At 41.5% G+C, this 72,089-nt stretch overlaps 1 protein-coding gene across 1 annotated transcript; it reads right to left on the reverse strand.

Annotated features, from left to right (window-relative positions):
• Positions 1-24,861: 24,861 nt before the first annotated feature.
• Positions 24,862-46,586, reverse strand: CTNND1 (catenin delta 1; the record flags this gene model as incomplete). Its single annotated transcript, XM_079707750.1, has 19 exons — positions 24,862-24,929; positions 25,741-25,828; positions 26,245-26,348; positions 27,123-27,185; positions 30,666-30,753; positions 31,449-31,563; positions 31,919-32,111; positions 32,887-33,037; positions 33,140-33,267; positions 34,118-34,186; positions 34,633-34,650; positions 35,061-35,214; positions 35,675-35,792; positions 36,656-36,839; positions 37,938-38,401; positions 42,272-42,807; positions 43,222-43,374; positions 44,329-44,400; positions 46,392-46,586. The coding sequence occupies 19 exons, from the start codon at positions 46,584-46,586 to the stop codon at positions 24,862-24,864; spliced, it is 2,961 nt and encodes a 986-aa protein (XP_079563876.1).
• Positions 46,587-72,089: the final 25,503 nt, after the last annotated feature.

The raw sequence follows: 72,089 nt of genomic DNA on the forward strand, positions 1-72,089 counted from the left end.
TTTTCCACTCTACTTTTACAAATAAGGGCAAATATGCAATAAAATATTCAAGTAGTTATACAAACATTGCCATATTTAGATGGCAACACTGCTAAAATGAAACTATTAGCTGGCAGACAGCAGTACTCTGAGGTAACATAAAATGGTTATTTGTCTACTGAAATAGAAAAGTCAAATTTGGTATAAGAAGGTTGTTTAGAGGTGTGGCTATATAATATATGAAAGGACCACTTGTTCAAAAGTTAATGATTACCTGAATTTTGATTCATTAAATTTTTGTTCACCCTTACCTATCTTCACATCTCTAAGTGGAAAAAATGAAAACAATTTTACTTGTAACGGCTTTATCAAGATATAGTTCCCATACCCTACAATTCATCCAAGTAAGAAAAAACCCACATCTCTCATATTTCTTTGTCCCTCCCTTACCCTCACACTACTACCACATTCACAAGACTTCTGATACCAGATGTTTGGGGTTTTCTCCCCACACTAAGCAATTCTCTGTGATACCAGCAAGGTGTTCTACAATTCAGTTCAGTCTGACACTAACCAAAGTTAGCACAGACTCCACAGGTAAGGGCTCAGTCCCACAAGACTGTTCCCCACCTCAGACACCAAACCAAGCAGTAGGTCCCTAGGTTATCCACAACTGCAGTCTGACTTGGCTGCAAATTGGACGTTCCACAACCACCATCACCCCACTATTGGATTCAGTCATTTGCTAGAACAGCTCATAGAACTCAGGGAAACACTTACAAACATTTATCAGTTTATCATAAAATAAAAGGTATGATAAAGGATACAGATGAACAGTCAAAGGAAGAGATACATAAGGCAAAATCCAGCAGGGTGCCAGGTACAGGAGTGTCTATCCCCGTAGAGTTGGGGTGTACTACCCTCCCAGGATATAGATGTGTTTACCAACCCAGAAGCTCTCCAAACCCTATATTAGTGAAATGTTTATGGTGGCTTCATCATGTAGGCATGATCAATTATTCATTCAATTTCCAGCCCATCTCCCCTCTTGGAGTATTGGGCAGTGGAGTATGGGCATTCCTTTTCATGGCTGAATAATATTCCATTGGATCTACAACATTTATTTATCCATTCATCAGTTAATAGACATTTGGATTGTTTCCACCTTTTAACTATTATGAATAATGCTGCTAGAACATTCACGTACAAATTTTGTATGAACACATATTTGCAATTCACTAGGAATAGGATTGCTGGGTTATACAGAAGCACTATGTTTAATCTTTTGAGGAACTACCAGAATGTTTTCCAAAGTGTCTGCATCATTTTACATTCCCACCAGCAGTATATGAGGATTCCAATTTCCTCCTGTCCTCACTAATACTTGTTAATATCCATCTTTTATCATTAAAAACATCTTAGTGAATGTGAAGTGGTATATCTCACTGTAGTTATTTTTTTTGTTTTGTTTTGTTTTGTTTGTGGTACACGGGCCTCTCACTGCTGCAGCCTCTCCCATTGCGGAGCACAGGCTCCGGACGCGCAGGCCCAGTGGCCATGGCTCATGGGCCCAGCCGCTCTGCGGCATGTGGGATCCTCCCAGACCGGGGCACGAACCTGTGTCCCTGCATCGGCAGGTGGACCCTCAACCACTGCGCCACCAGGGAAGCCCTCTCACTGTAGTTTTGATTTGCATTTTCTTGATGACCAAAAATGTCAAACATATTTTCATGTGCTTATTAACCACTTGTATATCTTTTTTGGAGAAAATGTGTATTTAGACTGAGTGCTCATTATTAATTGGGTTATTTTTGTTTTTATTATTGAGTTTATGTGTTCTTTATATATTCTAGATACAAGTCCTTTAGCAGATAATATGATTTTCAAACGTTTCTTCCATTCAATAAGTTGTCTTTTCCTTCTTTTGATAGTGTCCTTTGATGCACAAAACTTATTTTAATTTTTATCAGGTCTAATTTATCTATTGATATGGACTGATTTTTTTTGTCACCCTACCGCCTCTCAAAAAATTTATATGTTGAAGCCCTAACCCTTAATACGATAGCATTAGGAGATGGGGTCTTTAGGAGATAATTAGATCTAGATGAGGTCATGAGAGAAGGGCCCTCATGGTGAGATTAATGTCCTTGTAAGGAGAAACACCAGAGAGTTTTCTTCCTTCATCCCTTCCTCCCTTCCTCCCTTCCTTCCTTTCTTTCTTTCTTTCTTTTCTTTCTTTCTTCCTTTCTTTCTCTCTTCCTTTCTTTCTCCCTTCCTCCCTTCCTCTCTTTCTTTCTTTCTTTCTTTCTTTCTTTCTTTCTTTCTTTCTCTCTCTCTCTCTCTCTCTCTCTGCTGGCACTGTTATCTCAGACTTCCAGCCTCCAGAACTGTGAGAAATAAATTTCTATTGTTGAAACACCCAGTCCATGACATTTTGTTATGAGAGCCTGAGCTAAGAAATTTATTTTTTCTTTTGTTGTGCATACTTGTGGTGTCTTATCTAAGAATCCATGACCAAATCCAAGGTCATGAAGTTTTACCTCTGTGCTTTCTTCTAACAGTTTTTAGGTTTTAGCTCTTACATTTGGATCTTTGATCCATTTTTGGTCCATTGTGTATATGGCGTGAGGTAGGGATCGAACCTCATTCTTTTGTATGTGGATATCCATTTGTCTCAGCACCATTTATTGAAGAGACTGTTCTCTCTCTATTAAATGCTCTTGGTACTCTTGTCAAAAATCAATTGGCCAGGGGCTTCCTAGGTGGTGCAGTGGTTAAGAATCTGCCATAAATGCAGGGGACACGGGTTCAAGCCCTGGTCCAGGAAGATCCCACATGCCATGGAGCAACTAAGCCATGTGCCACAACTATTGAGCTTGCGCTCTAGAGCCCACGAGCCACAACTACCAAAGTCCGCGCACCTAGAGCCCATGCTCTGCAACAAGAGAAGCCACCGCAATGAGAAGCCTGTGCACAGCAACGAAGAGTAGCCCCAGCTCATCACAACTAGAGAAAGCCCGTGTACAGCAACAGAGACCTAACACAGCCAAAAATAAATTAAATAAAATAAATAATTTTTTTTAAAAAAAGCTTTTTTAAAAGTTGTGAGAGCAGACATACTTTTCCCGATGTGTGCATTGGGACCCAGGGGAAGGAGCAGTGACTCTATAGGAGGTTGAACCAGACCTACCTGCCAGTGTTGGAGGGTCTCCTGCAGAGGCAGGGGGTGGCTGTGTCTCACCGTGAGGACAAGGACACTGACAGCAGAAGTTCTGGGAAGTACTCCTTGGCGTGAGCCCTCCCAGAGTCCGCCAGTAGCCCCACCAAAGAGCCTGGGTAGGCTCCAGTGTTGGGTTGCTTCAGGCCACACAACCAACAGGGAGGGAACCCAGCCCCACCTATCAGCAGACAAGCAGATTAAAGTTTTACTGAGCTCTGCCACCAAAGCAAAAGTCAGCACTACCCACCACAAGTCCCTCCCATCAGGAAACTTGCACAAGCCTCTTAGATAGCCTCATTTACCAGAGGGCAGACAGCAGAAGCAAGAACTACAGTCCTGCAGCATGTGGAACAAAAACCACATTCACAGAAAGAGAGACAAGATGAAAAGGCAGAGGGCTATGTACCAGATGAAGGAACAAGATAAAACCCCAGAAAAACAACTAAAAGAAGTGGAGATAGGCAACCTTCCAGAAAAAGAATTCAGAATAATGATAGTGAAGATGATCCAGGACCTCAGAAAAAGAATGGAGGCAAAGATTGAGAAGATGCAAGAAATGTTTAACACAGACCTAGAAGAATTAAACAAAAAACAAACAGAGATGAACAATAAAATAACTGAAATGAAAACTACACTAGAAGGAATCAATAGCAGAATAACTGAGGCAGAAGAAAAGATAAGTGACCTGGAAGACAGAATGGTGGAATTCACTGCTGCGGAACAGAATAAAGAAAAAAGAATGAAAAGAAATGAAGACAACCTAAGAGATCTCTGCGACAAGATTAAATGCACTAACATTCGCATTATAGGGGTCCCAGAAGGAGAAGAGAGAGAGAAAGGACCCAAGAAAATATTTGAAGAGATTATTGTCCAAAACTTCCCTAACATGGGAAAGGAAATAGCCACCCAAGTCCAGGAAGTGCAGAGAGTCCCATACAGGATAAACCCAAGGAGAAAAATGCTGAGACACTTAATAATGAAATTGGCAAAAATTAAAGACAAAGAAAAATTATTGAAAGCAGCAAGGGAAAAATGACAAATAACATACAAGGGAACTCTCATAAAGTTAACAGCTGATTTATCAGCAGAAACTCTACAAGCCAGAAGGGAGTGGCATGACATATTTCAAGTGATGAAAGGGAAGAACCTACAACTAAGATTACTCTACCCAGCAAGGAGCTCATTCAGATTCAGTGGAGAACTCAAAAGCTTTACGGACAAGCAAAAGCTAAGAGAATTCAGCACCACCAAACCAGCTCTACAACAAATGCCAAAGGAACTTCTCTAAGTGGGAAACACAAAAGAGGAAAAGGACCTACAAAAACAAACACAAAACAACTAAGAAAATGGTCATAGGAACATACATATCGACAATTACCTTAAACATGAATGGATTAAATGCTCCAAACAAAAGACACAGGCTTGCTGAATGGATACAAAAACAAGGCCCGGGCTTCTCTGGTGGCGCAGTGGTTGAAAGCCCGCCTGCCGATGCAGGGGACACGGGTTCATGCTCCAGTCTGGGAAGATCCCACATGCCACGGAGTGGCTAGGCCCGTGAGCCATGGCCACTGAGCCTGCACGTCCGGAGCCTGTGCTCCGCAACGGGAGAGGCCACAACAGTGAGAGGCCCGCGTACCAGAAAAACAAACAAACAAACAAACAAAAAACAACAAAAACAAGGCCCATCTATATGCTGTATACAAGAGACCCACTTCTGACCTACGGACACATACAGACTGAAAGTGAGGGGATGGAAAAAGATATACCATGCGAATGGAAATCAAAAGAAAGCTGGAGTAGCAATACTCATATCAGATAAAATAGACTTTAAAATAAAGAATGTTACAAGAGACAAGGAAGGACACTACATAATGATCAAGAGATCAATCCAAGAAGAAGATATAACAATTATAAATATATATTCACCCAACATAGGAGCATCTCAATACATAAGGCACCTGCTAACAGCTATAAAAGAGGAAGTCGACAGTAACACAATAATAGTGGGGGACTTTAACACTTCACTTACATCAATGGACAGATCATCCAGACAGAAAATTAATAAGGAAACACAAGCTTTAAATGACACAATAGACCAGATAGATTTAACTGATATTTCTAGGACAGTACATCCAAAAACAGCAGATTACATTTTCTTCTCAATTGCACACGTAATATTCTCCAGGATAGATCACATCTTCAGGCACAAATCAAGCCTCAGTAAATCTATGAAAATTGAGGACTTCCCTGGTGGTGCAGTGGTTGGGAGTCCGCCTGCTAATGCAGGGGACATGGGTTCGATCTCTGGTCCGGGAGGGTACCACGTGCCACGGAGCAATTAAGCCCATGGGCCACAACAACTAGAGCCCACGCTCCACAACAGGGGAATCCACTGCAATGAGAAGGCTGCATACCGCAGCGAAGAGTGGTCCCCACTCTCTGCAACTAGAAAAGGACCGCAAGCAGCAGCGAAGACCCAATGCAGCCAAAAATAAATAAATAAATAATTTAAAAATTAAAAAAAGAAAGAAAATTGAAACCATATCAAGCATATTTTCTGACCACAACACTGTGATATTAGAAATCAATTACAGGGGAAAGAAACGTAAAAAACACAAACAAATGGAGGCTAAACAATACGTTACTAAATAACCAAGAAATCACTGAAGAAATCAAAGAGGAAATCAGAAAATACCTAGAGACAAATGACAATGAAAACATGACGATCCAAAACTTATGGGATGCAGGAAAAAGAGTTCTAAGAGGGAAGTTTATAGCAATACAAGCCTACCTCAAGAAACAACAAACATCTCAAATAAACAATCTAACCTTACACCTAAAGGAACTAGAGAAAGAAGAACAAACAAAACTCAAAGTTAGCAGAAGGAAAGAAATCAAAAAGATCAGAGCAGAAATAAATGAAATAGAAACAAAGAAAACAATACCAAATATCAATAAAACTAAAAGCTGGTTCTTTGAGAACATAAACAAAATTGATAAACCATTAGCCAGACTCATCAAAAAAAAGAGGGAGGGCTTCCCTGGTGGCACAGTGGTTGAGAGTCCGCCTGCTGATACAGGGGACACGGGTTCGTGCCCCGGTCCGGGAGGATCCCACATGCCACGGAGCAGCTGGGCCCGTGAGCCATGGCCGCAGAGCCTGTGCTCCACAATGGGAGAGGCCACAACAGTGAGAGGCCCGTGTACCGCAAAAAAAAAAAAAAAAAAAAAAAAAAAAAGAGGGAGAGGACTCAAATCAATAAAATTAGAAATGAAAAAGGAGAAGTTACAACAGACACTGCAGAAATACAAAGCATCCTAAGAGACTACTACAAGCAACTCTAGTCAATAAAATGGACAACCTGGAAGAAATGGACACATTCTTAGAAAGGTATAACCTTCCAAGACTGAACCAGGAAGAAATAGAAAGTATGAACAGACCAATCACAAGCACTGAAATTGAAAATAAAAATCTTCCAACAAACAAAAGTCCAGGACCAGATGGCTTCACAGGTGAATTCTATCAAACATTTAGAGAAGAGTTAACATCCATCCTTCTTAAACTCTTCCAAAAACTTGCAGAGGAAGGAACACTCCCAAACTCATTCTATGAGGCCACCATCACCCTGTTACCAAAACCAGACAAAGATACTACAAAAAAAGAAAATTACAGACCAATATCACTACTGAATATAGATGCAAAAATCCTCAACAACATACTAGCAAACAGAATCCAACAACACATTAAAAGAATCATACACCATGATCAAGTGGGATTTATCCCAGGGATGCAAGGATGCTTCAATATACTCAGATCAATCAATGTGATACACCATATTAACAAATTGAAGAATAAAAATCATATGATTATCTCAATAGATGCAGAAAAAGCTTTTGACAAAATTCAACACCCATTTATGATAAAAACAATCCAGAAAGTGGGCATAGAGGGAACCTACCTCAACATAATAAAGACCATATACAACAAAGCCACAGCAAACATCATTCTCAATGTTGAAAAATTGAAAGCATTTCCTCTAAGACCAGGAACAAGACAAGGATGTCCACTCTCACCACTATTATTCAACATAGTTTTGGGAGTCCTAGCCATGGCAATCAGAGAAGAAAAAGAAATAAAAGGAATACAAATTGGAAAAGAAGAAGTAAAACTGTCCCTGTTTGCAGATGACATGATACTATACATAGAGAGTCCTAAAGATGCCACCAGAAAACTACTAGAGCTAATCAATGAACCTGGTAAAGTTGCAGGATACAAAATTAATGCACAGAAATCTCTTGCATTCCTATACACTAAAGATAAAAATCTGAAAGAGAAATTAAGGAAACACTCCCATTTACCATTGCAACAAAAAGAATAAAATACCTAGGAATAAACCTACCTAGGGAGACAAAAGACCTGTATGCAGAAAACAATAAGACACTGATGAAATAAATTAAAGATGATACCAACAGATGGAGAGATGTTCTTGGATTGGAAGAATCAATACTGTGAAAATGACTCTACTACCCAAAGCAATCTACAGATTCAATGCAATCCCTATCAAATTACCCATGGCATTTTTTATGGAACTAGAACAAAAAAGTCTTAAAATTTGCATGGAGACACAAAAGACCCCGAATAGCCAAAGCAGTCTTGAGGGAAAAGAATGGAGCTGGAGGAATCAGACTCCCTGACTTCAGACTATACTACAAAGCTACAGTAATCAAGACAATATCGTACTGGCATAAAAACAGAAACATAGACCAATGGAACAAGATAGAAAGCCCAAAGATAAACCCACACACCTATGGTCAACTAATCTATGACAAACGAGGCAAGGATATACAATGGAGAAAAGACAGTCTCTTCAATAAGTGGTGCTGGGAAAACTGGACAGCTACATGTAAAAGAATGAAATTAGAACACTCCCTAACACCATACACAAAAAATAAACTCAAAAGGGATTAGAGACCTAAATGTAAGACTAGACATTATAAAACTCTTAGAGGAAAACACAGGAAGAACACTCTTTGACATAAATCACATCAAGATCTTTTTTGATCCACCTCCTAGAGTAATAGAAATAAAAACAAAAATAAACAAATGGGATCTAATGAAACTTAAAAGCTTTTGCACAGCAAAGGAAACCATAAACAAGACGAAAAGACAACCCTCAGAATGGGAGAAAATATTTGCAAACAAATCAACAGACAAAGGATTAACCTCCAAAATATATAAACAGCTCATGCAGCTCAATATTTAAAAAAACAAACAACCCAATCCAAAAATGGGCAGAAGACCTAAATAGACATTTCTCCAAAGAAGACATACAGATGGCCAAGAATCACATGAAAATCTGCTCAACATCACTAAATATTAGAGAAATGCAAATCAAAACTACAATGAGATATCACCTCACACCAGTTAGAGTGGACATCATCGGAAAATCTACAAACAACAAATGCTGGAGAGGGTGTGGAGAAAAGGAAACCCTCTTGCACTGTTGGTGGGAATGTAAATTGATACAGCCACTATGGAGAACATATGGAGGTTCCTTAAAAAACTAAAAATAGAATTACCATATGATCCAGCAATCCCACTACTGGGCATATACCCAGAGAAAATCACAATTCAAAAGGACACATGCACCCCAATGTTCATTGCAGCACTATTTACAACAGCCAGGTCATGGAAGTAACCTAAATGCCCATCGACAGACAAATGGATAAAGAAGATGTGGTACATATATACAATGGAATATTACTCAGCCATAAAAAGGAACGAAATTGGGTCACTTGTTGAGACGTGGATGGATCTAGAGACTGTCATACAGAGTGAAGTAAGTTAGAAAGAGAAAAACAAATATCGTATATTAACGCATATGTGTGGAACCTAGAAAAATGGTGCAGATGAACCAGTTTTCTGGGTGGAAGTTGAGACAGATGTAGAGAACAAATGTATGGACACCAAGGGGGAAAGCGGTGGGGGGTTGGGGGTGGTGGTGTGATGAATTGGGCGATTGGGATTGACATGTATACAATGATGTGTATAAAATTGATGACTAATAAGAACGTGTTGTATAAAAAAATAAATAAAATAAAATTTAAAAATTAAAAACAAAACAAAAAAAATAAAATCTTATTCAGTAATATTTTTAAAAGAGCTATCAAGCCATTAAAAGACATGAAGGAATCTTAAATGCATATTGCTAAGCGAAATAAGACAATCTGAAAAAGTTACATTAATGTGTGATTCCAACTATAAACATTCTGAAAGAGGCAAAACTATGGAGACAGTAAAAAAAAAATCCTTGCCAGGGGTTAGGGAGGAGTAAGGGATTAATTAGAGGAAGACAGAAGATTTTTAAAGTAGTGAAACCATTCTGTATGATACTGTAATGGGGGAAACATTACACATTTGTCAAAACCCACAGAAAGAGAAACTCACACAAAGAGGGATTCCTAATGTAAACTATGGATGTCAATTAATAACAATGTATAAACCAATGTTGGCTCACGAATACACCATATCAATAACAGGGGAACTGGTTCGGGAGTGGGTAGGGAAACACTAAATAAGGGGATATATGGAAACTCTCTGTACTTTCCATTCAATTTTTTTGTAACTGCACCCAAAAAAACATATTGTAACTTTTTTCAAAGAGTTTGCAAGCTCTTCTCCCTAAAATCTAATATTCACTTGTTTTTCTCCCCCTTTTAAATATAACTTTTAAAATCTAAATAAACGTAGTATGTGGTATGGGAGGGAAAAAATCTTAGATTTTTTTCTTCCTACTTATTAACTCCATCATCCCAACACCATCTACTGACTTTTCTTCCCTCTTTGATTTGTGATGCTTTATCATAGTCTTATGTAGAAGGACCTATTTCTGTGCTAACCCATATAACATTTTGAATTACAAATGATCTACTCATCACCCAATAAGTTTATCTTTATTTGTAGCTTTCTGTGTCTCTTATTTCTGCAGTGAACTTTAAAAACAACTCAATCTTGCACTGCTGGTGGGAATGTGAATTGGTACAGCCACTATGGAGAACAGTATGGAGGTTCCTTAAAAAACTAAAAATAGAACTACCATATGATCCAGCAATCCCACTACTAGGCATATACCCTGAGAAAACCATAATTCAAAAAGAGACATGGACCAAAATGTTCATTGCAGCTCTATTCACAATAGCCCAGAGATGGAAACAACCTAAGTGTCCATCATCAGATGAATGGATAAAGAAGATGTATACATCTTATACATATATACATCTTATACATATATACAATGGAATATTACTCAGCCATAAAAAGAAACGAAACTGAGCTATTTGTAATGAGGTGGATAGACCTAGAGTCTGTCATAGAGAGTGAAGTAAGTCAGAAAGAGAAAGACAAATACCGTATGCTAACACATATATATGGAATTTAAGAAAAAAAAATGTCATGAAGAACCTAGGGGTAAAACGGGAATAAAGACACAGACCTACTTGAGAATGGACTTGAGGATATGGGGAGGGGGAGGGGTAAGCTGTGACAAAGCGAAAGAGAGGCATGGACATATATACACTACCAAACGTAAGGTAGATAGCTAGTGGGAAGCAGCCGCAGAGCACAGGGAGATCAGCTCGGTGCTTTGTGACCGCCTGGAGGGGTGGGATAGGGAGGGTGGGAGGGAGGGAGACGCAAGAGGGAAGGGATGTGGGAACAGATGTATATGTATGACTGATTCACTTTGTTATAAAGCAGAAACTAATAAAAAAAAAAAACTCGATTTCCTTTCAGATCATAGACTATGAGAGTTCACAGGAACCTAAATATGACAATAACCAAATGACTCATTTTATAGATGAGGAAATTGGGGCCCAGAGAGTACATAGACTACCCTGCGGTCATGCAACTGGTTAAAGGAAGAAATAGGACTAGTACCCAAATGTTTTTCACCTATATCAGAAGATAATCTAAATCTAATCTTCCAATTTTTCAAATGGTTTAACGTTAGAAAATTTCAGAGATGTGTTCATTTATTAATTGGGGAAGGGGGACGCAGTGTGCAAGTGAACCTCAGGAAATCTAGGATAAGACAGAACACTGGAGCTCTATTTGCATGAGACGCTTCCCCAGCCCAGTCTCTGGGGAACATGTTTCAAGTTCTTGAATGAAGGGAACTACAAGAAATGGAAAGAGTGGGTAAAGCCACACTTGAGCAGGGGTGGGAGGGTGGCAGGTGGTCACTAGAGCTGAGGATCCAGAGCTGGCCAACAAGGACTTCTACTTATCAAAGGAAGAAAATTTTATTCCAATTTCAAGGCAGGAACAGCACAGGAAAAAGACAGCAGTAGTCTTAGCAGAGGCGCCAAAGGGGAAATAACAGTAGCCACAGCAGAAAGAACAAGAACAAAAGAGGCAAGTCTCCTGAGAGATTAGAAGACCAATGGCAAACTGGGTTGGGGTTCATAGTCCAAAACTCTGTCATAATATTTACTCAAGCCGGAAGTCTCTGAGAGGATGTGGTACAGGATTTTGCTCTAGTATTAACAAAACAGACCTCCTCCTCCTCAGGGGAGAAAAGGAGTTGCTTCCATTGACCCTCTCCTCTCAATCCTATTCACCCACACTTCATTGTAATATCTTGCTTGTGTGCAAACCCTTTGAAGTACTTTTGTTATGTAGTGCAACTTCTATGTGTGGTAAGACATTCCCATTGAGCTAACCTTTCTTGAAAATAGTTCGGTACAGTATATCAAGAGCCTCAAAAATGTTCTTTAAAAAAAAAAATGTTCTTCGGCTTCCCTGGTGGCGCAGTGGTTGAGAGTCCACCTGCCGATGCAGGGGACACGGGTTCGTGCCCCGGTCCAGGAAGATCCCACATGCCGTGGAGCGGCTGGGCCCGTGAGCCATGGCCACTGAGCCTGCGCGTCCAGAGCCTGTGCTCCGCAACGGGAGAGGCCACAACAGTGAGAGGCCCGCGTACCGCAAAAAAAAAAAAAAAAAAAAATGTTCTTAACTTTTGACCCAGAAATTCCTCTTCTAAGGAAATAATCCAGATGACAAAGATTTATGCACAAAGATGTTTATTACAGCATATTTATAATACCATATATAAGTAGTATACCTAAGAATCCAACAACTGAGCAAAAGTTAAATAAATAATGGTATATCCATTTGATTAAATATCGTACAGCCATGAAAAAAAATTATGGTCTTGAAGAATTAACTGGGAAATGTTATAAACCAATGTTAGACAAGAGAAGCAGGTAACTGTGTTGTTTGTATTGTATAAGCTCTATTATGTTTCTTTTTTTAATAGGAAAATACTAGATGGAAGGATGCCAAAATGTTACTAGTAGTTGCCTCTGGATGACAGGATGCAGGATTATAATTGACTTATCTTCTGCTTTAAAACAAACAAACAAACAAAAAACTGTACTTGCTAAATTGTTTTCAGTTATTACATCTAAAAAAAATGCTTATAGCCAGTAAAAAGAATCAATTAAAAGGAAGTTACTCAGTGACCTTCTCTACTCTGTCATCAGTTTGGAACCTCAAGGATGTACCTGGACCTGCTAGCATTTACATTTAACCCCACAAATCTGTTTACTGTATCCTTCTACCGCAATTACAAGGCCCTCTAACTCTGAACCACTGGCTATCCACAGGACTAATACACATGAGATGAGGCAAACATGCAGAAGCACAAGACATCTTCCTTTGGGTGGGAATCTATGTCTCCAGTAGAAGGGAGTTTCCACTCTGGATTGGGGAAAGTGAATACATAAAGAATGGACGCAAGATGGATCAAAGGAAGGGGGGAAATGTGGCTCTCTTAGACATGACTTGGCTCTCTAAATTTAGAACTATGCCTGGAAATGAAAGAGACCTAACCCCATTGTCAGACTCTAGAGTTTCTCCTACAGGGGGCTTCACTATAGCCCTAGGACTCCGGAGTTTGAACCATAGTTAAGTGGCCGGGAGGGGAAGATGAGATAGACTGCAAAGATAAACTGAGTCTTTATAGCACACTTTCTTAAATTTTAGTGTACTTAAGAATCAACCAGGGAGATTGTTTACATTGCTGATTCCTAGGCTCTACTGCCAGAAATTCTGATCTAATAGGTCTGGGGTAGAGCCAAAGAACATTGCGCTTTTATCAAGCAATCCCACCACCACCACCAAAAGGCTTCCTGATGCATTGAGCACAGCTTTAAAAATCTAGAGACTTTGAAATTATAGGCAAAATACTGTGTGTGTGCACTTTTCTGGAGAAAGTCCATTACTATCATCAGATTCTGAAGGAGTTCCATAATTCAAGACGGCTAAGAACTGTCTTGATGAGCACAAAGAGAACGAGAGAAGCTTCACTCAAGCATCAAGTCAGGGGGGCAGGGGCAAGGTTTTCAAAAAAGAACAAAAACCTACAAACTCTGAGAAACCAAGCAGAACCAAGGCAGAGTGAAGTGAAAGCCAGTGAGGTGGAGAGCCCTGAGGATGTACCTAAATCATGTTCACCTATAAGTCTGGAATGTTAATAGCTTATTTTTATTAGCCACAGGAACTTGGTGGATGGATGCGTGGCTTAAAGGCACAGGGGTCAGGAAGACATCAGCTCCAGGGGACAGTAATAGGAGGGAAGGTCAATGGATTTTCCTAGGCAGATAGACTCCAAGGTTGTGGAGATAAGGGAAGAAAATGGTGGTTAATTCTTGGGTTTTACAATCTGGAGTTCAGCTGCTACAAGAATCTAGAGTACTGTCAGGTAGATGTGGTGGGGCATACCTGAGGCAGCTGTAGTTGAGATGGGGCAGTGATGATAGAAGTGGTCACCATTCCCTACCTCCCTAAACGATCAGTCATGGTGCACAGGAGGACAAGAATAGACTGTGATCAAAGATGCTGAGACTGCAGCAAGGAGGACGCGTTCTCCTGGTATTCTGCTAAGAATGGGGTAGGAGAGGGAGCTGGCTTCCAGCCGGTACTCTAGGAGGTGCTCAGAGATTGACTTTGTTAGAAGAGTGAGTGTATCTCCACACCCTCTTTGTTGTCCTTGGTGGACTGGGAAACAACTATTACAAATATTATCATAGGGACTTCCCTTGTGGCGCAGTGTTTAAGAATCCGCCTGCCAATGCAGGGGACACAGGTTGGAGCCCAGGTCCGGGAAGATCCCACATGCTGCGGAGCAACTAAGCCCATGTGCCACAACTACTGAGCCTGTGCTCTACAGGCCGCGAGCCACAACTACTGAAGCCCGTGCACCCTACAGCCCATGCTCTGCAACAAGAGAAGCCACCGCATTGAGAAGCCCGCACACCACAACGAAGAGTAGCCCCCGCTCGCTGCAACTAGAGAAAGCCCGTGCGCAGCAACAAAGACACAACGCAGCCAAAAAAAAAAAAAAAAAAACCAAACATTTTCATAAAAGGTTTACCTCCTAGACCAAACGTTCATTAGCTACATTCCCCTCAAAACACACTTCTCATTCGTTTGTGATATCACAACAGTCTCTTAGCTGATTTCCCTGTCTCCAATCTTCTGGACAACAGCTCAAGGGATAGTCTTTAAAATACTCAGTTGTTCCCCTAATAGTTAGTGAAATTTTTTAAAGCTTCAGAATCCTGTTTTTAAATGAAGTATCACTAAGAAGTCCAATTTAGTAAAAGTTAGAAGCAAAGCTGCTCTTATTAAAATGTGTAGGTGAGCTACACAGTAGCTGTCCCCTCTGTTCAGCACCCCTCTCCCATCCTTGCGGCTGCTCTGGAGGCAACGCCACGGAGCTCTAGTGGTTTGAATCCCACTGGCCTGCCTATGGCAGTAAAAGTACTTATAACCCAAGCATTATAGTTGCTGCCACCATCCCCCCTTCCTAGTCCCATACCTGGAACAATAAGCTCCCAAATTGTTTTTCACCATTTTTCAAAACTTTTGACTATGGGGAATTCCAAATACACATAAAAATCAAATCAAATATAATAATAAACCTCCATATACCCATAACCCAGCTTTAATGATTATTAGCTCACAGCCAATCTTGTTTCATTTATACCTCTCTAACCTCTCTTACCCCACACTACTTAGAAGCAAATTTCCTCATAACATTCCATCCACTAGAATTTCATCACATTGCTCAGTCTGACAAGGAATTAATTATAACCAACAATACCAGTGTCACATCTAAAAAATAATAATCCCTTAGTAAAATCAAGTATCCAGTGTTCAAATTTCCAATTTTCTCATAAAATGTTATGTTTATATCAGGAACCAAATAAGACTCATGCACTGTGATCGGTTGATGTCTTTTAATCTGTAGAGATTGACTGATATCTTTCCGTCTGTAAGTATCCTCCCATCTTTTTTCTTCTTGCAATTAATTTATTTTAAAAATTAGGTCATTTGTTTTGTAATTCTTGCCCCATTTTGCTAATTGCATCCCCATAGTGTACTTTAACATTTCCCACATCCTCTGTTTTTCCTATAAAATAGTAATTGGATATAGAGGTTTGATCAGACTCAGGTTTGACTTTTTTTTTTTTTGAAAAACCACTTTGTAGGTGGTATGATTGTCTCTTTTTGTGATGTTAGCAGCTGTTGATGCTCAGCACCTAAGATCTATTTATTAAGGATGGCAAAATGGTGACATTTCAATCACTCCATTTATTAGATGAATGTTTTTATAAAATAAACTTCCCCTCGCCTAGGAGGATACCCACACCTCAATATTTTTCACATGATGCCATCTGTCCTGCATGACACATCTTCTCCAACTGATGAAATGCTAGCTAGACTTTCAAACCAACCAAAATATTACCTGTCAGTGAAGTCTTGCCCTCACTCCAAGCAGACTTCACCCTTCTTCTAATGTTAGAAACGTATCATTATAATAACGCTTATCTCATTGACTCATAAATTTAATGCCTCTATCCCTGGGGTTCAAAAACAGAAATGGCCTTTGGTCCTAGCACCTGTATAAAGTATTTGTTGAACAAATATGTGTAGGATTTCACTTTAGAGAAGTCAGTATCACTTAAGTGGCATTATGTAAAATACAAGTTACAAAGCAACTGGCAATGAGATAACCATCACTAGAAGAGTTACCAGAATTCAAGACACTTTACAAGACAGAGTAGAGCTGAGTTACCAAGCGTCCACCATCAGACTTTAACCAGACTGAGAAGACAGCCTGGGGCCTGACTTTTCAAAAATACAGAGAAGACATGGTGAGAATCAGGTTGAACCCAGGTCCTTCCTAGGAATTCCATCAGTAAAAAGTCAGAAGCAGGCTAGATGTGAACCCTGGTGGTACATCAGTATTTAAGAAGGGAAAGGATGTCCTGAAAAAGAGGACTACAAGGAGGAGAGAATTTTTTTCCTAGAATGTTGGTGATGTCACTAGGGGGGCATGAAACTAGAGAACTCTCTGGCTTGGGAGCAGTTTTTGTTTGTTTTGTTTTTAAGAAGCTGCATGGTTTCCTAGTGCAAAGAGAAGTAACTAGCAGCAAAGAGAGTAGGGTTTGCTTTGATGTTTCATGTTTGGATTTTTTTCTCATCTTCCTATAGTGTTTATGTGGATCTTGGTCTGGGGTCTGGGGTCTGGAAACATAGAGGGCATGGATTCAATTTTCATTTAACTCTTCTTCCTCCAATGTAAAACTAAGGCTCCATATCCTGAAGGACTCCAGCAGTCAGCAATTCAGTGGGCAAGATGTGAAAATATTCTGTCCTAACCTCCTATCTTTAAGTCAGGCTGACCAATTCCCACACAACCCAGCAAATAATTTTTATTTAAATTTTAACTTTGCTTTAATGGAAACCATCTTGGACCTGTTCTCTCTGCCCCCTCCTACACTTCACTCGCTGTTCTTTTTCTGCACACACTATGTCCCAGTTCTGTGATATACAGGTAGGCTCTTCACCACTTCCTATAACTGGTAACCTGGGAGCTTAGATTGTTCTGTCAGAGGTAGTACCAGATCTGATCCCCACATCCTCCTCTTGCCTTCTTCCCTCTCTACTTGTTTGAAGGTGATATGCTCTGTTCTCTAGTGGTTATTCTAGCTAATATGTACAGTTTCACAAAAGTCTTAAGCTAATCAATACATTCACTTTCCTCCTGAATTATAAGAACATGAAAATTAGTGTTCTAGTCACCCCAAGTTACATGTTATTGTTGTCCAGTATTTTAATTCTAGCTCATTATTTCCCTCCCACAAATTACCCAGTTTTTACACTTAATGCTCACCTACTCTTACCAACATTATTTACCAGTATCTTTGCTCACTGTTCCTTCTTGAATCAGATTTTCCATTTAAGACCATTTTCCTTCTGCCTCAGGAATCCTGACTTACCTGCAGCAAACTCTGCTTGTCTGAAAATGTTTCTAATTAGCCCTCTTTCTTAAAAAAGTTTTACCAGGCTTCCCTGGTGGCGCAGTGGTTGAGAGTCCACCTGCCGATGCAGGGGACACAGGTTCGTGCCCTGGTCCGGGAAGATCCCACGTGCCGTGGAGCGGCTGGGCCCGTGAGCCATGGCCGCTGAGCCCGTGCGTCCGGAGCCTGTGCTCCACAACAGGAGAGGCCACAACACTGAGAGGCCCACGTACCACAAAAAAAAAAAAAAAAAAAAAAAAAGTTTTACCAAGTGTCAATTCCCATGATAACTTCTTTTGTTAACGGGATGCAGCGAAAGAATTCCACTGTTTTCTGGCTTTCATTGTTGGTGCTGACAAGTCACCCATCTAGGCTGTTTTCTAATGTTTGTCTGCATTTTATCTCTAGCTGCTCAAGATAGAGAGCATTTTACCTCAATGTCTCTAGATATGAGTTGCTTTTTATCTTGCCTGGCGAACTCATTGGGATTCCTAAATCTGAGGTTTAGTGCCTTTCATCAAATCTGAAAATTTATCGGTAGTTACCTCCTTGGATATTGTCTCTTCCTATTGTCTCCTCCTAGAGCTCCAGATAACTTAGTACATTAGATCTTCTCATTCTCTTGTCCTCTACTGTCTGCTTCTCAACTTCTTTGACATTTTCCATTCTTCCTTTCATTCTCTTTGGACTGCATTCTGTATAATTTCTTGAGATCTTCCAATTCACTAGAACCCCTTCAATTTCTCCAATCAATTTAATCTGAGTTTTTATTTCAAATTTGTATTTTTCATTTCTAATTCAGAAAGGCTTTTTTTCCCCAAAATAATCTGCTGGGTTGTTTTTTGTCACCTCTTAGCTTCAAACTTGTATTAGCTCATTAATCAAAAAGTTATTTCAGGGCTTCCCTGGTGGCGCAGTGGTTGAGAGTCCGCCTGTCGATGCAGGGGACACGGGTTCGTGCCCTGGTCCAGGAAGATCCCACATGCCGCAGAGCAGCTGGGCCTGTGAGCCATGGCCGCTGAGCCTGCGCGGCCGGAGCCTGTGCTCCGCAACGGGAGAGGCCACAACAGTGAGAGGCCCGTGTTCCGCAAAAAAAAAAAAAAAAAAAAAAAAAAAAGTTATTTCATTAGTCTGTGTGACAATGCTATCATCTGAAGTATTTAAGGATCAGCTTCTGTGACTTTTTGGCCCCTTTTCCATTTGTGGCATCTTATTTCTTTGTGCATCTTAAAATTTTTAAGGATTTGCTTTGGGAGTTTATATATAGGAATTGAGGCCTTCAAGGAATTGCATTTGCTTCTGGAAATCACCTGAAGGCATGACCAACTGTAAGCAGATAGAGTAGGGGGCCCAGAAAAGAACCAGATATAGCTTTCTGACATAAGAGAAGCCATTTTAGGCCTAAGCCATATTATCATCTAAGCCTGGCCACAATGCCTGCCCTTGAACAGGTCTCAGTAATAATGAACTTAAGGGAACAAAAGAACAAATTGTTACTGGGCAAGAGAAGTAACAACAGCAAGGCTAATAAATGAGTTGTAGAGACTCCCAGTTCTGTTTTCATGGTAAAGATTAGTCTGAAGCACTTTCTTGAGCTGTTTTTCAGAATTTAAACACCCCCTTGGGCACTCAACCACCAGATCAACTGGAACCTAAAGATGATGATGTTGACCTTTTCTCGCTTCAATCAACTAAAGCTTGTACTCGGTCAACCTTAGCCCCAATTCTATGGTGAATTCTGCTCAGCCCAAGCTCCTTCATGAATATGCATGTAGCCTTAGCTTAAAACTTCCCCCATTTTGCTGATCCAGAGAGACACTGCTTTGGGAAAGATCCCTGGTGTTCTCCTTACTTGTTGCAAGTAATAAATCTTTCTTTCTCCTGATCTTTGGCTCGGCTGTGTCTTTGGCTTGACACCCACCAAGAGGTGAGCCCAGTTTTTGGGTAATATCAAGGTTGAGACAAAAAATTCCTTGCTGCCCTCTTCCATAGAGTTTATTTCTTGTTCACCTTTACACTGAGGGTATCCTGGCTTTACCTGGAGTCACCTTCATTTTGTTTCCCATACCCTGCATAGTCACTAAAATAGATGCTGAAAGCCTGCTGAGTTTGGCAAAAGCTGAGTAAAAGCTAGCTCTAGCAGTTGCTAACTTCCTACAATTCCAGTTTTCACTTCATTTTTGAAGATCTATGGATTCCTTTTGTGCTTGTTCAGCAGTATGTTTTAAACTATTTTTTAAATAAATACATTTTACCCAGCATCTTGTTTCTGCTGAAAGTACTTTTCAGAGTATCCAATCCACCACAATGCCAAAAACCAGAAGTCTGAATTAGTTCCAACTATACACACTACACTCCCCCCACCCTTGATTCTAACAGACTGGGTTGTAAAGAGGCCCAGAGTGCAAAGTTTGCAAAAGCCCAATGCTAACTTTGCCTTAAGGATGGAGCAAAAAAGAATTGAAGATGAGAGCAGTGTAAGTGCCTGGCACCTTACCGTGAATATCTCATATTTCTTTTTCTTTTCTTCAGGCACAAATGCTTTATGGCATTCAGACTATTTGTCCATTAGCACTACAAATACCTGGGCAAAGACAGCAAGATAGTAATCCCTTCTGTATCCTAAATAAAAGTGGAAGAACCTGTCCTTTTCAACAATAAAGATAGAAATGTATACAGTGAGAAGCATAGCACTTTCTCCTCAGCTAAAAATAAAACAAAATAGCTAGTTGCCACATGCTTACAATAATATTTATGGCTCCTACAATTACACTAACAGGTATAATGCTCTTGATTCAATCCATTCATGGCTACATTTCATACTACATAAAAAGGGAAAAAATAGTCAGGATATAATACAGACCAAAATGACTATTTTCATTTATGCTTTCCCTATCTCATTTCCTCCAGCTTCCTCTCCATCCACGTCTGCCCCTAAATTCTGGGTGGATCAGCTGAAGAACTAACGTTTTAAGTGGTATAGACAACAGCAAAGTCAAGAGGTCATAGGTTGGGATTTCCCTGGCGGTCCAGTGGTTAAGACTCCGTGCTTCCACTGCAGGGTGGGAGGGTTCACTCCCTGGTCAGGGAATTAAGATCCCACATGCCGCGCACCACGGCCAAAAAAAAAAAACTTCATAAATTTACATGAAAAAGAAATTTGCAGAGTTCCCTGGTGGCCTAGTGGTTAGGATTCCGGGCTTTCACTGCCATAGCCCAGCTTCAATCCCTGGGTGGGGAACTGAGATCCCACAGGGCACAGCAAAAAAAAAGAAATTAGCTCCTACAATGTCGGGGGTGGGGGGCACATGCAGACGCGCGCTTTCTTGGCATAGGCTGTCCCTCAGGAGTGATTTAAATTTCCAGACACACCTCCTTGGCTTTGGCCAATGGGGCCACTTGCTTCCCAGCTGAGGTACCCTTTGTAGCCAGAAGTGACACTTTAGTTAGAACCATCGGCTCTAGGGAATTCTCTATTGCTCTAGAGGGCCCCATATCAAGGGCTAAGTTCACCTCTCATCAGCTTGGGCATTATATAGATGACATGATTTACAAAAGAAGTTTCTCCTACCTACATGCTACATATCAGCCTGTCACTGCTATCTCAGATTCTACAGTAATATTCATTCCTTTGAGATAAACACTGTTTCCTATATGAACACTCCTTTATTGTGGTTATCACCACACCCACCACGAAACTAGTATCACTTCCAGCGGAGTTGAAGCCAGTCATCCTGGATTCTAGTTTGAAGCTGAATTCTTAAGCAAGTCTTTAGTGTCTCAAGTTGCAATTAACTCACCACAGGCATTTGAATAACCTAGGTTACTTTAGATTTCAGATTCCTGAGTCCCACTTATTTAAGCAATTTTTGGAAACGCAGCATGGAAATCTGCATTTTTAACAAGCTTCCCAGGTAATTCCTGTGTACTTGCTCAGATCTATAAGGCTGGGTGTAGTTAGTCTGTAACTCTATCTATGAAAATACCAAGATAAACCTTTACTATCCTGTACTTCAGATATAAACATAGACAAAATGAAAAATAACGATCTAGAATAACTGGTCCTTAGTTCTTCCTGGGTGAGATACTTCTAGTCTGTAACAAAGTGCATTAGTTCAGCAAGAAAGAACAAGTGGCCAAGTGAGGTCATAGCTCTGAGCTGTCAGAAAGTATGTCACAGCAAGACTCATTGCAGCTATTTCACAAACATGTTCACAAAAAAGGCTCACTGAGGCAGAAGAGTGGTTGAGCATAATCTATAACCGCCTCCAGGAAAAAAAAAAACAAAAAAAACTCGGGCTCTAAAGGATCAGGGAACAAATGGGCAAATCTTGACAAAATACACAGGATTCCTAAAGTTGGTATTAAGAGGTACCAAGAGCCTTCAAAAGCATGACTAAATCAGTGTCAACAAACGAGATACAGAGACTTTACAGATCATTCTTTTTAACACCTTGTTTTAGTTACGGGCAGAAAAATGTTTTTAAAAGGCCACAGATCTCAGCTGCATAGAATTCTCATGGATTGCATATGAGTAAGGGTCCATCTGTTTCATTCTCTAATCTAAACCTAACATACACAACAATGCCTGGCATATGGAAGATGCTGGGGAAATATTTACTGAATGAGATAAAACAAATGGACCAATCCAGAGAGAAGAGTAAGGTTTCTATGTAGCTCAATGCCAGTGCATAATAAAGAATATGACAGAAATAAAGGCTATTCACCAGTAGCCAGGTTTTTCTACATTAAAAAAAAAAAAAAAAAAATCTCAAGCAGGTCTACCAAACCTCTTTGTAAAGCAAACTCTAATAGCTTTTTGGCTCTGTGCTTCATCCTTCTAAAACTACAACTGTCAGACACAAATCAAGCTTTAAAAGGTTATCAGCTACAATGCTTAGATTTCCTGCTCTTACTAGCCCAAGAAAGTTTTCATACCCAAGACCTAGTTCAACAAAATTGAGACATGAGCATCACCAGAAGCAGCTATATATTTTTAATCTAAAGACTGGGCATACAGAAAGCATTTTACATAAATTCTTGAGTCTTAATAATGTAACAGGAAATATGGGCCCCAGAGAAATAAGCCCCTTTCTGTAGGTCTTAATCCTTGGCCTCTACAGTAAAGACAACCCCTGGTAATCCAATGAGTATTTGCGACCCACCCACATATTACTTGGGAGGACACAGAGGAAGCTAGCTCTAGGCCTGCCCCTTATCATCTTACTGAAAGACTGCAGATAGCCTGAGAAGCAACATCATGGCCTAGTGAGCCTTTTAATTCTACATATTCAGACTTATTAGGATGATAGCTGGAGCTGGTAGTTTCTAATCTTCTACCCATAAATGTTCAAGAGGGTCATGTATTGCAATGAGCTTTATTCAACGTTAGTTTTGTCAAATGTCACAAAAGATTCCCAGTGACTTATTAATTCTTTATACTTCGGTTTCCTATCTCTAAGTTAGCAATAAGCTTCCCGTGCTCTACTTAGCCACATTCAATTTTTAAGAATCTTCAGAGGAAAAATGTTTCATATATAATTAAAAAGAATGTTCCTTGTTAAGAGTAGGGATTGAGCTCAAAATAAATCAGTCCTGGTACAAAATCCCCTTCTAGTTGCTCTGCAGAGAAAAAGGACACTGATACATAAGGAAGTAACCAAGATGAAAAGGAGAGAAGAGATACAGCTTAAAGTGAAGAAATGACACAGACCCCCCACATACACACTTTAAAAACTTTATTTATATAAAAAAACTCATTTGTCTTTAAAAGCATTAACAAGAGAGAAAGAAAAACAGAAAAGGTATGGAGCAGAAGACATGCCCCTTAGTAGTGTTCGGTGGGAAGGTGGGATTTTTGGTTCTCTGAAATTGAACGTTTAGTGTTTTTATAAATGAAAAGGAAAAAACAAACAGTTAAAGGTCCCCAAAAGCCCATGGCTGTTCTATTACCCACACCCCACCGACAAAAAGAGCACCAGGAAAAGAGCAGAAGAAGACAAGAGAAACGAAGAGTGGAGCCACATCTGGATGGGGGCGATTTCCCCTGTGCAGTATGCTCTTAGGGTCACAGAGAGGAAAAGGCTCCTTTTTGCCAGAAAAGGAGTGGGACGAAATGTGAAGGGGAAAAGGGGTAAATAAGGAATTTTAATGCAGAGGGGAAGGGGGGTGGTGGGTTGTGCACTTTTCTCCTACCCCAAAGCCTCAATATATAAAGGAAGGGGGAGGGATGAGGATAAAGATTTCCAGTTGCATTAAACAGAGCTTTTAGATTAAGGGGAGGAGTAAAAGGCAAATAAGGGAAAGGGTTAAAAAAAAAAAAAACAATCAACCGCATAGCAGCTGATTCCTCTAGCCCAACCTGCTAATATACACTAAACTAAAAGGAGGAGGTACAGGGGTGGTGGGGGGTCGGGGAGGGGGATATGGACACGACTTCCCTATAACCCCTTCAGAGACGACAATCATTCTGGGCAGCTAAGGAGTAAGAGCCACACCACTCACTCCTCCCACCAATCTCATCTGGAGGTTCATCAGAACAGGATTTTTGCAAAATCCCAACAGTTGAGAAAAACCTTCTGTGGCTAAAATTAGAGGCTATTCCAATTCCCAGTGGAGAGACTGAGGTTCTCTAGGTCACCTCTCCTCTTCTTTCTGCTATTTAGGGCCAAGAAGTAGGTAAGAAAGCAACAAAATATAATTTGCAAAATCATGAGAAATGAGACTGCAGAGGCAAAGAAAGGCACATGGAAGGGAAGGAGGAGATGCACCCCAGGCCAAAGGCACAAAGAAGAGGCAAAGCCAGGGGCAAACCCCACCTTTTTAAGGGTAAAGGGGGCAGGAGTATGTACATCAAGTCCTTTAGTCAGCCAACCAATCCAGGGAGGAAGCAGGGGAGGATGGGGCTATAAGGGTGAGAGAAAGGAGAAATAAGGGCAGGGGGAAGCCAGCTTTGTAGCTTCCTGCCAGTTTCAGACTAAATAATTCATGTACATTCCTACTAGCTCCTCCTAGAGGCTCTTCTCCTCCCCAGAAGACATCTTTCTGCTCCTTCTCACCCAAAAAGTCTTCCTTGACATATTCTCCTCTTTCTACAGCCTCTTGCAAATGGCCAGGCCAAGTCAGCAGACATTATCACAGGATGGGAGAGGAGGGTTAAGGACAGCCTCAGTAAGGGGCAGCAGCTGCAGCCCGGGGCTGGCATGAGGCTTGGAGAAGAGATGGAGTCTGTAGGTCCTTGATGGTCCCTGCCCTGAAGATGAGGAGGGCAAGGTTTCTTAATCTCCGCTCTAGGAAACCTTCACTTTCTCAAGGGCCCTTGCCAAGTTGTATGTGCCAATGTTGACGGCCTTCTTTGCTTCAAAAATAGTCATTAGGAATAAAGGAAGAGCTCACGCCCTCCACTCTCCAAAAAAGTAAAGGTCCCTTCCTCACCAAGAGAAAAAAAATCTTGCTTAAGAATCATCGGTTTATCAGATTGCTGGACACTGCATATATAGCATATAACTTCCAATTCTTCCCATGGCTTCCAGTGAGGATTCCCACTCTCTCCCTCCCTCCACACAAGGCCAAGAGTTCCAGGGAGAGCTGGCAAAAAGAGCTAATCTGCAGCAGTTTCTCAAGATATGCATATAACTGAGTCAGGCTTCTTGGGAGTAATTGCAGGGGATCTGGAGGGGGGAGGAGGGACAATTAAGCTTCACTGGAAGAAGTTAGGGAGTTGATGGAAAGAAGGCAGCCACTTAGGGCTACAAGGGCAGGAGGCAGTGTGGCAGTGGGCACAACAGTCCAGCGAAGAAAGGGAAAAATCATCAGTCCATTTCACCACCAAAAAATAAAAGTACATATATTATAAGCCCGGATGTAGCGGAGAGAGTGGTGCTAAATCTTCTGCTGTAGGGAAAAAAGAGAAAGAGAGGTTAATAGGGTTGGGAATAAGGAGAACCAGAAGAGAGTTGAGCAAACCTGAAGGGAAGAAAAGTAGCACGTAAGGGAGAATCAGATCACCAGTGGCATGTCCCAGCCTCTTAAGAGGTAACAATCACAGAAGCAGCACACCCCCAAGCCCCGTGTGGCTGAGACTGATCAGATCAGCATGATTGGCAAACTGCTGGCACACAGAGACCTCCTTCCTCAAGGATGATCTTGGGGGTGGCTGAAGGACATACCATGGGGGGGGTAAGACATTTGGTCCCCCTCATCATCCAAAACCAACACATCCACCTCTTCCTCCAGAGATTCCTGCCCCTCGTCCTGCTGTGAACACATGCAATGTGTTAGTATGAGAGTAAGAAAATAGGAACCTCATGAATGCGTGCCAGATCTAGGGAAAATCCCCAAATTTGTAAACTCAAACGAAACAAGGTAATAGTAAGTGAAGGGCAAGATATTCAAAAAAAGGCAGGAACAGAAAGAGAGTAATGTGAGAATAGATCAGTTGGCGTTAGTCACATAAGCAACACGTTTATAGCCTTCTTTCTCCCATCTCGACCATCACCAGAATAATGGCACAAGAAATCCCAACGTGAATCAAAACTCCTACTTCTTCCCTGAAAACCCCTACAAGAAAAGGTGCTGTCTTTCACTAAGTACATTTTTCCTATTTCACAGAACATGCAGGCTTCAAAACAGAACTAGCCTTAGAAGGACAATAGTATATAAAGAGAATTTACCATCAGGGGTGTTCCCTTCAATGGCTCCATTTCGCCTAGATCCCCGGATCGATCCAGTGTTCTATTGTGGTCTCCTCTCTCATTCAGTGTGGAATAGTTATTATCTAGTTTAAAAAAAAAAAAAAAAGAAGTACAAAGACATGATGTTCCCCTCTAGTGTAAAATACGTATTAAGCAGATAAATGTGATTTAGGCACCTATTTGGTAAAGCATTTGAGCTTTACCAAAGGCATTAAGGTCAGGTGGTCCTTGACATAAAAAAACTTACACCTAACTGGGAAGGTAAAATATATCATATATGATAATAAAGCTAAACTGAAGAGATCTATGAAGGGTACTGGAATTAGGAGAAGATAGTGAGGTGAGCTGCAATAGTTAGGAAGGACCTAACAAAGTAGACAGGAATTCAGCCAAGCCTTTGGGGATGAAGACCATTTACAAAGCAATTGGGAAGGACATTCCAATAGGAGGCATTACAAGAGCAAAATAAAAAAGTATAGAGTGAAGAGACAGGATAGCAAGTAGACTAGGTGGGCTCAAACAGAGTATATGGAGAGTAAGACAGAGTGAAGCGGGCGTCAGACTGTGAAAGGCTGTGAGCAACAGCTTAGGGACACACACTTGATTCTGTATTAATGGGGGAGGCATATGAAGATTTTTTTTTTTAACCTTTGAGCATTTGGGAATGTGGAAAAAGGTAGACAGATCACGTTTTACTACATTTCCTTGAATCCTTCCAAATGGAATGTCCAGCCAGTGTTCTTCCAGGAAGGTAAATGGCGCGGGTGCTGGAAAGAGCTGCAGAGCCAGATAGTTCTCCTCATCCCATAGAATAATACGGATTACTCCACATCCCTAGGCAGGAATTAATCACCTACCTAATGATTTTGTGTTTGATCCCATACTGCTCATCTGAATTTCTTCCCGATCAGGTTTCTTATCTACAGGGAGTCAGAAAGTTATCCAGGTCAAAAACCAACTCTTCAAAGTCTAAACTCATAAAAATTGCTCTCTAGTCTGTCCTCCCTTCCCCCTCCCTCCCATCAAATTTTTACTAAGCACCCACCACAAGTGCCAGGCTCTAGACAAAGCCCTCATGGGACTTAAAGAGATCCCTTTCCTACAGACTCTTAACATAAGAAACGATTCACTCTAAGCCAGCAGGTTTCAAATTATTTGGTCTCAGGGCCCCTTTATATTCTTAGAAGTTATGAGGATCCAAAGAATGTTCACTGGTATAGATTACATGTATTAATAGCTACAGTGCTTTTAAATATTTATTTCATTTAAAATATATTTTAAATATTTTTTCATTAAAAAAACAATAAACTTATTCCGTTAACATAAATAATACTTTTAATTTTTGTAAAAAAAGCATTGTTTTACATTTTTGCACATATTTAAAGTTTGGTTTAAGAGAAGATAGCTAGGGCCTCCCTGGTGGCGCAGTGGTTGAGAGTCCGCCTGCCGATGCAGGGGACGCAGGTTCGTGCCCCGGTCCAGGAAGATCCCACGTCCCGCGGAGCGGCTAGGCCCATGAGCCACGGCTGCTGAGCCTGCACGTCCGGAGCCTGTGCTCCGCAACGAGAGAGGCCACAACAGTGAAGAGGTCCGCGTACCGCAAAAAAAAAAAAAAAAAAGAGAGAGAGAAGATAGCTAGACTCCCATATCTGCCTCTGTATTCAATCCGTTGCGATGTTATTTTGGATGAACATAAATGACTCACTCTGCTGTACAGCAGAAACTGACACAGCATTGTAAATCAACTATACTCCAAAAAAAAAAGGATAAAAATGATTAAAAATGTTTTTTTCTTACAAGTAAAAAAAAAAACAAATCAAACTGATTCTTATTTAGTAGCATCACAGTGGATAGTGTACCAAATTGTTCAAGATGGCTTTATAAAATGTACACACTTATTAAAAAAAAAAAAAGCATTGTTTTACATTTTTGCACATCTTTAAAGGGAAGATAGCTAGATTCCCATATCTGCCTCTGTATTCAATCCATTGTGATGTTATTTTGGATGAATTATATAAAGAAAATCCAGCATCACACAGATAAGAAGTTGGAAAAGGGAGGAGAACTTTATTAGCCTTTTCAGATAATTGTGGATATTCTTCGATAGTATACTAATACTCGACAAGTAGAGTTTCTTTAAGGTTAGTGCAATAAGGAATCTGATTCCAAACTAATGCTCTCTTCATAGCCTGTTAAATTAATATCTATTGGTCTGTCTTACACTTTGAATGGATACATGATTTTGAAAATCATGCACTGGTCACTGGAAAATACTAGTTCACAGAGTTATGCAGATTTTCTAAACGTTAACACATTTCATGATATAATATCAAAAAAATCACATTCATTAACATCGCCACTGATTTCATTTAAAAGTATATTAACTATTGGGATGTTACCAGGCTCACAGTGACAGATACAAGTCTTCCAAAATTAAAATTTTCGGGCTTCCCTGGTGGCGCAATGGTTGAGAATCTGCCTGCCAATGCAGGCGACACGGGTTCAAGCCCTGGTCTGGGAAGATCCCACATGCTGCAGAGCAACTAGGCCCGTGAGCCACAACTACTGAGCCTGCGCGTCTGGAGCCTGTGCTCCACAACAAGGGTGGCCGCGATAGTGAGAGGCCCGCACACCGTGATGAAGAGTGGCCTCCGCTTGCCGCAACTAGAGAAAGCCCTCGCACAGAAACGAAGACCCAACACAGCCAAAAATAAAGAAATAAATAAATAAAATTTTAAAATAAATAAATAAATAATAAAAATAAAATTTTCACTTGAAAATTCAGCCAAGTACTGTCAGTTATTTTTCCTCAAACTGACAAGCTCACTGCGTTCATTTTCAAGAAAATGTCTGCTATTTTTTTAAGTAAAAATAGTATTCCAAAAAAAAAAAGTGGTTAGTGTACCTAGTAACTCCAACAATAGCACAAGTGCTTTTCCTCAAGATAACCATCATGCTTTGGTATGCTGCAGGGTGCTTTATGAGTACCCCCTATATCATCAACACAGGATATTAAAAAGCTGTGTACTCAAGAGCAGAAACAATAAAATTAATATTGTTACAGTTCCATCAAGTACATTCTTAAGTGAAATTGGCTCCTTTTTCTCCCCCTACCCTCCCGAAACTGGCCCTTCTTATAACTGCAAGTACATGGCAACGAAGACTACAACAACTAGTGTGGTTTGGTGTCATCGCCCAGGTTTACACTCAGCCTCCAGCAATAAAGCACCACCGTTGCTTCTGCACCATCAGCACAAATGTCAACAGATTTGGTGATCCTCAGACTACATTGTAAGAACCCTGACTGAGGCAAAACCCAAGTGTCATTAAGATAACAAGGGTTATAATAAGCACTTAATATATGATTTGTCTTTTGAAGAAAAATGTATTTGCTCACATGGCAGTGTTTAAAAGATATAGAATAGGAGTTGTTATCTCTGGATAACAGAAATAAGTGACTTTTTTGTTGTCATTTTTCTGGTTTGTCTGTATTTTCTAATTTTTCAACAGTAAACACATACTACTTGGTATTATATGAAAATTTAAAAGGGAAAAATAATCATTTTGCAATATACAGATCTTCCTCGGACTTACAATGGGGTTACATCCTGATAAACCTATCATAAGTTGAAAATGCATTTTAATACACCTAACCCACCAGTCATAGCTTAGCCCAGCCTACCTTAAACGTGCTCACAATACTTACATCAGCCTACAGTTGGACAAAATCATCTAACACAAAGCCTACTTTATAATAAAGTGTTGAATATCTCATAATATAATGTATTGAATACTGTACTAAAAGTGAAAAACAGAATAGTTGTAAGTGTATCGGCTGTCCACCCTCATGACTGCATGGCTAACTGGGAGCTGCAGCCGGTGCCGCTGTTGCCCAGTGTGCGACACTGTCCCACCATGTTATCGCTAGCCAGGGAAAAGAGCAAAACTCAGAATTAGAAATACAGTTTCTACTGAATGCATATCACTTTGCACCACCACAAAGTCGAAAAATTATAAGCCAAACCATCAGGAACTATCTATATACATATGTCAAATCATTATGTTGTACATCTTAAATTTATACAATGTTATATGCCAAGTATATCTTAAATAGAGAAAACAGAGTAGGGTTCACTCCCTGGTCATTTTAAGTCCACAAGCAAAGATGGGGGAATCACACGCAGGCTAACTGCCTGTCTTATTTTCCAATGCTCAGGTCTACCAGCTTCTGGGTTATAATCCTGAGGTGAAGTATTACTCTTCCACCACCAAAAGACAATCTCATTCAGAAATAAATATATATCCTATTTCATTAGATGGTAAGCCATCTAATGAAAGAATAGCAGAAGAATAGCAGAAGTGGAATAAAAGCAGAGGGGTATGTCCCCTGGTTACTGTACCTGATTTCTGGTTCCGGTCAATGAGAGGGAGAGTGCTATCATCATATGAATGACTGCTCTGGCTTCGAGAAGCATTGTTTAGATTCACCTGGAGGCAAACAAAACACAATAATGTCACAGAGTACTGAATTCACCCTTATCTTATTCCTTAATGGGCTCAGATTTTTAGTTCCTTGTTCCCGAATACAATTCTTACCAAAAGGTAACTCGGTAAGGGTTAAATAAACACCTATATAGTGAAACAAAACTAGGATATTAGGCTTCTATTTGTGTTCTGAACAGATTACAAAGGTATCAAACACTCACGCTATCAAGGAGATACAGTCTCAGAAAATGACAGTTCAGAAAATGGCAAACGCCTTCAAAGGGCTAAGGCAGATTCGGAGAAAAGTCAAAAAGGCCAACATCCTTCATTACCACTGGCATTTACACTATGCTGTGACACAGAGGAAGACCAGAGCTATTGCAGCAGCCAATGAACTACAGGCACCATTTTGGGGGAAAAGTTAATAAATGATTTCTTTATACACAGAGACTTGAGGCAAAAGTAGACTCAGGGGAAGTTCCCTGGTGGCCTAGTGGTTAGGATTCAGCGTTTTCACTGCGGAGGCCCAGGTTCAATCCCTGGTTGGGGAACCATCCCACATGCCGCCAAAATACAAAAGAGAAAAACCAAAAAAGTAGGCTCAGTGTGACAGTGAAATAGAAGAACCAAAGACAAAAGCATTACCTGAGACCAAGGGGAAAAAAAGGTGAAAGTCTCAGTCCCAAGAGTTATTCTACCTGAAAGTCTGACTTCTTCCATCCTTCTTTTTCCAGTGGCTTCCGCAGTTCCTTATATCCCCAGATTGTCTGTAATACAAGCGCTGCTGCTCGAACTTCTTTTTCTGAGCGGTTCCTTTTGAGGAAGTTAACACCAGATGGAATATGGATGTAAGACGAGGGAAGAAGCTGAAAACTTGTACTCTCTAATATAATGTAACGTAAGAATATAAATCCCAAAACGGGCAAGATCAAGTATTCACCAAGTCCCATATTTTAACTCAAACGGTGACACAAAGAAATGTTTGATGTGAGAGTCTTATCAATTTATGGATCAACATTAAGACAGAAAAAAGAGCAATACCTCTTCATACTTTCCCTGTAAATAAGGGAAAATAACCTTAAAAAGCAAAAGGGGAAAGCCCCTTCCCAGCAACCCCCTCTCTCATATTCAAATTTTTCCAGTTGTAATTTTTAAGTGTTAATCTCACCCTGATTTGTTGATCAAAACCAGCTTCTCAATACCCTGTGTTTCTCGAAGCTTTTTGGCAGCCTCCAAGTTCTCAGCAATAACTTCATTGATGGTATTCAAAACAGAGACCACAGTGTCCTCAGAGAAATTCTGGGAAGAGCTCTGTTGCCCTCCTGGCAGATTCTTTACCAAGTTAGGAATAGCATGTTTACCTATAGCGGTAAGACAGGAGGAATGTGTGCAGGGAGAACAAGCTGAGTCAGGTTATTGGGAGCCTAACACTACACTTAATCGCACTGCTCATATCAAGCATAGATACCATCCATATGAATCAACTTCATTCTCCCGTAGCATTATCATTTCAAAAGAGCAAAGGACCTGGAATAGCCATGGATATATTATCCTTCCTATTCTTTTATTTATTCTCTTTCAGTCACATTAAAACAATCTGAATACTTTATATCAAATATGCTACACAGTCCATTCAGATAGTCTAATGAAAATAGTACACTGAATACTATACTACTGAATATTATACTACTATTATAGTTTAATAGAACAGTCATTGTGAATTTAAAAAAAACAAAAACTGGGCTCTGTCACTTATGAGCTATATTAACTCTGGACAAATTACTTAACTTCCCTGACCCTCAGTTTCCTTATTCTAATAAAATTTTTTTTTTATTTTAAAAAAAGGACCCTTGTAAAGTGGTGACGTTTAAATGAGAATATACAGACATGCTTAACAATCCTTAGTAACAAAGTACATGCTCAATAGATAGATATTATTATTCTATTTTTGAAGAGTCAGCACCTCTCGTCTTTCCAAGAACCATTAAACTATAACCTTCTCCAACCCCCAGATTCACAAACTACGGAGGACTAGGATTCTCCCTCAGCCCTTTCAACAAATAAATTATTTAGCACCTGCTGGATTAAAGGTGCTGTACTAGATGCGAAGGTAACGGTTAACATCCAGCTTCTCACCAATTAATTCTTTGTTGCGAGCATCCACAGCCAGATTTCTCAGTGCTCCAGAGGCAGCTTTCACGACCCGCTCATGTTCATTGGTCAGGAGGTCAGCAATGGCAGAAAGAGCCTTCTCTTGACGCAGAGCTGAGCGGATATATCGACCATACTACAGGTAGCACATGGAAAGAAGGAGAACAGATTACAAATGGTAGCAAACTAGTTAGCTAAGTCCTCCCATCTCCAAATCCATTTTGTAAAAGGTACTCACCGTCCAGCGCCCAGCACACAAGTTCTGGATGGCCCCGGCTGAGGCTTCTAGGATGGCAGGATTCTTGCTCTCCTTTAGGAGTGAGATGTATATCCGAACCACCTCTGGCTGAAATAGAAGTTCATAGCCTGCACAAGAAAGGACAAGAAAGCAGAGGATGCTTATCAGTACCTACAAACCAGGCTCTGGCTGGCTGAACTCCAGTGTTAGTACTCTGGATTAATGGGTTTATGCTCCTATACCAGTAGACTCTCTAAACCCTCCCACCCACCCAACAGCAAACTCAAGAGATCTGACTACTACCTCTGATGTAGTCAGATGTAGCCTTAAGAAGGTAGCCTTAAGAATACATCAACCATGGCAAGAGCAAAACAGATATCAACTCATATGCAACTCCTGTCTCTCCCTCCTCCCAGCCTCTTCTCTCCCACAGTTTACTTTGACCTTGCTTGGCACGCAAGGGATTCATTTACTCACCGATAGCACTCAGAGTTAAAGATTCCTCATCTCAAATGAATTATTTCTCACTTAACTGAGTCATTCTGCCCACCTGAACTATGATTAAGTGAAAGGGGCTCAAATTTAATAACATCTGAATTTTTATACCCACGGAGAGCTGTGAATTTTGGACTCACCATATTGATGAATATAAAGATCTAAACTGTGATAAAGAGACTTCTTATAACAAGTAAAGTTTGAGTCCCAAGAACTAGTGGCTACTTAGGGTACTTAGGTTTCTGGTCTAGACTACCTGATCAGGTCCTTATCCTCAAGTAATCTGAAGAGTTGCCGTAACAAGAAGTCCTTTGAAAGTTACTGTTATTAGTTTCCGAATACTTTTGTCATCACTTCAAATCCTTAAGTCAGAGAAGACAGAACGGTGAACGTACTGTATAGCCTACTGTTAGGCTGCCAAACACCTATCTGTGGACGATGTTTATGAGATCTACGGAGCCTGAGAAGAAAAAGATAACTCACCTCGAGCAGGACTAGTTCTTTTAGGGAAATCCACTGTATCATTTGTTGGATCCTCTGTGGGTTTTTTCCCTTTGGAAATTAAAAAAGGGGGGAAGGGGTAAAAAGTTTAAGAAAGGGAAGAGTCCACCCAGTATATTTTTTTATTCTTCAGTCAAAATCTTTGGATCAGAGATGCATCAAGAGGGGCATAAAACAAGAAAACAGACAAACAAACAAAAAACCAGGATCCCCAGCTTGTCCCAGATACAAGAACAGAAAACAGGCAGCATATGGGTAAGATAAGGATAACCACTACTGCTGCTGCTGTCCTGAGTTCTGATAACTGGGGCTGCTGTCCAGAAATAGCATGCCGTGAGCCATTCGCTCAGAAGAGCTAAACTTGTTTCAGTGGCCATCCTCAACTGAATTTTCCTACATGCATCCACAGGGAAGGGTTAGGCAAAGAAATACCAGGGAAGCTAAAACCAAAACATGCAAATTAGAAGTTGGTAAGCGCCTTAAAAGATTCCACTCACCTCTGGAGAACCACTCATCTTCCAGTGCATCACCCAAGGTGGAAAGTAGAGGAGAGAAATGAAGGAAGAAAAATGCGGCAGAGAGATGTCAACAGGATCATGGGAAAATAAGCAGGAAAGCAGAGAGGAAAAGAGAAACACAGGAAACACAAAGGAGGAATGGGGGAGAAGGCCCCAGATTAGTTGAGTTCTCGGCCTTCACTGCCCAATTACTGATACCAATACCACCACCACCACCACCACCACCACCACCACCGTCACCACCATGAAGCACACGACACAGGGGAAGCAGAAGCAGAGCAAAAAGACATCCTTGACTAGGCTGATTCCTGTACTGCTCAGCAAGTATTTTGTACCTAAAGCTAAAAGTGTTCCTTCCTCTCCCCATCCTTACGTTAAAGAGCAAGGAATAAGGAACCAAGACTCACCTTTGCCCTTCTTGGCCCCAAAGCAACTGGCAGCATGTGGCCCAGTACTGTTGGCAACATTGGGAGGTGCCTCTTGGTAACGTTCTGCTTGTGGGATTTCTCGGTGAACTTGATACGACAAGTTCCGAAGGAGGCAAACACAATTCTCCACAAGCTTGGGATCACAAAATACAAGGTTCAATGAGAGAAGAGAATGACTACAGTGATTTCCTAGCAAGTACAGGTTTCCATGATTCACGTATTAAAATACTGATCCTCAAAAGCACAGCCCAATTCATCATCTCTCACAATACCTCAAGCGCCCACGCTTCTCAAAATTCTTGTAGCCTCAGGCTAACAGAAGGTTTCTGCTACCATTTGGTGTGTTAACACAAAACTCAGGCTCACTCTGACTTTTTTCCTAATTAGAAAAAAATGCAAGTATGGCTAAACAGCTTTAAAATATATAGGTGAAGGAAATTCTAAAGAAAACAGTTTTCGTCTATGGTGAACGCCCACTTTAAGGAGCAGGGGCTGGTATAGGTATCGAATGTTATCTGAAAGCCTGAGATGACAGGTCTGCACTATGGGTACCTCATGGTTGTTGTGAATGGAATTCTCACCCATTAACCTACCTTGCTGTCTGAATCTTTCTGTCCAATCTCAGCCTGAACAATGAAAATGAGAGCATCCACCAAACCATCACATTCCCGAAGTTTCCGGCGAGCTTCACTCCTCTCCGAGCTGACATTCCTGAGGGAAAAAGGAGAGGCTTCAAGATGACTAAAATCTAGAAACCCTCTCTTAATATCCTTAACATCTACAAGCCTCCTTAATACCTTTTCTTTTCACTGTAACAAATAACGAGTACCTGTTATAAGGAAGGCACTGGAGTTGACAGAAAGTTGAATAAAACAGTTCCTGCTTTCAGGACATTTATAACCAGGCCAGGGAGGGGGGGTGTATAAATAAAGTATACCAACAACAATAATTTGAGACAGAACAGATACTTCTTGTATGGAAGTACAAGTGAAGAATACGGGCAGAGCACTTAGGGGTATATCCCGAAGAGAGAAAGAATACACTGCACAGTTACAGGATATTAGAAGAAGAAATCAGGAAAACTTACACGAAAGAAAAGCACTTGAGTTTAGCTTCAAAAGATAAATAAGCAGAGAAAAGGCACTGCAGACAGAGGAAGAGCTCTTCCTCACTCTATCCTTCTAGCAGTTTGTACTCCATTTGTTGCATTTATCGCAGCCTGACTTGAAATACAAATAACTGAGGGCAAGAACACAGGTACACACAAGCCTAGGACTAGGCGACTGCCTTACGTGCAGTAGGTATTGAACAAATGTTTACCAAATTATAGGAACAAAGTCAAAGAGGCACAGAAGTGAGGAAGATATGCGGTTTACTTGCCGTTCCCCACATAAGGCGCATATGGTATGCAAGGGAGTAGTGACAAAGGTAGGAAAACAGGTTGAAGTCATAGTACGCAATACAAATAGGAATGGAGGCTGAATGACAGGCTAAGGAGTTTAAACTTTTTTTAAAAGCAATTTAAGTTAGTCTTCAAAAATTCAATCTTCATACTCTCGGAACCCTTCTGTTACCTAAGGCAGCCAGCTGTGTTGGTGAGCACAGACTCCCACTCAATATGGCGCGGCTTACAATCTTCATTAGGTTCCCGCTCCCAGCCAGAATGCGGGATGATCACTTCATCTGTCAAGGCATGCAGTGCATGGTCCACAATCTCCATTTTGATTGAGTCATGGGATGAGAGATTCCACAGGGTTCCTGGCAGAGACAACTCATCAGATAGCTCTCCAGCACCCAAGACGGTATGTTTGAAGAATGCCAAAGAGAATCCCCTGTTCCAACATTTCTCAGTCTTCCCCAATGACCAAATACTTTGTAATGATATTCAAGCTTTAGTCTGTGACCCACAATACTATGTTGTACATTATGGCTCAATACAAACATACATACCATGAAGTAAGGTTTCATAAAACAATACTTATTATAAGCCATACCCTCTAGGCTATCTACACCCACTTCTCAATCCCAGCACCACTGACAGTTTGGGCCAGATAATTCTTTGTTGTGGGGAGCTGTCCTGCCCGACATTAAATGTTTAGTGTATGTCCAGCGTTTACTCATTTGATGTTAAGAGCACTCCCTCCCAACCTCCCCAAGTTATGACAACCAGAAATACCACCAGACACTGCAAATGTCCTCTGGGGGGCAAGATCACCCCCAATTGAGAACTAATGATCTATGCTATTTCTTTTTCTTTCTTTCTTTCTCTTGGAACGCTGATTGTGATCCACAAAGTTGTGTTCAACACACACTAATGGAGTATGACCCACAATCTGAAAAACCACTCTTCTAAAGCAAGGACCACAAGCACAAATGCCTATACATGCCAGGCAGGTGAGTCAGGACAAGCAGATATTTAAAAGAAATTACAAGAATATGGGTTAAGTGCCAACTGACACTCAGCTTCAATTCTGGGGAGACAACTTCCTAGGTGGTGGCAGTTGGTCAGAGACAACATGTTGGAAATTATTGCGAACGGCAGAGCACATGCCCCAATCAGCTCAGACCAACTACTGCCAGGCAGCAAAATAGATCCATTGCTACCAGTTCCTGCACGTTTAAAATAGAAGGCAAGAATCTGGAATTTTAAGTGAAATCTTCTGCATTTAAAACATTAGCAAACAATGCTTTAAAATTTGGAAAACCTTGCATGATCCAAATCTGTGAGATGGATTTGACCCAAAGGCCACAACCTTTAATCAAAAGTCAAAGGACTAGAAATCCTTCTAGCTCTCAATGTCTCTAAGGGATAACAGTGACCCTAACCTAGCAGTTTCCCTTGGGCCTAGAACTCACCAGTAATAACTTCAGTGAGGTCCATATCACGAGCCTTTCGGAGCAATCGCACAAGAGCAGGAACACCATCACAGTTTTTTATAGCAATCTTGTTATCCTGGTCACGCCCAAAAGAGATATTCTTGAGAGCTCCACAGGCTCCAAGGTGCACTTCTTTTTTGGGGTGGTCTAACAACCCCACCAGTACTGGGATACCCTTGAGCTTCCGAACGTCAGTCTTCACCTTGTCATTGCGGTAGCACAAGTGTTGCAGGTATGCAGCTGCATTGGACTTGACAGCATCCAAACGGAATCCTAGCATGGCTATCACCTCTGGCAGCTCTGGCTGTCTCCAATTTGGGGGTGGAGGCCCTCCCTTGCGCAGGCTATCCAAGCTTGCTAAACTTCCCCGTTCGTGCTGGGCCAAAGGAGCCCAATAGTACTGGTCTGATGGCACCTCCTCACCGATCATGTCTTCATAGCTCCTGCAGTGTTGGAAGAACCAAAAAGAAAAAAGGAATACATTAAGTTGTTAAGCCTGGTTTCTTGGAGGGCTCCCATTACCCCTCATCTTCAAGGAATGAGTAACCCCAGCTCTAGTATACTAGATCTTATCTCTCCTTTGCATAAAAAATATACCGATCAATTTTTCTTAATGAGATAAGACAATAATCTTTTTTTTTTTTTTTTTTTTTTTTTTTTTGCGGTAGGCGGGCCTCTCACTGCTGTGGCCTCTCCCCCTGCGGAGCACAGGCTCCGGAGCACAGGCTCAGCGGCCACGGCTCACGGGCCCAGCCGCTCCGCGGCACGTGGGATCCTCCCAGACCGGGGCACGAACCCGCGTCCCCTGCATCGGCAGGCGGACTCCCAACCACTGCGCCACCAGGGAAGCCCTAAGACAATAATCTTAAACGTATCTGCAATTAGATTAAAACTGCCATTTTTTTTCTGTGAATTTTACTAGCTTGGAGGAGCAACAAGCATTCGGATAGTTAATCACAAAAAAGAACCAAATCCTGACTGCTTAGCGTTTGAATGATACCGGACACCTATTAAACTTCTCCAGATAGAGATTGAAATAAACCTTCAGACAGCAGAGTTAATGAAACCACCTGACTTGGTACCACAGAAATTAGCGAACAATGTCTGAGAACAGCTCTCATAAGGCCTTAGGCTAAAGGGAAAATAAGGCATTTACACACAGGAAAGAGTTGGTGGAATAAGACCCTTAAACACATTTCACATTTAAGTCTCTCCTTACCCTATTTTGGAAATTATTTAAAAAGAGATGATAGAGTAACAGCAGTAAAGGATGTCTTAATACCTCATGTGAGGACTTGGCTTTGGTATTGATGAGGTATAAGCTTGAACATTAGTTTTTTTGTTTTGTTTTGTTTTGTTTTTGCAGTATGCGGGCCTCTAGTTGTTGTGGCCTCTCCCGTTGCGGAGCACAGGCTCCAGACGCGCAGGCTCAGCGGCCATGGCTCACGGGCCCAGCCGCTCCGCGGCATGTGGGATCCTCCCGGACCGGGGCACGAACCCATGTCCCCTGCATTGGCAGGCGGACTCTCAACCACTGCGCCACCAGGGAAGCCCTTGAACATTAGTTTGCACTAGTTCATCCCAAGGTCATCTCTGCTACTCAACAAATGTGTTTGAGACATAATTTCTAGTCTCCAATTTCTAAAGACAATACTTCCAATTCTGTCAAAATAGACACTACTGACCACCGTCACATTTGGGATACCCGGTCACTATGAACAGGAATAGACAGAGCAATTGACGGTAAAGAAGAACATCTAACCAGAGATGTCGCTTCCTATGTCAGTACTGCCAACAACCACTAGAGGGGGAGTCTGTCACACTATTATTTATTCATAACCACCAGGAAGGAAGAGACCCATTATCAGTGAGCTCATCTCACTCTGTGGCTCTCACAGGAGAGAGGAGAATCCATTGTGTGGAACTCTCCAAATAAGCCCGTCGTTTGTCCCGCAAAACCACGCCCACTGTCACCAAACCCTCAAGGTTATTAGTCTGAGCAGAGGGCCTGCCTCATAGCTGTCAACATCAACCACTCAAAAGTGATTTAAATGGACAAAGCAGTTAGTAAAAAAATCACTACTTTTTAATATCAGTGAAACAAAATAAGCAGGTTATATAGCTGAGTTTTAAAAGTAGGCAACTAAACAGCATATTAAGTAAGATTCCATTTCAGTAGGGAAAAAATAAAGTCAGAGTGTGTTTACATGTATAAGAAAAAGAACTCAAAGGAAAAGCATCAAAATGTTAACAGTAGTTCTTTATCAATGGATGGTGTGCTTATCTAGTTTTGTAGTGATGATGTTTTTACCTTTATTATTATTTTAATATAAGCAATTACAAAACAATTACCATAAGGAAGATTTAGGTCACTCAAGTTATTTTTTACGGGTGGATCATGACATTCTTTCCTTTGTCTTACAAATAACAAAGCTGTGCCCAGAAAGATTAAATGACTTGCTTAAGGCTACATAGCTAGTGGCAAAGGCACAACTAGAACGAAGGTCTTCTGGTTCAGTGCTTTTTCTACAAATCATTCTGCCTTACTGTTTTCATTTGACCTTGTATTACTCTCCTAGCCCCAGAACAGGAAGCAGCAAACGTTCTTGCTAGTCAAGCAGGTTTCCAAGTCCAGTGTCACCCTGGAATAAACCCAAGAACCAAGCCCAAACCCTCTTTCTTTATGTCAATTGCCATAGCAAGGGACAACAGAGAATGACCTGGCCACCAGCAACCACCTAGATCCAATCCCTCTACTAATGAGGAAGTCAGAAAAAGCAGACTTGTCAACAAAGAGAAGACGCCAACACCCTAGGCAGACTCCTTTGGTGATAGCTGTTATCTACCACTGCTCCAAGTTGCACCAACTAAGGCCTGATGTGCCCCCTCACCCCCACCCCAGGAATAAAAGATGAGTCACATGGGAGTTGGATTTGCTGTCCAAGACACCTGAGACGTGAGTGACTCAGGCTTAGATAATGAGGCCTCTACCCCTGGGCCCAGCCCAGTCTACTGTTCACCAAAGCTACCTAATATGAGTAAAATGAGCACCAAGGCATTTGTTTTAGAAAGTCATGACCTCATACAGAAATTCAGCAACAGCTGTTAGGATATCCTTACCATTAAGACATCCATAAATCTTCTCCCTTAATTCTTATCATTTCTCTTTGCCTGGAAAACACAGTCTCTGATTTATTCTAAAGCAGGATTGGCAGCCCATGGGCCAAACCTGTTTTTTGTACAGTCCCAAAACTTAACTAAGAATGGTTTTTATATTTTTAAAAGGTTGTAAAAAGAAGAACAACGGTCTACAACAAAAACGATATACTGTTTGCAAAGTCTAAATTAGGTTTGGTCCTTTACAGAAAAGGTTTGCCAACTCGCGTTCTAAGGCATTTTTTCAAGGCAAACCATCTACCAGTCCAAACATCAACTACTACCTTTTTCACATCACCAAAGAATCCCCAGGGATAAACAGTAAAGTCAGAATTAGTGACCTTTCAGAGTGTCAATAATGTACCACCCTCTAAGGAAGCCACCCCCATTTCACTTTACAATCAAATGTAAGAACCTAAGCACAAAGTGTCAGGGTTTTTGTGAGATCAAGGTTTGTTTTTACTTGAGATTTAAACCATCACAGCGAAGGTTCTTATATATACCCTTAACTATCTATTCTGGCCTAAAACCCTCAACCTTGTTCTATTTTTTTTGGTTTTTTGCGGTACGCGGGCCTCTCACTGTTGTGGCCTCTCCCGTTGCGGAGCACAGGCTCCGGACACGCAGGCTCAGCGGCCATGGCTCACAGGCCCAGCCGCTCCGCGGCATGTGGGATCTTCCCGGACCGGGGCATGAACCCGTGTCCCCTGCATCAGCAGGCGGACTCTCAACCACTGCGCCACCAGGGAAGCCCTCAACCTTGTTCTTAACACCAAACCAGAAGCTGAAGAAATTCACAAGAACAAATATTCCATAGCCTCAGACACCAGGCTCCAAAACGGGGTCAAATCTTAGGCAGAAAATATAGAAACCCTTGGCACAGAAACAAAGGCTGCTCTTCAGAACACAGACCAATAACCATCACAAGTTGTTTTCTATAATTAGAATATATGATTTCTACGACAAAAAAGAGACAAAAAAGCACGTCAATACTTAGTAAAATCAGAAAAGGGAAGAAAAGGATGGTCTTCCACAAAAACAGGCAGAGGAGGGGGCCACAACTACCTCTGATCCCAAAAAGCACTTAGACGGAGAAGGAAGAGCTACCCCTTTTTGCTGTCTTTGAAAGACCCTTTTCTTCCCTTTTTCTTGCCTACCTGAGGCGTCGCCGAGGGTCAGAGGGTGTCCCAGTCCGACGGCCAGTGCCATAATCAGACATCATGCCGTAATCCACGTCATCGTAGCCCATGCTACGCTGGTCATCCTCGAGCCCATAAGGCTCTGGATGAAAACGATGCAGATCCACGCTGCTCCCACCTACCCGAACCTGTGGCTGGGGCCCATAGACATCCTGTCTACTGGGTGCCCGGTAACCTTCCATGCTGGGCCTATACCGCTCCTCAATGCGGGTCACCCGGGACAGACTGCCATAGTTGTCACTGCTACTTGGATAACCATCTTCATAGTGGCGGCTATATCCATCAGGAGGGTAGTGGAAGTTCCTGGGAAGGGTAGCAGTGCCTGCTTGCCCCACATAGGGGCCAGGTCCCCCATTGCCATTCTTGCGGAAGTCACGACCCAGAGTCTGGATATAGTTGTTCGAAACTGATGAGGCATCTACAGGCAGCCCATCTGGTCCCATAGGGACTGGCTGGACTGTCCGTGTGGTCACAGTCTTCACTACTTTCTTGACCTTCAAGTAAAGAAAGAGAAAAGAAAAATTAATGAAGTGAACAAATTAAGCTTAAATTCTAGACCACTCTAAGAAAAGAAACGAACCTCTACCCCCAGCTCGCTTTACCTAGAAATGCCATGCAATCTACCATCTACCCTTCTCTCCATCTTATAGGAATTCTCCAGGCAGGAAAATTGCGCTGGCAGTTAACTATGCCTCCAAGGGAAGCTACTGCAGACTCTTCCTCATTCCATTAGATTTTCCCATATCTCTTCTATCTTCTCTGTCTACCCAGAGATCACTTTCTTTATGCCTTTACCACAGATCAGTGGCTCCTCATCCACCCTAATTAAGTGCTTAGCCCCTCCCCTTAATAAAGACCATAGGAAGAACTCCTCCATCATCCCAGACCTTATACAAGTCTTAGCTTACTGTGGTCTCTGTGCGCCGAGTGGTTCCATCATCCGAGGTCTCCACAGAGACAACAGACATGGCTCCCTCAGGGTCCTCCTCCGTGTAGGTCTCCACAATCTGCCCTGGCTCCTGCATCCTGGGGATGGTGCTATACAAAAGGTGACTGTGATCCTACATGGAAAAGAGAAAAAAGAAAGAGCTATTATTAAGCCATATATACTAACAATCCATCCCAATGAGAGGCACTGCCTGCCTCCCTAAAGACACTGCATCTTCTATGGGCCCCAGGATCTTTAGAGGGGTGCCTGTCCCCACTTTTGAATTTGTACAAAAGGGCAGAAGACATAATTTCCCAGTTCTAGTCATTTAACAAACAGGAACCGAGTTAACTATAGCTACATCAACACCCAAGTGACAGAGACGGCAAATATAACTTCCCAGTTCTAGTCATGTAAGTGAATATGAACTGTGTTGAACTGCAGCTACATCTACATCTGAGGGATCCTTCAAAAAAAAAAGTTCGGGGCTTCCCTGGTGGCGCAGTGGTTGGGAGTCCGCCTGCCGATGCAGGCGACACGGGTTTGTGCCCCGGTCCGGGAGGATCCCACATGCCGCGGAGCGGCCGGGCCCGTGAGCCATGGCCGCTGAGCCTGTGCGTCCGGAGCCTGTGCTTCGCAACGGGAGAGGCCACAACAGTGAGAGGCCCCCGTACCACAAAAAAAAAAAAAAAAAAAGTTCACCCAATAAGAACTTTTAAGATGGACCAGAAAACCCCAGTAAGAGCTATCTTCTGAATAGCTCTATGCTATTCTTCAGATATGCCTAAGGCTCAAGATCAGCCAGATTTTAGGCATGGTTTTCTGCAAAGTAGAACCATGCCCATTCTAGAAAAGGGATGCAGTAATTGAGAGATCAAATACTGGATCAATGGTCATTACAATTAATTCCAAAATAAAACTACATTTATACTTTGAAACTCCATTTTTTAATTTTCCTAAATGAAAGAAACTAATTAATGGGAGCTTACAATGTGCCAGGCACTTTAGAAGACACCAATATGCTCTTAAGCTGAGGAAGTAAGAAAGGTATGAATAAGCAACCCAGACCTTGAGCCAAAAGAATTACCTGGGGTCCGTTGAGTTTTAGATCTGAAAATTTCTGTCGCTCAAGGTCAACATCGCCCACAAACCGGCCGTTCTGAAACACAGCCCACAAGAAGACAATTCATTTTGTGGCCTTCTTTTGCTCTATCAAACACAAATGATCTTTTTTCCAAACAGGAAAAGGCCTTTCAAGAAGACATTTGTGGCCTGGAGTCCTTCTGTCAGTACAGATAAAAGAAGCACATCACTCCTTAGACTTAACACCTCAAAATTGGAACCGGGCCTAGAACTCTGGCAGACTGGGTCTCTGGAACATAGGAACGTAAGCTCGATGAGGGCAGAGGTTTATTGTGTGTTTTGTTTTTGGTCAGTTTTGTTCACTGTCTCCCTAGTGCCTTGATCAGTGCCTGGCACATAATAGGTACTCAAAAACTATTTTCTGAATAAATAGCAGAGACTCAGATAAGTTCCCCACGAAATCTTTTTGGAAAGCCATAAGAACATAAGGAAACTTGGAAAGCCTAGGTTGGGGGGTTTCCAAAGCCTTCTTTATTGTTTCATGCATCTTCATGCTCTACAACCACTGGAAACTCCCAGACCAGGCAGCTTTTTAAAGAAAGAGGCAAGAAATATGAGTTTCTCTTTCCAAGGAGAAAGAAAACAAGTATCTCAACTCCCCTCAAGCAGATGTCTCAGCATCTTCATCACCAATTATCAGAGCCACAGAACACGTTCAAAAATGTCATTCTTACGCTGCTCTGTCTTAAACAGCAGGAAATAATCTAATAACATTATACTACGTAAAAATACATTTGACTACTCCCCTTCAAAAAGAATACAGTGAGGTTCAGCCACCTTGGGAGACTCTTCCCCCACCCTACTCCCATTACATAGGGAGCGTAATGCTGTAGGGAAAGGAAGTTAAACATTACTTTCAGGAAGAAGGAAGGGTGTGGTTTCATTGCTGAGCAGAAGTTAAAAATAAAAGAGAAAGAGAGAGAGAGAGAATCCATGTACTAAACCCTGGAATTCCCCACCACCTCCAAGGCTGAGCAATCCTGCTCTCCTTCTCAATACATACCCCTCCCTCAACCCTAACCCTCTATTCTTGTTCCTATAAAAATCCTAGGAACACTGCAAACACACTGCTTCCAAATTCCTGATCATCCCCAGTTGGAATTAGATCCTCTCACTCAACACGCTCCTTAGCATGAGGGACCTTCTCCATCTTAAAAAATAAATAAGTAATCAATGAAAGGACTTATTGGAGCATGAGCACTGTTCTTAGTTCCCATCAGAGATCTCTTAAAATGAAGTCTATCAGGCAATGCCTACTACACACACACACACACACACACACACACACACACACACACAAAACCTCAGACAGATTACATCACAGCGAAGTCAGACTACAGAAACCATAGGAAACACAAGATACTTCTCATTTCTAACACCAACTCTCCCAAGTCACATCAGAGTCAGCCAACCCAGAGACCACTGGCTCCTGTGGTTATTTGGGTTAAACAGCAGCATGATGCTCCCTCTCCAACTCTAACCAAAAGAATTAACAATGACCCCTTCCTCCAAGAAATGATTTGCACAGCCAACAAAAAGAGTATGGAGCAGGAATACACAATTTATGAACACTGCCACACCTTCTGAGCAAACTGTTCTCTGAGGGAGAATACAAGATGCCCACCTTCCCCAACCACTAAGCAGGCATTTAATTTCCTGAATTTCTGATATGGGGGTGGGGTGGGGGGGAACACACAAGAAAAAAAACAAGTAACCTGAGTACAGCTTCAAATTATATGATCTGCCATTACTAGAACTGCATCCCAACCCAGAAACCCCACTCCAGCAAACAAGAAGTCAGGACTTAGAGATAAGTCCACCCAACTCAGCACAGCAGCAATATTCCCTATCTCTTCATCAGTATTTATCACCCCTGTAAAGGTTATCATGAGGCATGGGCACTGGACAGCCCATAACCACGAGGAGAGTAGTTTCCCAACAAGGATCATAGTCTCTCTATGACCATGCCAAAGTCCTACCTGCAGGTCTGATGGAGAGAGGGGTTACCTGATGCCGGCGGGTGAGGGTGCCGTTGGCCATGAGCGGGTTGGCATCTTGTGGTGAGACCCGGACGCGTTCCAGTTGCGCCGAGACGTGGCGCCGTTCCTCCTCCAGCGCCCGGGTCAGCTTCTCAAACTGGGCCTCTTGTTCCTTCACAGAGGCCAAGATGCTGGCGGTCGACTCCACCTCTGAGTCGTCCATGAAGGTAAGGGACAGAGCCGCCGCAGGGCAGGGTAAAAAGGGAAGGTGGATCACAGGGGGAGGAGGAAGGAGGGAGAAGGCCCCCCTCACTTCACACTACCGGGAAAAGGTAAGAGAGAGGAGAGAAAGAAAAGGTCACAGGTCAGAGAAGACAGATGAATTATTAATCCCAGAGCCAAAGATGCCCTCTCGTGGTTTTACTGCAGCACAGAAACAGAGCCACCACCAAGCCTGGACCCACCACCAGTGTCTGTTCAAGCAGGATCCTTTGCCCATTACCCTCTTTAACACCCCACAAGAAATAACTATTGAAAGGAAAAGTGCAACTAGATCCAAGGGAGAATGTGCCTAAGGGCTGTAGTCATGACATGAGTTTAAAATTAGGTTATTCTCCCCTGGAAAACTTTGCTGGCATCAACTCAATGAAAGATGTAACTCCACAGTATAGACAAGCACACACTCTCCTGCAGGGGCAAGCCACCTCTGAGATACGGGGGCAGTACAGATCTTACTTAACCTCTCCCAAATCTGAACACTGAAATTGCTGGAGTGGTGGCAAAATATACTAAATGAATATGCTAAATTAAAACGCCGATAAGAAATGGATGCAGTAAAAAAAAAGTCCCACCATCAAAGGCAGGAAATAAAACTAAGGCCCTCAAATTGAATACATTTATAAAGGGACTTTTCTACTTTAAAAAACTATACTACAATATTGACGGCAGAATGTGTGCCTTGGCTAACAGAGGCAAGAAAGCAACAGAATAAAAAAGTCTATGTGTAAAAAGGCAACATTTTCAGTGACCTTCACATCTCTTTGTGGAGTAGGAAAAGGAGCATTATATTAAATTATAAAGTTATCCCTTGAAGTAGTTCGTATTCTAACCTTCAATTAATAGCTGGAACTTCCCACATCTCTGTTATCCTGCAGAAAGCTCTAAACAGGCTACATTTTTACCTCTTTACATATTCCAACTAAGGGTAAATATCCAAGTATCTAGAGGGTTTATGTGTACCACACTTCCACAATAAATGATATTCAGAAGCGAAGAGTGCCCCATACCCTATTACATAAACTGCAAGCCGGCTAGTAAGTGGAGGGGCATTGTAGTCATACTGTTGGACTTGGTAGGGTTTCTCTCTTATAAGTTGGCTATAAGAGACTTTCTGGTCAGTCCAAGATATACCATGTTGAAAGGCAGGTTTTAGAATAAACCCTCTCCCCTATTCCCCACCCTCTCCTCAACCCCTCCAGAAAAAAAGGCACTTAAATTTTTTTTATTCTTAATAAACATATTTACATACACACCTGTTAAGAGAAGGTCGTAACTGATTGGTTTAACAGAGAACAGCCCAGTCTAGATTCAAAATATCATGGGAGAAGCATCCCAGCCACCACAGCAAGGAGGAAGCAGGAAGAAGAGAGCTGTAGAAATATTTGGAGGAAAAATAGGAATGAGAGGAAAATAAAATATACCTAATACATTAAAAAAAAAAAAAGGAGCAGCAAGGGCAGGTGTTGGGAAAAAACAATCTGGGAATGGAAGGGAGTAATTTAAAATACGACTTGGAATTGCTTAATGTGACAAATGCCCTTTGGACTTTGCTCTGTTTTCAAATACTTGGACCTTGGTTGTAGTTTTCATTAAAACCTGGATTCTACTGTCATGTCAGAGTTCTTCTACGTGTATTTCTGTAGAGAACCAGGAGCAGGTCATAATATGGATATATATTCACTTACCCCCTGTTCCCAGCAACCAAATTGGGAAGGAAAAAAAAAATTGCTATTGGAATGCCCTTCCCCCTCCTTCCCACCCCTAAGGCAGAAACCTCAAAGCCCAGTCCCAGCATGCCCACAAAGATACTGAGAAACCAATGCAATAGTCGTCGTGGGGAAGACATGTGGGGACTAGCCTAGGCTAAGCCTTTTGCTTCAGTTCCCTTTCCCACGCTCCCCAGAGCCCTACCAAGCACAGTCGCTTGGGCCTGTTTGCTTTAGAGTATACGCAGTATTCAGCAAGCAAGAGTGCCCAGAGGAACTGATAAATAGGTGCCCAATAAACTCCTTAATTAATTCTCCATCACCGAGACTCCTTCCAGTGGATCTAGAGCTCCTTCCAGTGGATCTAAATCCAAGAATGTGGCAGTCTTTTTTCCAAAGTCCTCCTACCCAGGCTCTGGGCTCCCGCAGTCACTTATCAACTCCTGTTCTTCCTTTAGGTCCAAAGCCCACTGTCACTTTCTCAATTTCCACCCTACATTCCAACAGGTCACTCAAAGGTCTTTAATAAGTAGCCTTATTTTTTTTTTGAATGTTGCTCCCTTTTCACCTCTATTACTTCATTTGCACTTGCCCTCATCTGCTATGTACAATGACCTATGAACCTTCCACACCAAGAGGACCCGGAGCTGGGGAGATTCTTCCAGTTCTGGGTTTCAACAGGGTCTGTCTGAACTGTAGTTAGCACTCTGGCAGTCTCTGCCCTGTAATCTTTGCTAATAAAAGACCAAACTACCACTACTATCAGGCATACAGTGCCAACGCTCCCTGTTGCACAGAGAAACTGTCACCCTTCCATAAAATTGCCACTTTCTGCCCCCACAACTTTAGCTAATACAATACAGGGAGTTAGGAAGGGTAGTAGGGCCTCTATCCAGGGCTCTAGGTCGGGAAGCAGTATCTGGAAAAACATCAGCTTCTCCCATCTTCGTGGCTTTAAAAGCTGACCACCTGGCTCTAATTTGGAGAAGAAGGCAGAAAAGTCAAGAAAAAGAAGATCAGATTCCTAGGACTAACAGCATGGGGGAAGTTTTCTGCCTGAAAGACGGCAGAAGCAGAGCTCTGTAGGACAGAACTGGACTCAGAAGACAGGTCCCAGTCCTGGCTCTGCCACGAGCCAACAACGGCAGTAAGTCACTGCCACGTTCTCATCTCTAAGAAGCCAATACCACCAGCCCCGTCTAACTCAGAGTTGCTGTAAGGATCGGCTGAGAATTTAATGCTATACAAATGTGACGTATTAAGTTGTTTCAAGAGTTAGTTTCTATCTTCCAATTACATTACTTAATAGTAATGCCTCAGCCCAAAACTATTCGGTGAACTAGTAGACAAAATTAACTGGATCAGGTGCATAACTAGGTTCTAAGGAGAGGAGGAGGCTGGTTTCCCTACTCCAACACTATTTACCAGGAGGTCCCACCTAGACCAGTGTTTCTGGGACATAGGGTGCTTCTCTAAGTGCCTGGCAGTTATCACAGAACTACACATCTGCTATAATGAGCTCTCGATTCCCTGTATGAGGCCTTAGCAGTTTATTACTAAGGAGAAAGGGAAGGTGAAAAGAACTAGCAATTACTGAATGTTTTACATTTATTATCCTGGCAATCCTTACAGCAACTCTAAGGAAGTTTTACTGCAAATGAGAAAACAGGCTATAGGTGTAGAAATTACCCAAGGTCTCAGTTAATAGCAAATTTTGAACTTAAGTCCAATATAAAATGGACAGTCCAGCACCTCTCTCCGACAACTCTTAAGAGCTTTCTACCCAAACATCACAGGAAAAAGGGAAAAGAAAAATTTCCATTTATCTATAGGTTGAAGGGTTATCCATAATGTCTACAAATAAGAAATAAGTGGGAGAAAAGAAATAAATGGGAGGAAAAAGAAAGCATATGTGGGGGAAGAGAACGAAGCAGTTGGGCAAGATATACAGTACACCACCTCACAACTCAGAGACTTGAGAGTCTTCTCCGTGCCAAACATACACATCATAAGAAAATTATACTATAGACCAGAATCTGCAAACCATTAACTGATTTTGGCAGTTAGAATCAGGAAACCCTTAAGACTACAGGCCAACATCTTTACAGGTTGGCCACTTATTATTTTCAATGGATTACACTTGTTCTCACTTAAAAAAAGTTCATCGGGAATTCCCTGGTGGTCCAGTGGTTAGGACTTGGGGCTTTCACTGTCGTGGTCCCAGGTTCAATCCCTGGTCAGGGAACCAAGATCCTGGAAGCCAAGCTGCACAGCCAAAAAATTAAAAAAATTAAAAAAAGATCATCAAGGAATTGCCAAGGTGAGGGAGAGGAGCAAAGTGAACAAGTGAACCTTGCAATTCCCCTAACACTAGATTTTCTCAGAGTAACTGGTTTTACTCTTTTTTCAAAAAAATAAATTTATTTTATTTATTTTTTATTTTTGGCTGCATTTGGGTCTTCGTTGCTATGTGCAGGCTTTCTCTAGTTGCAGTGAGCAGGGGCTACTCTTTGCTGCGGTGCGCGGGCTCTAGGCGCATGGGCTTCAGTAGTTGCAGCGTGCGGGTTTCAGTAGTTGTGGCACGAGGGCTAGGTAGCTGTGGCTCACAGGCTCTAGAGCGCAGGCTCAGTAGTTGTGGCACATGGGCTTAGGTGCTCCACGGCATGTGGGATCTTCCCAGACCAGGGATCAAACCTGTGTCCCCTGCATTGGCAGGCGGATTCTTAACCACTGTGCCACCAGAGAAGCCCTGGTTTTACTCTTAACAAGCCATAGGTCCTATAGACCTATGAGTCTACAACAAGGCTCCCACGTTCAAGCAATGACAACAGTAAATATTCAATCTCTTCTGTAAGAATTCTGAACCAGAAGAAGTTGAATTAAATCAAATACCCAGAAAGACCAAACAGTTTGACAATGCCAACCAGGTAAAAGGGGAAAAGAAGAAAGTCACCTGCCAATAGCACAATCCCCACAATGACTTGTTCTACTGTAAATTGGCCATAGAAATATAATTTGAAATTATAATTTTTAGAGGTTAAGAACATAAACTTTGGACTGCGTTCAAATCCCAGCTCCATTGCTTCTTAGCTATATGACTTTGGGCAAATCTCTCTAATCCTCAGGTTTCTTTTCTGTAAAATGGGGAAAATAAAATACATAGGGTGGTTGTGAGGATTGAACGAGACAATCCATGGAAAGTACTTAGAAAAGGTCTTGACGCACAGAAAGCTACTGCTACCAATACAATACTATTACAGACAGTTAACACAAGAGACTGGAGTTTTGGTCGTGCTGTTAGGGCTTTCGAATAAACCACACAGCTCCACATGTTCCCCTCTCCCACTTACTGTAGCTCTGTAAACTACAGGAATCCTTCACACTCTTAAAGGGAAAAAAAAAAAAAAAAAAAATTAAACTCCAGGCCAGGGGTCAAAAGACCGGGAGTTCAAGTCCTGGCTCTGCCAAAAACAAATTGTGAGACCTTGGAGAAGTTATAAATAACCCCCGTAAGTTTTACTTTTTATTACTTTTCAGAGTTTAGCTTTAATGGGCTAATATATGTAAAACTATAGGCTGGGTAACTCTGAACTTCTCTCCCAACTCCATGCACTTCAGATAAGTATATCCAAAGAGATGACCAGAATCAGGCATATAAGCCCCTGTGGAAAGCAGAAAAAGTATTTGTCTTCAGATGGAGAACTCTAAACCCCGTGAAATAGTCTTTGGGTTCTTAGGAAAGAAGTGTTATCTTCTGTAGAGCCAGGTCCAAATGCAGCCCTCTTCCCTTCTTTCTATTTCTTCATTATGAAATCAAAACCAATGTCATAAAGTTATCCCTTCCCTCTAAATGCAATGATAAGCAAAATTCCTCTTCTACATCACCCTAGGGATTTCAAACTGTTTTTTTAAAAAGCACACTGAGCCTTCTCTTAAAGAATACCAATCAATAAAATATAGCACCTGTAACACTACAGAACTGTATTACATAACATTCAAACCAAAAAAGGTAGGTCTTCCAAACACCGAAAAGGCATTTGTTTGCCTTAACTGGCATTTGCCCCAAGTTCAAAGCAATTAATGCTGTTCAATCACACACGGAGAAAACTGGCACGTTATTTTTAAATCAAAAGGAATGTATTTTGTCAATAGTTTTTCTATGGCTTCTTATCAGAGTGCTTTACCAAAGTCCAAAGTCTTAGTACTCCGCCCACCACTTGATGTTCCACCATCCAAAGCTTAGAACAATTCAAAGCTCAGTCAGAACAATTCTCATATTTCTCCCTGCTGGAAAAACTCACTCCCACGCTAACCCCAAGTCTCTGAACGTGACTTGCAATAAGATGGAGAAAGGACTCTGCTCACTTCACAGTCTCATGTCAACTGGGCACTTCTCAGAATTACAAAACTGACATTCCAGAAATGGCATTGTCTTAGGTGCTTAGCAGTTGCTGTGCTTCCCTGGGGATCTGCTTTATGATAGGCTCAGCTTCTCCACTTAAGAGCACTCAAAGGGCTGACTGAAGGAGTCTGTTTTACAAGGAAGGCCTAGGTCTCACTGTGTCCAACACAAACCTGACGAATTAAGGGAGTCTCTGGCAAATCACCCTCCTCTTAGGAAAGAGTGATCATTCTATCTCATTGGAGTTTCAGAGAAAAAAGGGAAAATAAATATATGAAAGGTTGTTTTTGGTTGTTTTTTTTTCTTTAAAGAAATACTCCTTGTTAAAAGGCGGCTGAGCTAGCAATCTCTATAGGTCACTAGGACACCTTAAACATTCTAGTTACCTGTCAGGATTTAAAGTTTTTACTGTGACTTTAAAAGGAAAAAAAAAAAAAAAATCACCTCCACCATCTTGACCCTAAATTCAGAAACCAGATGGAACATTCTTCTTGCTCTCTTTTCCCCTCCCGAGTATTCTGGGAACCCCCCAAACCATAAGATACTAAAATGTCTAAATGCTAGACTGGCTTTGAAGCAAAGGAAGGGTGTGGCTCTCAGCTCCTGAGGGGGCCCAGGACTGAAAGGGTATGGAAAGAAACAAAACCTGCTTCTCTCTGGAGCGTGTATGACACACACACAGGACTGGTCTAACAAGTCCTTCTGATCTCTCAGGCCAGGCCACCTCCTTCTCCTCCCCCACCACCCACGTGCCTCTCCAAGGCCTTCCACTGGGACAGATAACACTGAATTTTCTCTCAATCCTGAGCGTCTGAGAAACATCAAGTTACTTACCTGTATCCCTGTTGCAACCCTGCCAAAGGCACCTCACACAGCCTTATAAGGAGAAAGCAGAGCTTTAGGGAGAGGCCAATAAGGAAACAAAGATAAGAAGGAGGGGCAAAAAACAGAGGGAGGTGTCAGACTGGAGGAAGGGGAGAGGCCAAATGCCTTTCTCCATTCTACAAAAGGAGGGGAAAAGAGAGGAGGTCAGGTATACAATGGGAAATTAGAAAAAGTCTAGTCAAAGTGGAACAGTATTGTTTAACTCTCGTGTCATAAAAGAAAAATCCTAAAATTAACTAGGACACCTTACACTCTTCCCTACCCTAGGCTAGAGGAAAAAAATTCATGGAAAAAAAGCTTAACCTTAAGGTGTAGTAGAGGCCACCCAACTGTTTGAGCTCACAGTCCTCTTAAAGTGGCAGCTTCTCACCAAACCTCCTAACTTTCTATCTCTGGCATTCCCACCATCTCTCTGCCCATCACTTGAAGATGACTTGGAAAAGCTGAAAGCATGTAACTGAATCATATTTACAGTCCAGCTTCCTAAGAAAGCCCTGAGCCCTGAAAAGAGCAACAAGACACCCCTTGCATTAGGTTTAGAGTATGCCTCCCTTTTGAGACAAGCAAGAGAGAGAAGGTGTGAGTCTATGAAGAAATCATAGGAAATATGAAGGTCCTATTTCAGCTCAGGGCAGATAGATGACGGAAATGTTTCTTCCTATCTAAAAGAAGAAAATGTGACCTTACAGGGGGAGAAAAGTTGTGAGTCATTAATTACTGACCTCCCTCTATAAATTATCACAGATACTCTTCCCAACAACCTCTGAGGTAATGTTGGCCCCTTTTACAGATGAGTAAACTGTGCATCAGAAGTACTGGCTTCCCTGGTGGTGCAGTGGTTAAGAATCCGCCTGCCAATGCAGGGGACACAGGTTCAAGCCCTGGTCCGGGAAGATCCCACATGCCGCAGAGCAACTAAGCCCATGCGCCACAACTACTGAGCCCGTGTGCCACAACTAATGAAGCCCCTGTGCCTAGGGCCAGTGCTCTGCAACAAGAGAAGCCACTGCAATGAGAAACCCGCGTGCCGCAACTAGAGAAAGCCTGTGTGCAGCAACAAAGACCCAATGCAGCCAAAAATAAATAAATTAAAGTTAATTAATTAAAAAAAAGTACTCACTATCCTGCTCAAGGTCATCATATAACTAGTAAGTGGTAGAAACGCATCTCTTCTACTCCAAGTCCATGTTCCTTCTCCTTTAGATAGAGTGAAATGAGTATGAACTTTCTATGCTTCCTGTGGTTAAAAGTCATTCTAACTCAAATAGAGAAGGTGACCAAAAGTAAACTTTGGGGGGAGGTGGGGAGGGGAGTGAGAAAGGATGAGGTGGAAGCACCTAGACCTTTGGGTATTGCCTTCATTTTAAAGAGCAGGACCTCACTCAATTCTGGAGAAGAATAGCCAGAATTGAGAAATACCTTAGATTTCCCATTTTAAAAGGAAAAAGAACTCAGGAGAAAAGGTGAGAGGAGCAAAAGTAATAGTATTACTTGGTACACAATCACCTGCTTTTCCACTGAAAGGCCCGCTATAGAAATCTGACTACTTGCCACATTCTCTAATCACAGCTCAAGAAAGAAATCTAATCACAAATATCCCTACTCTCATTTTTAACGTGACATCTCACTAAACCAAAAGCAAAGATCAGATCAGAGGTGGGGTGGGAAACAGAAGGAACTAGAAGCAGGAAAGACTGTGCTAGCCAGCATCAGAACAGAGGGGAGGGATTGTTCTAGCGGTATGTTAGCAATCTGCCTCTAGGGCAGCTGTCCTCCTGGGTAATCAAAGGCCGGCTTGTGTGTGTGCTCAGGGACTAGCCAGCCTGGCAAGAAGCTGAGGACTCAGCCACCCAATCCACAAAGTGAGAAGAGATGCCTGTTTCACAGCTGGAATGGAGGGCAGGGAAAACACAAAACAAGAGGCAAAGGCGGGCGGGAGGGGGTGGGAGGCGGGGACAGAGAGTGCTACAGGTGCTATTTCAGTCTAGACAAAGGGGAAAAAAAAATCCTAGGAAACTACCAACCATTCCCTAGTTAAGCGCAAACAGAGAATTGCCAGTACCTCTCAATACTAAAATAAAAAATGGGTAGGTTTCTCCAGCTCTGTACGTAGTAAGATATCAACTGGAAGGACGAGACCTAAAATGTAGGGCCCCGGCATTGCCTGTTTCTCTCTATCCCTTTCAGACTCAACAAGGTATCTGCAATAGCCACAGTGAATAAACATAATATAAATAAACATCTATCTCCTTCTAAAAATTCCTTTCTTAATTAAATCCTAGAGATCTATAAATAATAGTAGCACACATAAAAGTCAGTGAGATCCCCAATACTAAGAGATCGAAGCCATTTATATAACTCAAGTGCTAAAACGCAAAAGGCCACAGTCAGAATTCACACTCCCTAATCCCTCGGAGTAGCTAGATGCTCTGAGACCCATTAGACACACAAAGGCTGCTCTCTTCTCAGTAGAGCCCTGTAGCAGGGCTGCTCTCCAGGGACAAAGAGATTTCACAGGAGAACCACAAAGACATCGCCCCTCTCCATTCCCCCACTCCCAGCTTTCTCACTTCCTGTCACAGTAGCACCAGACCACAGTCTCCCAGAAACAAACAAATACAAAGTGCTGGATTCTGGGCTTCAAGCCAACTGCATTCCAGGGCATCCTGTCTACCAATCACCAGCCAGAGCTCCCACTTTGCCCTGCTCAATTCCTTATCATGTTCAGGGAAAACAACCCTCCTCCCTGCCCCAAGCCAACACTACATAGGACAAAGCTCAGGCCTTTAAGAATCAGCAGAAAGATACTGTGTGAAGACTTAAGGGTTCAGAGGGGCTGAGGGGATTTTCAAGATTCCTACTTAGCTAGTTTCTTCACTTTGGAGGCTGCGGATCTTAAAACTGGTATTATACTCAGCTCAGCTACGTGTGATACATCTCATAGAAAGCTTCATCATGGCAATCTGATAACCAACCTGAATTCAGTCAATGGAATATTCCCACCTGGAAAAACTACTTTAGGACACATCCTCTGTCAACTTCTCTATCACCCATTTCTGCTGTTTTCAAAGTCTTTCAAACTCTTTTCCCCACAAGCATAAAGCTGATTTTTTAAGAGGCCCCAAATAGAACAAACAAAGGCAGCAGACTCCACCCTACAAAGAGGCAGAATAGGTACCAGCAGATGCTAGGAGCAAAGTTCTCTACTTCCCTAGGGAATGAAAGGAGGCCCACTAGGAATTGCACAGTAGTTCTTGCAGCAAAAAAAGTCAACACAACAGCTTTTCCTGCTCACTACTCCCCCTGGAGTGGATCAGGGGCTGTAGATTTGGAACCTCTTCAGAAAAGAAAGCCTCCCTTCCTAGTAAGGGTCCACAGCTGACACCAAGAATGGGATAAATGATACATTTTTCTGTTATCTTAAACAAGCCCACTGGACGTTAGCTCTAAACTTTAGAAGCAAAGATGCAGATAGAAGTCAAGCTCTATTTAGCCAAAGATTCTTGAAATCCAAAACAACACCCTTTGCCCCCAGGGCTCATTTCTTGCATAAAGCATAGTATAAGGCTCAGCACAGAGTTCTCAAACCAGAAGGACATTCCAGGCGACTAACTAGTAATACACTATCATTTCTCATCTTTTCTCCTCCCTTTCTCCTACACTCCTTTCCCTTTCTTCTTGGATCTGCTAGAAGTACTCTGTGCTGAAGCCTGATTCGGATAGTACATGCTGATGCAAAAAGAGATAAGTCTAAAACAGCACAATTAGAAGGAATTAGTCCATATCTGGCTATGATATAACCAGAAGGAAATGGGGCAGGTACATACACAATAGTCAGCCATTCTAGAACTGGATAGAAAAAAGAATATTTAGCAACACTACATTTTAGAACAGAACTTAACAGCAGGTCCTAGCCACTGCAAACTCTATCACTGAAGTACACACACAAAAAAGTTAGAGATCTCTTACCTAGCACTAAATCGGACTAACTCCCTTTTTCACTCAAGAATAATTTTAAAAATTAGTTACAATTGTTGGTATTCTTATCCAATTCTCCCTTATTCATAGCCCAGACCAAATAAATCAGTCAATTAAGTACTACTGTGTGAGATGGTTATATAAAAAGCAGATAAAAATAATAGAGTAGAAGAGTTTTCTGAGATACTTTAAAAAAAAAAAAAAAGAAAGAAAGAAAGAGGGCTTCCCTGGTGGCGCAGTGGTTGAGAGTCGGCCTGCTGATGCAGGGGACATGGGTTCGTGCCCTGGTCCGGGAAAATCCCACATGCCGCACAGCGGCTGGGCCCGTGAGCCATGGCCGCTAAGCCTGCGCGTCCGGAGCCTGTGCTCCGCAACGGGAGAGGCCACAACAGGGAGAGGCCCGCGTACCGCAAAAAAAAAAAAAAAGAGGGTTATAAAAGACACACTCCAGACAGAACTGGACACACCTGTAGCAATGCTGCTTCTGCTACTCCAAAAGGATGCTCTGCAGGTTCTCTGCCTCAAATTGAATAGGTGAGACAGACTGCATGCTGACTCAGAAATATAGAAACTCATGATGGGAAGGAGGGAAGGAGACCAGGATAGCCAACTGATCGCAATTCAGCACAACTTCATCAAAAGCCCTGGTCTACTTGTATCTCTGGCTGTTTGCAGACATTTAGAAAACCCAACCAAAGGAATAACAAATGAGTAAGGAGAAAGTCAATGGAAGGGCCCAAGACTTAAGCTGAATACTCAATGGTTAGAAAAGTATGAATCTGTTTTGCTATATAACTTCCCACATACCCCTTTCTCTCCAAGTCAGGCCCAAAGCTGAAAGAACTGGAGGGAGGGGAGGCAGAGAAAAGAATGTGATTGGGAAAAGGTTTTGCTACATTCCAACTAGCCAACATCCCACAGAGCATTAAGAATGCCCAAGAATCCAACCCCACTACTGAGAGTTGCTAGGACTCTGCTAACACACATCCAATTCCTCTACCACCCTCCCCCTAAACACCCTGAAAAGCAGCATAATTGAGATAGCTTGATGAAGGCACCAGCTGTTTCCACCACTCTCCCTCCCCCCAACCCCAGAGACCACAGTTCAAACTCACATCAAACACGTAATACAATTGGCCAGTAGGAAGGAGAAGCCAGAACTAAAATAGCAGGAAGAGTGCCAACTGGCCCCACTTGGAAGGAATGCTTTCTTGGCTCAATTTAAAATAAGAAACTTTTGTCATCCACTCCCCTCTGCCCAATTATGTTCTCCTTCCCACAACCTACCCCTCAGTGTCAAATGGATTTCAGTTTCTTCCCTACAACTCCTTGATCTATTTTCAAATGTCAGGGAATACAGGGGAGGTATAAGGTTGAATGTAAAATAATGTCTGGGAGATTGGAAGCCTTCCTGGACTGCAACAGCCAAACCTAGCACAGGGCTATCACATAAGGGCAAAGAGACAGGAGCCCACACAGCACCCATCACCATGTTTCAAGCAAGGAAAGAAGGGAGCAAATGCTTGTGCTACTGAACATGGATGATAACCCTATTTCCCATGGAATGGACAGCCAGCTGAAGTATTAATGTGATCAGCCCCTCCCCCACCCATATTCTAAGTTGACCAGCATTAGCCAAGGAGGAAGGGAAGGAAGCCAGCACTTCCTTTTCAGACAGGAAGTAACATTGGCCCTTCCTGTCGAGTTTTAAACAAATTGTCCAGCTGAGTTTCAATGTTAACATCCTCTCCTGAATTTGTTCCACAATTTCAAAATGGAGAGGGGAAATGGAGATATGGTCTAAAAGTTTCCCTTCCCCCTAAGAGGCAAGTCCTCAATTCCATACTAAGTGCTGGCAGAATCCCCAAATCAGGCGGTGACATCTGTAATTCCAAAACAATACGGGATACAGAGGTAGAAAACTTCAAATTAGCCACCTTCTTACCGTGTCTACTACCATGAACTATTCTTCTCTACTTCTTATACTAAGTAAATAACCACCCATCTGAGAAATCATATAGATATGTAGCTTAACTCAAATGTTCAGATTTTGTGGTCCTCAAGCCTAAGTGATCAGAATCACCTGGGAAGCTTTTTAAAAAATACAATCTCCCAAATCTACCTCCCCATCCCTCATACCTCAAATTCTGGAGGGAATGCCTCAGAATACATGTTTGCAAAAAGCCCTCAAAGTGATTCTGAGAGTCAGCTATTGGGAACCACCGCACTGGCCTATCCCTGACAACCTTCTGACCACCACATTCCTCTCCCAAAAAGGGCATTAGTTATAAAATACATTATTTGGACCTGCTTTACTATTCAGCAGACAGCTCATTATTCAGTCTGGATTTGAAAGCATGGATTTAAATATATAAATGGCCACAATGACACAATCCTAAATGCTATATTCTAGACTCAGAATCTAAAAGGAAGAACTGTCTCACTTTGGAATCCTGAGTTGCTACAGTGGTAGACATCCCTATTTACACTGAAGACTGGACAACCCAACTATTTTGTTTTTTTAATTTAACATACAGAGCTGGAATTTTTATTTAATAATATGAAAATCCAACCAAATCTTATTAAATATTTTTATAAAAATGAAACTATACACAATTCTAGGATTCAATGTTCATCTAGTAGCCAATATAAGAAATAATTTCATACTACATGCATGTTGTGTCACATGTGTACATATTTAAGAGTAATACGAGTTATTAATAATCTAAAATGTGCCACCATGTAACCTGCAACTGTTGTGAAGACAATGTGAGTACCAATTTGTAAACCCAGTTGTTTTTTAAATGACTCAGTTTAACTTTCCTCCAAGGAACAAAGAGCTGTGCCACATTTTCAAAGACTGTTCCACATTCCATCCCCAAAGAAGTCCGAAGTCCTAAATCTAGCATTCAAGACCCTAGATAATTTTAGCCCAGTTGACAATAGAAGTAACCAGAAACTCTGGATTCATGTGTTACCTCTGACACTTATCCAAGTCACTAACTTCTGGTTTGAGTAAGGGCAAGTGAGTAGCAAGATGTTTTTAAAAGAGGCATAAAGAGAAATGTTTCCACAAAGAAGCATGTCACTGAAGACTTAGGAAAGAAGAATGGCATTGAAAAGACATACTTTCAAGACAACTACAAACATCTATAAATGCTGAAGTAATACACATCAAGCAGTTATTTAAAACAACTTCAAAATTGGGGGGAACCTGATTGCCTAGAGTATTTCCTGCAAGATGATATACAGTTACCTGACCAAAGGAGAAGTGGATGGAAGGGGGGAAAATGTTTCCTGATTGAGGTCATGGCCCAAGGATGATATTAAGTAACAGAATTACAACTAGATAGTTATAATTAAAGAGAAGAATAGAGGGTAACCAGGTCAAGTTCTAGGGCTAAACTCCAAACAGAGAGAGACAGAGAAATTCTTTCACTGAAGGACAGGCTAGCTAAACCAGAAATCTTGAGAGGGAAAGGAAGAATGGGTGATTCAAGACACAGCTACTCTGGTAATCAAATATCCTTTTACTTTCCATTATGGGGTTGACACAGAACATCAATCACTAAACAGGTGGTGCTTCTTCTTCAATCCCACCAAAGCCAACCAGGCCAAACGGTTCAGCAATATGCTTTAACAACCATTACTGCTTAAACACACATATAGGAAGGGAAAAGAGACATACAGTTAGTTATCAGGATTGATCATGTCCCCTGATGTGCAAGACAGAAATATGGAGACGGTGACCTATAAAATGGTACCTGAAGCCATTTAATCCCAATGATTAGGGCTGCGGGGAAGCAGGGGCTTTTGGGTCTAATGAGCAAAACGAAAAGCAGGAGATAAGCGGGGTAGGCATAATATTTGGTCATAAACCAAATCAACAAATGTACTCAAAAGGAAACTCAATGTACTCAAAAAGAAGGCTGTCACTTCTACTATTCATAGAAATTTGAATCTGTAGATAAGAAGGTAGAGAAATAGATTTCTCTAGGGAAGAAAATTTTGATCTCACGTCCTAAACACATACAAGCTTATTCTAAGTAGTTGCCTTACTTTTATCATTCTCCAAGACAAGGGTCATCAACCTATGCAAATTCTGCTACTTTGCAAATTATGTGCTGACTATACTCACATGCAACTTCTGCAATGGGACAAAGATGGAGGCTGGGCCAGGTGTTCCCTCAACTCCTTACAAAGCCTACACAAAAAATCGTTAACAGGGCTTCCCTGGTGGCGCAGTGGTTGAGAGTCTGCCTCCTGATGCAGGGGACACAGGTTCGTGCCCCGGTCCGGGAAGATCCCACGTGCCGCAGAGCGGCTGGGCCCGTGAGCCATGGCTGCTGAGCCTGCGCGTCTGGAGCCTATGCTCCACAACGGGAGAGGCCACAACAGTGAGGCCCGGGTACCGCAAAAAAAAAAAAAATCGTTAACAGCTGTTGTCTCTGGGGTCTGAAGGGAGGAGACTTTTCTTGGTACCATATAGCACAGGAGGTGGTCCTACACTGTGCCCCCCCTTATCTCCAACACACACCCATTTGACCTCTCTGAACACGTACACTGCCCCCATCTCTCTTGCTTGCTGGTAACAACCAGCCTCAGGGCCTTTGCACTTTGTACCCATATCTATGTGACTTCACTCTAATTTCTTAAGTCTCTTTCAAACATACCTTGTAAGTGAGGCCCTCCCTGACCACTCTGTATTAAACAACCTCACTCCCACCCTTGCGCTTCTCATTCACCACCCTACATATTCTGCTTTATTTTTTTCTCAATAGTGTTATCACACTCTGACTTACTATATATTTACTTGCTTACTTAATATCTATCTCTTCCAACTAGAATGTAAGCTCTGTGAGGTCTATTTGGTGTACAGCAGGCTCTCAAATTTCTTTTGAATGAACGAATGAAGATGTTTTACTTTTTTAATGAAAACAAAAAGTTTAATTTTAGAAAAATAAATCAGTATTATTTCATTTTTCTTTCTACACATTTTTTCTAATTGTGACCTTAGGCCCATCAATTGGGGTCTCCAGTAGCCTTACCTGCAGATTTGGCTAATGTTCAGTGGGGTAGACATTCAAATGGCCAATTCTGCCCTGGTTTACAAAGTAGTCAACGGAGAAGAGAACAACAGAGAGGTTACAGAACTTCCCCCATTCCAACAAAGAAACAATGGAAAGAAATCAGATTGGCACCCATTTCTCCTTTAAAATAGACCACTCTGTTTTTAAAAGTGTACTGAATATACACCAGCTACTTTATTTCTATGAGATTTACTTCACTTGCAATGAAATGGCAACTGTAGGTGCCTTGATAAAAGTACTGAGAAGTTGACTTAGTTTCTATAACAATGTCTCATAACCTCAACCACCAGCATACATTTTGGTTTTTCAAATATAAGCTCCCTAAAACAAAAATCTTTTCACTCCACAAAGAGACCTCTCAATATGAGACCACATTTCAATATAAAACATGGGAAGCACACACAAAATTGACAATTTACTTTGGGAAAAGTAAGTATCTTTTGCTCTACTGTCAACTGAACCAAAATGAGTAATTAATTAGTAAATGTGGATGAGATTTGAAAATCGAAAAAATAAAACCTAATCTTAATTACTAGAAGAAATCAATCTTCTTGAATCATAACAATTAATCCTAATCTAGACCTAATTGAAATAAACCAAAAGCAGTATCCTAATACTTGTACCTTCACCACATGAGTACAATTTATTCTATTTTAAGAACTAGAAATTTCTTCCAGGACTTCCCTGGTGGCACAGTGGTTAAGAATCTGCCTGTCAATGCAGGAGACACGGGTTCGAGCCCTGGTCCGGGAAGATCCCAAATGCTGCGGAGCAACTAAGCCCATGCACCACAACTACTGAGCCTGCGCTCTAGAGCCCATGAGCCACAACTACTGAGCCCATATGCCACAACTACTGAAGCCCGCACACCTAGAGCCCGTGCTCTGCAACAAGAGAAGCCACAGCAATAAGAAGCCCGTGCACCACAACGAAGAGTAGCCCCCACTCGCCACAACTAGAGAAAGCCTGCGCTCAGCAACAAAGACCCAATGCAGCCAAAAATAAATGAATGAATAAATAAATCTAAAAAAAAAGAAATTTCTTCCATATTACGTGTCAGTGAGGCAAAGTGATGCCCACGAAGACCACCAATCTAAGGGGAAAAAAGACAGGGGAGGCAAAAAGACAAAGGGAGACACCAAATAAAAAGGGGAAAGCAAATGAAAAGAAGAAAATGTAGGAGAATCAGTAGAGGGAAATGGGGGTTTAAAAAAAATATGGAGAGCTGGGTGAAGGAGTTATGATAGGAAGCTACGGAGTGCCAATAGAAATTAAGTTTAAATACTATTCAGAACACTAGTTTCACGGGTTATTTAGTATGAGGGAAGGAAAAAAAGAAGGAAAATCTTAGGCTGGAAGAAACCAAAAGTTTCCAGGCAAGGCTGCATCTAACACATATGTATTTCCCACAGGCCACAGTTTAGCTTTTCCACATAGAAGAGCAGACCTTTTTCTTAGAGGCACACTTCTCATAGGAAGCACTGATGAACTCAAAATTTCTACAAGTCTCAGTTTAAATAAAGGTTGAAAATAGAAAATGATGTTTCCTGAACATAAAAAAGGGAGGTTTATTTCAAGAAAGACATAGTAAAAAAAAAAAAAAAAAAAAAACTGCCGTCATTGCTTTGTAACTGTTTCCTGTACATTCAAAACTAACGTTATCCTACAAAATCCTGGTTGGACAAGTGAGACGGCAAGGAAAAGAATCTGGTTCAAAGTCAAGAATAATAAACCCAAACAGAGCTTTTTCAACCCATTCTCTGCCAAAATTAAAGGAAGTTTATCCTTGGGTGCTAGAGTTCTGTCTCTTGTAGATACAAAAAGGTGGGAGAAACTTATATTGCTGTTTTTTCCCCTAAAGTATCTAAGTCTCCTAAGAAATTACTGCAAGAGATTCAAGCTTTGCCACCAGCTTCTCTTCCCTCATTCACACCTTATTTTACTTTATTAAGGGCTATCCATTCCCCTAGCACCCATATTTTGGACAACCCTGCCCATGTAACTCCCCAAACCTGCCTATTGCTAAAGGCACTTTTTTCCCCATTAAAGAAAAAAAGTTAGCCTATCCATCCAGGATGCCCATTTATTCTGTAATATAAGCATCTATATCCGCCATAGAGTCTCGGGTTTTAAGACACCTTATAGGGAACTTAGTCCAACAGACAAATGATGTTTGAGTTCACTTAAAGTATCCATTCTAATAGCAAACACAAGGTGCTCCCACAAGCTGGGCAACATCTTATGAATTTTGCATGTATTAAGTCACTTCATCATCACAACAATCCTATGAGATGGTTAATATTATTGTCCTTATTTTACAAACAAGGAGATCAAGGCACAGAGCAATTAAACAATTTTCCCAAGGTTACTTGGCTAGTTAAGTGGTAGAAGACTTGAACCCAGGCAGTCTGGCTCCGGCATCCATGCTCTTAACCATGCAAAGCTGCCTTGCCTCTCTACATTTATGGAACACTGAGATTGGAAATTCCCTGTTTAGTCAGCATATTGATCAAAAAATACAGAATAATTGAGCATTTGTGGCAAAATTTTAACAATTGGTGTCAAGGTGAATGAAAGGTATATAGGAGTTATTGTGCTACTCTTCCAACTTTTCTGTAAGCTTGAAATGTTTTCAAAATAAAAAGTTAAAGTTTCCTTTATCATCACACAATGGCACAAGTTTTGTGAAAGTGATGCCCAAATTATCTGTTAGCCATCAAAGAAGGCTTTAAGAAAACTCTGGATCCTTATAATATTCCCACTACATGCCTGATTTAAATTGCCCACACTGGGACTTCGCTGGTGGTGCAGTGGTTAAGAGTCGGCCTGCCAATGCAGAGGACACGGGTTCGAGCCCTCTTCCGGGAAGATTCCACATGCCACGGAGCAACTAAGCCCATGCGCCACAACTATCGAGCCTGTGCTCTAGAGCCCACGAACAACAACTACTGAGCCCACGTGCCACAACTACTGAAGCCCGCGCGCCTAGAGCCCATGCTCCGTAACAAGAGAAGCCACCGCAATGAGAAGCCCACGCACTGCAATAAAGAGTAGATAGACCCCGCTCGCCTCAACTAGAGAAAGCCTGCGTACAGCAACGAAGACCCAACGCAGCCAAAAATAAATAAATAAAATTTTAAAAAATAAAATAAATTGCCCACACCACTCCAGAAAGGCTTAAGGACTCACTGGAGAGGAAATGGCCTTAAAAATGGGGAACACTGTCCCTGAACCAGAATAGTAAATGTGGGCCCCGTTCTCGATATTTAATATTTAATAATCAATAACATGCAATTCCAAGTAGACTTAGTGGGAAAAAATTACTTCCAAAAATACATTATACAATAGAACTAAATACAAATCAATCCATACCCTTATATCCCACTTGTTAGTTCTAACCAGAACAGTTTTTCTTCCCCGCCTTCACAATCTCCCTGCCAGGCTATATCAATGCCCTCTATTGCAAACCTTGGAGGCAGCTGCATTTAGGCAGAGCAATCCCTATTTCAGCTTCTCAAAGCATTTAACCCCTTTTGCAAGGGAAGAGAACATGAAATCACATACTGATAACCTATGGCTTGTTCCTTTAGGCAAATTTCTTGTTACTATTATTCCAAATTTCCCATGAAAATTAATTTGGGTTCTTAAACTCATAAACTTCCCACTTTGTGAACAAAATCTCCTGAAGTTTCACAGTGAAAGCAGTGAAAAAAGTACAATGATATCCAAACATACTTTCTTTGAAGCACTAATGTTCAAAACTATGTTCACAAGCTTTTTGTTTTTATTACCAAGTATAAAAACCGTTCACTTCCAACATGGCTGAAAGCAATATTTCCCTGCTGCTGCCCTAATATGTTCTGGGTAACGAGTTCCTCTCCCCAAGAAAATGGCTGCATTTGAGGTTTCAGTGGTTAAAGTTAACAGCTGCCTATAGTATGAAATGAACTGACTAGGACCCTTACTTTTTTCTTTTTTTAAAAATTTATTTATTGATTTATTTTTGGCTGCGTTAGGTCTTCGTTGCTGCACGCAGGCTTTCTCTAGTTGCGGCGAGCAGGGGCTACTCTGTTGGGGCGCTTGGGCTTCTAACTGCGGTGGCTTCTCTTGTTGTGGAGCACAGGCTCTAGGCACGCGGGTTTCAGTAGTTGTGACACACAGGCTCAGTAGTTGTGACACACAGGCTCAGTAGTTGTGATTTGCGGGCTCTAGAGCACAGGCTCAGTAGTTGTGGCGCACGGGCTTAGTTGCTCTGCGGCATGTGGGATCTTCCTGGGTGAGGGCTCGAACCCGTGTCACCTGCACTGGCAGGCGGATTCTTAACCACTGTGCCACCAGGGAAGTCCCGGACCCTTACTTTTTACACTATTATTTGTACCGTCTTCCCAGAAAGAAAACAGGATTAAAGAGAAATTAAAATTTTAAATCTTCCAATTATTTCCAGAAACTTTATTTAAAAATGGAAGGTGGGGCTTCCCTGGTGGCGCAGTGGTTGAGAGTCCGCTTGCCGTTGCAGTGGACACGGGTTCGTGCCCCAGTCCAGGAAGATCCCACATGCCGCAGAGCGGCTGGGCCCGTGAGCCATGGCCGCTGAGCCTGCGCATCCGGAGCCTGTGCTCCGCAACGGGAGAGGCCACAACAGTGAGAGGCCCACGTACCGCAACAAAAAAAGGGAAGGTGGGAGATGTATAAAAGGTTGAAACTACAGACTAAAGTTTCAAAATTACGTTGCAATTTTATTAATCTTTGTTGAATTGCTCCCTATTTCAACTTCCTTTCAGCCTTCCCCACAAAAGTCCCTCACTGATTCCCATAGTGCCTATTTAACCAAAGTTTACTGAGCACCTCAATATATCCACTAAGATAGGTGCTAAGAGGATACAGAGGTAAAACAGTACCTACACTCAAGGAAGTCAGTACAGAAGGAAAGACAAAAATAAATAGATAATTTAATAGAGACAGATGTAGAGAACAAATGTATGGACACCAAAGGAGGAAAGTGGGGGGAGGAGGGTGGGATGAACTGGGAGATTGAGATTGACAATATATACACTAATATGTATAAAAAAGATAACTAATAAGAACCTGCTGTATAAAAAATAAATTAAATTCAAAAAGCAAATAGGCAATTTTAATACAGTGTGATAAACATTATTTGAACTACCTGCTACAAACCTCTCCCTGCAAGTTGGCAATATCATTCCAAACCACATGACAGAAAATTCTCTGGAAGAAGAAATTTCACTGACAATCAAATGAAGTTTGAGACATTTCCAGTAAGTTTAAGACATTAGAGGAGGGCAGTGGTGTGCATATGGAAAGACTCCTGTTCCAAAGATTGAAATAATATCCATTCTAACATATCTAGCTCCCCACCTCCCCACAGGCTTTATGGAAAATGGATTTTTTTACGTACATTACTCTAACAGGGAGGGGGCTGGAAATCTAAATGAGCACTGACCTTCAGCAAGATGAAACACTCCTGCCTCTAGCAAGGGCTCATTTTAGTTCTGGCTCTTGTTTCTATTCTCTGTGGAGAATGGCAGTATTTTAGTGGTTAAGTCCACTAACTTTGTAGTTAGTCAGACCAGGGTTTAATCCTGGCCTTGGTCACTTACAAGCACTGAAATTTTCAGCAAACCTCAGCTTCTCTGAGGCTCAAATTCCTTAAAAAACAAAAAATAAACCAAAAAACAAACAAACAAAAAGTTCTTGTAGGAAATTAAGTAAATACAACAGTTTATGCAAAATGCTTAGCACTCAGTAAAAAAACAAGGAGTGGGGTGGGGGAGGGAGGGTGGGCAGTTATTAACAGGGGACCACCAGGTACCAAAATAGAAAGCAATAAATTATTACAGAGCTAATCATTTTGCTATTCCAATTGAATAGTGATCTATGCTTAATTTATTTGCATCCATCCTCTCTCACTCATCCCTAGAGAGCAACTACCTCATAAACCCAAGGCTGAACTGCAATTACTTGGAGCTTTTTGTTTTATTTTTAAGATTTCCAATAGTCCCCATTTTTATCCTAGCTGAAAGAACATGTTCTAACCCCTCTAACTCTCCATAACTGGAACCCTAAGAAAGGCACTAGGACTCTAGGCACCCAAAGGAGGCCCCCACCTGGAACATACCATACCTTAGTCATACAACAAAGAAACCAACAGCATATAGGACTCAGACAAGGAAAGAAAAATCTGCACAACTCTTACTTACTTGTCTTTTTTTACCCCAAAACCAAAATGGGGAGCAAAACAAAAAATAAAAGATTTACTTATTCACACCCCGTATTATATTTCCGGGAAGAACTAGTAGAGGTGAGGTAAAAGACAAATCTTCCATCTTATCATCCAAAAGGCTCTAGTAGTCCACACCAGTCAAAACAATGCCTCAGTTCGTGAAATAGTCCTGGACGCTAGTTAACTAGGATGTTCACTGCAGCTACACAAAGCCCAGCATTTAAAGCTGGACCCAAACCACCACCACTCAGTCATCCAGAACCTATTTTCAAACTGCCTTTGTACTCCTTCTTCAGATTCCCTCATCCCTCCCCCTAAAGGCTGAGTGGGAAACTGACACTCCGGTAGCAACATGACCAACCCTCCAAAGACCCACCAAGAAACCCCTAGGCTGGGGTCAAGGCAGAAAGAGCATTTGAAAATTTGGAAATGAAATAAGAACTACAGCCCAACAAACTGTACACATTGTCCTTTTTCTTTCTTTTTAACTGCACTTGCTATAATTAGGAGATCCAGACATTAAAATCTTACTGTAGCCCTTGCATAAATTACATTAAAAGAAGGAACAAAGTTCCATTTCCTCTGAAGCCACAACCTCACAAGAATGAAATCAGCTTTCAAGAAATACTCATGTTTGGAAAAGAAATTCAAGGAAGTGTTCTAGTCTAAAAAGAATTAAGGGGTGGGGGGTACAAAATCAGAGGATTATTATAGATACATACAGTTTAAAGTTAATGAGCAGCTTACATATTAAGGCCCATCTTGTTACAATTAGGGCAGTATCTATTGCAGTTTTAAAATTCAAATGATTCGCATTTTCAAAGGGAGAAGGAAGAGAACATCCAGTTTTCAGCCACTGATGAGTTGGTTATATGGTTATCTAGCATCAGTATTTTTACAAGAATGTGTTTGCAAAACAAAAACAAATCTTAAAATTAAATATAAGATATGAAAGCAGTCATGGGCCTTCAGATCTTAAAGACTTCTGATTTCACAGCAAATTAACCAAATAAAAAACTCACCTCCAAAAAACAACTTTCAGTTTGGTTTAAAAATAAGAATTTCCCTTGTGCTTTCTCAAATGCATCCTAAACACTAAAGTTTGTGTAAGTGTTTTACTCTTAGCCTAACCTTATTTTAATCCAAGGCCCTTTCAGAGAGCACAAAGCTGAAAATATTTTCACATGTGCCAATTTACTCAGGTGAACTAAAAAGCATGATTAGAATTTCCTTATTCCTTTAAGCACATAAACCAAACGTTATCCTATATGCAGACTGAACATACAATACCTCCGCAAATCTTTGCTAGCAAAGGTAGTTTTAGAAGTAAGGGGATGGCAATTCAGTTACCAAGGGTCCATTTATTTTCTTTCATAAGGCAAAGCGGGGAAGCTAAGTCTAGAAGGAGAATGAGCCTCCTACCCACCACACCTGGAAAAGTAAAAGAAGGATCCACCCAGGAACAGCAGGGCTGAAACCGATCTGGGCCGTTCAAACTCTCTATGGGAAAAAATATCACCATTTAAGCTGCAAAGCTCCCTGAAACTTTCCACTTCCACAAATCTAATGATAAAAGGGAGGAAAAAAAAGTTTTGAAACATATGAAGAACCATCTGTACAACTAGCTTCCGACCCGGACAAATTCCTTTCCCAACCCACACGCAACATGCCAAAAAAACCAACTTTTGGTTTGGGCTCTGAAAACAGAAGTTTGTTAGCCTAACCTAGAAAAAAATACATAAAATCAAAGAACACACCAAAATGTAAATTTATGGAATTGCTCTCACCCCCCTGAATCTATTCATCTCCCTATATTAGAGAGACCAGAAGTTTGTTTCTGGGTGTTGAATATTTTACTTTGCTTTAAATATGATAAAATACCAAAATTCCCCGAAATAAGTAGAAAGAAAATTAACTGCTTAAAAGTTACCCTTAAAAGTCAGCATAACAGACCCTCTCGTTTTTAAATTCCCTCGGTTACCCTAAGACAAAAATTCAACTTGGCTTATCCTCCTTTACCCGTCTATACACATATTTTTTAAAAAGGCACACACCTCAAATGTGGACTTCTAAAAACCAGTCCTTTAAGAAAGAAAACCAAGGCTTCGTCAATGTTCTGAGAAAGACAAATCCAGCAAGGTTGTTGATTTTTCGCCACCGCTTCCTCCTTTCAGGATCTTTCCTGCTCTTCTTTCTCTCTCTCCCTCTTTTTTTTCTCTCAGATCCAACACCTAAAATGGAAGTTGCACCCAGCCAAAGGCTAGGGAGCCTGGGTGGTGACAAACTGATCTGGCAGCCCTACCCCCTCGCTTTCCTAAGTGATGTCAGCCCCTGAGAACTTCCAATAGGAGCCGGGCATAAATCAGGGAGCTGATTTTATCCAATAGGAAACTTTATTATAGGAAATTAAAAAAGGGGGGAGAGCAAGAGGAGGAGAAAAAGAGACAGGGGGAAGTTTTATATATATATTTATATTTAAAGTGGAGACCTATATAATCTCTGAGGAATTACTGCAGAGCTGGGAGGGGTCGGGGAAGGGGGCTGAAGGAATAAGGGGTTTTTAGAATGGCATGCCTGAGAACCTCGGTTCTCTTTGATGGTAGGGTTCTTGCTCCCTCCTTCCCTTCCGGGTGGGGAAGCAAAAAAGAGCTGATTTTATTTGCCTGCTGCTATTTGGTTTGTTGCTTTCTACCCCAAAGCATTTCCCCAAAGGAAGACAGGAAGGGAAGGAGCGTGAAATGCTAGAAACAGGACTACAATGTGTTGATTGGGACGGTAGGGGATATCTGAGGTAAACTCTCAATTTTATTGTTTTGGTTTAAATGCATTAGAGTTAATTAGAAAACCTAATGCTTGGACTTGTTAACAATTTTCAGTGTCTATACTTTCAACTAGAAGGAAGCTGAATCTACTAGGCTGTTGAGGAAAATCACTGTCTTCCCATTTGTCCCCAAATCAAAATAATGTGGGTTTGAGGGGGAGAGTAAATGATATCCAATAAACAATATATTTGGAGGAGACGAGAGCATGTGTAAGGGAAAGAAAATCTCATACCTAGAAAATTCAATTTATTTGTTAACTTCGAGCTTAAGACTGTCTAGTTCATACATTCTGTTTATGCTTGACCTAAATAAAGGATTATAGC

The sequence above is a fragment of the Hyperoodon ampullatus genome (genome assembly GCF_949752795.1).
Source record: "Hyperoodon ampullatus genome assembly, chromosome: 7".
NCBI classification, from domain to species: Eukaryota; Metazoa; Chordata; class Mammalia; order Artiodactyla; family Ziphiidae; genus Hyperoodon; species Hyperoodon ampullatus.